The 60,948-nt window shown below is 41.5% G+C and overlaps 1 protein-coding gene across 1 annotated transcript; it reads right to left on the bottom strand.

Moving 5' to 3' along the window:
* Nucleotides 1–2,506: 2,506 nt before the first annotated feature.
* Nucleotides 2,507–53,297, bottom strand: ANKRD55 (ankyrin repeat domain 55). The gene is made up of 11 exons (XM_056325468.1): nt 52,929–53,297; nt 45,939–46,061; nt 43,299–43,429; nt 41,122–41,231; nt 38,474–38,534; nt 34,809–34,937; nt 22,826–23,010; nt 20,961–21,128; nt 18,660–19,321; nt 13,072–13,173; nt 2,507–3,359 (listed from the first exon to the last, which is right to left on the bottom strand). The coding sequence occupies exons 1-11, from the start codon at nt 52,966–52,968 to the stop codon at nt 3,091–3,093; spliced, it is 1,980 nt and encodes a 659-aa protein (XP_056181443.1). The 5' UTR covers nt 52,969–53,297; the 3' UTR covers nt 2,507–3,090.
* Between the last annotated feature and the right edge of the window lie 7,651 nt (nt 53,298–60,948).

Below are 60,948 nucleotides of genomic sequence, written 5' to 3'. Positions count from 1 at the left end.
AAAGATAAGAACAGTTCCTGGTGGGAACATTTCTGAGAATAATTTTAGTGCCGTATGAGCATTAATTTTTTAAAGATCTATTTTTGATAAATTGTGAACTACTTCTTTATTGACAGTGTACAGAAGAAACACATTAGAAAAGTGACCTGGATCTTAGTTCAGACTACCATGCATTTAAGACTGTCTGTTCAGCTAAGTACTGTGTTCTGTTCTATCCTTACCTTTGAACAGGCAAGTAGATTTGCATTTCTTTCCTGAAAAAGTCTTATTTCCTGGGTTGAAGACCCAGGAAAATAAACATTCCTTCCTAGGAAAAGATGAGGAAAAAAGGGGGAAATGATAGGAAAATATCAGCTAGCTGATGTCGCCTGTTATGCAAACTGATTGTATAGAGAGGAGGCGGTGGTAATGTGTGTTTGTAGCTTCAAGTTATGGCACCTGAAATTCTGTGTTTTTGAAGGAATTTCTTCTGAAAGGCAGTGTTATCTTTGATCAAAAATTGTTCATTAATCAGCTTTGTCTGCCCTTGCTGCATTAACAAAGCAATGCTGAATAGGAAAACCAGAAAGCTGATTACTTCTGTTCTGGGAATGGAAGTGTATAGCTTAAGGCATGGGGGAATGTCTCTCCCTTTCTCTCTTGCTGTAATACTGGAAACAAATGTGTTCAAGCTTCTATGGCAAACCAGCACAGACTGCTCCTGTATCATGTCTTCAGCTTGGAATCACAGATGGCAAATGAATGAGCACCACCATAGGTCTTATATGATTGCCATTTAGGCAGCCCAGGACTCTCCTGGTCCCTGGACAGTCAGGGTAACAGAAGAGGTGAGAGAGATTCACCCCCTCTCTTAAAGCCAATAATAACAATGAGGATCCCCTTCTACTCAGGAAAAATGAGTTGCAACATGTGACCTGCCTCTTTTGAGGCATTGCAGTTAATAGCAAAAAGCTCATTTTTCTTACCCACTCAAAATTACTAGAGTGGTGAAAAAGTTACAAACATCTGAATTCATTGGGATTTCCTTGCTGTGCTGTTTGGTCTTCCTTCCACACACTGTACCCGTTCCCAAGCAGTGTGTTAAACTAAAGATAATTTCTGCCAGACCGGTTACTTTGGGCTCTCACTCTGCAAAGACAAATCTCATTCTCCAAATGTCTACTTAGGGTTAACATAGAGGTTATTTGCTGCCAGCCAGAGCTGTATGAATTAATTTTTCCTTCTCCTTTGTGCAGTCTGCACTAAAACCATCTGGTCTGTACTGTTTGATAGTGGCTTAGGGTCTGCAATGAAGCTTGAATGTTTCTAGGAACTGACTTATGAACCACTTGCCTCTTGTGTGAGGCCACAGGGAGACGTACAAAAAGGCTGGGGTCAGAACAGAGAATCTGGGGGTTGCAAGTGGTGGAGTTCTAGGGCAGAGAAGCTTAGGGGCTCTGGAAAGCAGAGCAGCTCAGTGACCCTGTAGAGCAAATGCCAATCTGCGGCACTGTAGGAGGGACTCTGGACTCTTCAGCGAGGCTGAACTAAACAAGACTGGTCAGGTGCAAAGTCAGCATGCCAGAATTGATTTTTCCTTTAACAGCACATGCTTCTGTCATGCAGTATTTTTTCCATGTAGCCTTAGAAACTAGGTTGCCTGTCAGAGCCAAAGCACATGAACTTTTTACTCTCATGGATTTCAGCAAGAAGCTAGAGATTGACATCACTTGTTGAATTTGGACATTTGGATTTGACGTTTAAAAATAAAACATCCTTTTATTTGTGTGCAAAACTTTCCTCTTCCCTGTGTTGCATCAGAGCAGCTGTTGTGCTCTGCTTTTTTCTTTCTGGGACTGTCTGTGACAGCTACCAGCCATCCTTCTATTTACAGTCATTACCGCAAAGAAATTGGAAACTGCAGCAACTGGGACATGATTATCTTCTCTTTCATGTCAGGTTTGTCTTTTACTGTGACACAGCAAAAGAAATATTTGTACAGCTATCTAGAGATAACCAGAAATGCCATGTCCTAGTCGGAATGAGCTGCTGATGTAGAACTAATTAGGACAGGTTTACTATCAATAGTGACCAAAGGGGACTATCCCCCCCCACCCCTGCCCACAGTAATGCCCACAGCTCCTCTGTAATCAGAAGTGGGGAAGCCTCCAGAGTAATAGCAGCAAGATTTAGATAGGAATCTTTAAGCAAGCAGAGGCTGGCGTGTTTGTTGGCCTCTAGGAAACAGTCTTGTGAAATGTTTAGTTGGAGGCTTATAGCACTTGCCAAGGCTCTTGACTGAACAGCAGTCTGGCTAGATTTCCTTCTTCAGTTCAATGTTCAAAATGGTAAAATAATGTCTAATAACTCAGAACTGGGCAGTCCTTTTTTTAATGAAAATAACAATGCGCAATTACATTTTTGTCACTGAGGACTATGAAGAACTAAATGGAAGAGACTTAAATCTGTCAGTGCAATGAACAGTTTTGAATAGTGAGTGCTATAGCACTGCCTGTCCCACAGGGATTAGTGTTTCATTGTGCTTTTTTAGCTTGTTGAATTCACAAATGCCACAAACTTACAGTGTAGAAAGTATGTGAAAAACAAAGAGCCAAACCCCCTCATTTGCTAAAACTGCCTTTTATTTCGAACTTATCATTTTAATCTTAAAAAGATATTTTGGACGGCACACAGCCTCAGAATCAGCACCTTTGCATTTACAAACTACAGAGAATCCCTGTCAATTTATGTTTCCCTAACTGCAACTTTTAAATCACGCAGAAAATCTTACTCTTTGTTCCTGTTTTCTATGAAAGGCATAACAGCACATTGCTGCAACAAGATTGCATGTTATGAAGATTCCATTCACAAAATAGATTTAAAGCAAGTTAGATACTAATTTAGTAATTTCATCATAACTGCAAACTATAATGCAAATGCCTATATAAATACACAGTTCAGCTTTGGTGATATGCTACCTTTTCCTCTTTTTTGTTCATTTACACTCCAGTTCACAAGAGCATCATTAGTGCAAATTAATGAGGTTTTACTGTACAGTTATCTTGTAACAAGCTCTTAGATACATTTCAACTGATTGATGCAATTATTGAATTAATTTCCAGTGTCTGGTTTGGTGAGAGAGTTCTCAAGCTCTTCTGCAGGATTAGATTTCTTCTGGCTTGGGATAGCAGGTAGGACACGGCTTGGTTTCAGAGGCTCTCCTGATAGACCAGGCAAGAGAGAATAGAGCAAATGACTCTGAGAATGTCCCCTTTTCTGGGACCTGGAGGTTGGGGCTGGTGGGAGAATAACTGCACCAGTCCTTAGGGAATTTAAAGGCAGGGACTTAAACTTCTTAGCACCCTGAGATGGTAGCTGAACTAGAAGAAAAAAAAAAGACAAAAAGAGTGCACAGAAAGTGAAAAGCATGACATTTTTACAAATGAGTTTGCTACTTTCTTTGAACTGTTATTAGTTTGTCTTGTGTTGTGTGTACTCAAACCTGCATTTGGAAAATGTGATCAAAATTGAGTAAAAAGATCGCTAAAGCCTGGGAAGACTAATCTTCAGCTGAAGAAAACAACTCCAGTATTAAGCAATTTACATTGTGTTTGGTGATCAATAAGACCTGAGAAGTTCAAAAGTTTACTTTTGATAAGCAGAGAATCTATAATTTGTCTGAAGGAGACTTGTTCTGTTTGGAGAGATTTCCACAAGACATTTTTTCATCAAAAACCACAGGCTAAGTGAAATGGAAATGTTCCAAGGGATTGTATTATTTTTAACAAAACCTTTGGGGGAGGATGCTCTAGTACCCAGGGTAAATTCTCATCAAATTCTTAGGAAGATGAAATGGAAGAATGTGGAACACTGTGAGTTGCTCTAGGCACAGGCCATCATGAAGACAATTCAACTTGTGCTCTGCAAGTCACAGGCCACAAAAGTAGCCCGTTACCCTGGAGCGCACAGAGACCTGCACTGAAACACAAGAGCCACAGCTGTTGTATGTATTGTGCATCAGCAGTCTTGTAAGAAACTGTGAATTTAGATCATCCTTAATCTCCTGTGCACACTCTGCAGTGTAACATGGTTTGTGCTTTAAAGTTAATGTAGTTTTATATCTTCTTTAGATTGAAATCCTCATGCTCCTTCATTCAGGCAACTCACTAAATCCTGATTTTTAAAAAAGAGAATTTGAAAACTTCATTGTAGACCTATTTTCCTCTACCTTGGAATTTAATGTGAATTGCATTAACTTTTTTTCATTTAGTTCTTCATTTCATTCACAAGCAATTTGTATGGAAACAGTTTGGGTTTTTTATCTTAATTATATGAAGAGTTCCTTACTGGAGCTAATACCGTCTGTGTTTTGGCTACAGAATCTTCCTTGCAATTTCTCACATTAATTTTTCCTTGCTTGCATCCTCATCCCATCTGTGATTTCCTTCCATGTGCATCTGTTGTGATGAATATATGAGAGGCTATTAATGTTTTCCTTTGAGAATTTATAGTTTGAGTTTCTTCTCTACTGTTCATGACAGCCTACAGAAGGTTATTTGGATTCTTTGTCTATTTGACTGTCTTCATCCTTTGAAACTAATCACAAATGCTTCCTTGTGATCAAGTATTAAAAACCCTTCTCACTCGTCTTCAGAATGGTATCATGCTTGTGTCCTGGTTCTTTACATATAGGAAGAACCCTGCTATAAAGCACTCTGCTCAAAAGCTGACCATCTCAGTCTGTCATTATCTTTCCATTTCCTAGTCAACTCCAATGAAAATATGAGTGTTTATGTTTGCATTTTTCCTGGCAGCTCCCTTGATTATTACCCTTTCATAATCTCTGACAGAAATTTTCCTGGTGCAGATTCAGTGAAATTCTACATAAATAAGAAATGGAGAATATTCTTTCTTAACCCAATGAAAATCTTTTGTAATTCCAGAGAAATATCCAAAGTTAATCTAGATTGGGACCATTTTAATAGAGGATAAATTGATAAGTGAACTGATTTCTTTTAGAAATAACAGACTACATAATCAATTTACATGAACACTTGTGATAAGCTGGACCTTACAAGTTAATGTTGACCATAAAAAAAATTGCCAAACCAAACTAAAAATTCAGCACACTTGAGGACCTCATAAATAGAATAATGGATGAAGTTTCTTGAGGGCTGAAGTGAGGAATTATGTAGTTTTCGTATAGAAGGATTACTAACTTTGTCACAATTTTTCATAAAAAATAAGGTAGATCCATTACTATAATGTGGACACACACCTGATGAAAAAAATGCACTCAAGATGTCATTTTCTGGAGAGCAGGTTTACAGTGCAAAATCTTAGAATCATAGAATGGTTTAGGTTGGAAGGGACCCTAAAGATCACCTTTCTATCCTTGCCATGGGCAGGGATGGCTTCCACTAGACCGGGTTGCTCAAAGTCCCATCCAACCTGGCCTTCAACACTTCCAGGGATGGGGCATCCACAGCTTCTCTGGACAACCTGTTCCAGTGTCTCGCCACCCTCACAGTAAAGAATTTCTTCCCAATATCTCATCTAAATCTATCCCATTTCAGTTTAAAGCCTTTACCCCCTGTTCTGTCACTATATGTCCTTGTAAAAAGTCCTTTTCTGGTTTTATTGTAGTCCCCCTTTAGGTACTTGTCCTAGTTGCTGGCTGGGGTTAAACCACAACAGTCCTGGAGGGCCGCTATAAGGTCTCCCTGGAGCCTTCTCTTCTCCAGGCTGAACAACCCCAGCCCTCTCAGCCTGTCTTTATAGCAGAAGTTCTCCATCCCTCTGATAATCAGTAAGAAATTCAGATAATAAAACTCAGTAAAGGCAAATGCAAACCACTACCCTTAGGGAATACAAACAGAGAAATCCCAAACCACCAAAAGTCCAAATGTAGGGTGGGTAGTAACTGGCTAGGCGAGTAACAGTCCTGCAGGTAACTGGGTTCACAGACTGTGCCTGAGTCAGACATACACTGAAGAAATTCACGCAGAAACCCTGCAGCTTCTGTGCCTTGGCAAAGCAGAAGCACATCAGTCATGTCACGGAAGCCCTTCTGTGTCTGTAGATTCACTATTACATAATTAGTAAGTCAGAAATTTGCCCTGTTGAAAAAAATGTTACCTCTAACGTCTGCAGTGGGCACTGAAAAAACTTTGCAACTATGGGGTTTTTTTACTGTATACATTGCACAAAAGAGGCTAAAGTTTTTGCCATATTCCCCCGTACCATATGCCATATACTCACTTTATCTTTCATTATTTATTTATCAGGAGCATTAAATCTCTTAAGACTCACCAGGTATCTATTTGGGGCAAAGCAGAATCTTTATGGAGAGGATTTAAAAAATCGGTAATTTTTCTTTTCATGTAAATTTCAGTATAATTCAAATTGTGATGGCCTGAGCAGCCAGGGTTTACTACATCTGCCTCCCTTTTGGCAATGCAGTGTAATTCGTGGGTCACATTCAAGATCACTCATGTTCAGATGTTCAGGAAATTGCTTAGTTCTGCTTTCCATAAAAAAAATTATACCATTAATACTTTGCTTTATTTTGTGTTGAACTTGTGTGAATCAGGCAGGGCTAAATACAATAAATGAGCCCATCTGTTTTCTGGCACATGACAAAATGCTCTGAGTTTATTGACATTTTGGTGTGTAAACAAATGCATATTGAGAGTCTCACTTGTTTCCCTTTCTGGAGCATAGGCATGTGTTCATGCATTCAAAGATCACACCGCTGTAAGGTAACTTGAGAACACTTTACATATTAGACAAGGCCTTAGCGATGGGTTTAAGTAGGGCAACAGCAGCCATAGTTTAACTTCACCGCCATGACTGGGTAGCTATCACAAACCCATGCTCATGGACCTGAAAGTTCTGGTGGACAGCAAGGTGCCCATGAGCCAGCAGTGTGCCCTTGTGGCCAAGGCGGCCAGTGAGATCCTGGGGGGCATTAGGGGAACGTGGCCAGCAGGTCGAGGGAGGTGGTTGTCCCCCTTGGCTCTGACCCGGTGAGGCTGCATCTGGAGTGCTGTGTCCAGTTGTGGGCTTCCAGTTCAACAGAGGCAGAGGGTCCAGTAGCGGGCTACAAAGATGATGAGGGGATTGGATCATCTCCCTTCTGAGGAAAGGCTGAGAGAGCTGAGCCTTTTTAGCCTGGAGAAGACTGAGGGTATCTTATCAATGCATACAAATACCTTAAGGGTGGGTGTCAGGAGGACAGGGCCAGGCTCTTTTCAGCCATGCCAAGTGACAGGACAAGTTTGTGGCAACAGCCACAAACTGCAACACAGGAATTTCCATCTGAATAGGAGAAAAAAATCCTTTACTTTGAGAGTGACAGAGCACTGGAACAGGCTGCCCAGACAGGCTGTGGAATCTCCTTCTCTGGAGACGTTGAAACCTGCCTGGACACAGTTCTGTGCAACCTGCTCCAGGTGAACCTGCTTTAGCAGGGAGTTGGACTAGATGATCTCCAGAGGTCCCTTCCAACACCAATCATTCTGTCATTCAAAGAAGTAAAAAACAGCACCCAAACATCAGTGCTTTCCACCTAGTCCTACATACTGTACTCAGTTTCAGATATTTCATAAGGATTTTGGGACTGGTACATGTATGGTTGAAATAATACACATAATGAAATAATACATATAATGACTGGTATTAGTGTATGTATTGAAACACACAAGCCTGGACCCAGCACTGGGGTCTGTGAGAGACAGAACTCTAAAGGCTGGCTGCCATACATTCAGAAGCTATGTACAGCAAAAGCACCAGTAATTGTTCACATTCAGAGGGCAGAGTCAGCTACAGAAGACCTAGTGATACAATAAGAGCTACTAATTCAGGGAGCCTTTTCTACTCAGTAGTAACTTTCAAGTGGCTGCTATTACAAACTGCAGAGGCAAGAATAAGGCTGTCAGTGAGGCATTGCCCAAGGAGTACGTACTCCAGCAGAAGGGATGGCTCTTAGATTCTCTTCCTTTTGCAAGCATTGGATATAGTGGCCCTCTGCAGAGAGGAGAGTGCTTTGTGGAATCCTTTGCTGTTAACTTGGGAAAGAAGGAATTTCAAAACATGATGAATAACAGCAAAAACAACCACTGATCCACAGAAAATACTGTGAAATGACCTGCAGCCATAGATAATTCCCACCCCCTCCAGCAAGTAATAACCTCACTATGGCTTCAGACCTTTTAAGCCACATGAAGAAGTGAGAGCAGTGGAGAGTTCTCTAGTAGTATTTGCTTGGGAAATTATTCTAGCACTGTGTGTGCAGTGTGTGATAGCTGTAAGCCTGTTTTCCAGGGCTCACTGGGAGAGTTGTGTGATGAGATAGAAAGGGTGTGCTAGGGGTAGAGCAACAGCATGCAGAATAACAGAGATGCCAGGCTGTGCTGAGGCTACAAAAGAAGCCATGTGAGGGACCTCTCTGGCACTGGAAATATCTGGAGGGTGGGAGTTTATAAACCATGGTTTAAAGTCACTCAAGTACTCTTTTCCTAGGCTACTGTTCCATTCCTATTATCCTCTTTCTAATCTGTATTTTTAAATATTTTTGCTTAGAGATTAAAGCATCTCTTCCTTTTTTTCATTGCCCTTCCTTTTTTGGGAAATTCTTCTTCTTTCTGTTAACCTCTGAGTAGTTTCAGTTCTCTTTCTAATTTATGCTTATTTTATTGTTCTAGCACCCTGGTTGCCTTCCCCCCCGGCTGCCCCGCACTGGCTTTGTGGCATGTTTTTAACACACATTTTGTGTAACAAAATTATTACACACAAATCTTTATATTCAAACTGTCGAGGAAGACATTTGCCTGGATAAAGGCTGTGTCCAGAACAGCAGTATTTTTAGGGCTGGATAGAGGATGAGTGAAATCTTTGCTCTGAATCAGTTACTTGGAAAGCTCTAGGGTCAAATTTGTATTAACAGAAGAAATGTGATCTGTTTAGCAAATAACTTCAGTTTTCTGTTCTTGGCTTGAAGCAAGAACAGAAAAATTCAAGCAGTAAAGGCACCTGGATAAATGTGCTGTGTTAGTTAATTAAACCATGACTATTAACTGTGATAATTGTATCTTATTTGTAAAACACAGGTTTTGGAATTAGACTAGAACGAAAACCCTGGCTGTTTGTCTCAATTACTGCAAAAACATCAGTGATGATGAAATCATTTTTTACGATTTTGCTTACAACTATGTTTATAAGACACTGAGAACATTAGTAGAAAGCTTAAAAACAGAAGACTTGGAGCTGGGGTTTTGAAAGCACTTTTCTTTCCTCTGAGAGCAGAGGAGACCACCTCAGTATTGCACATATCTCTGCTTTTCTTCTTCCTCTCTTCTTCCACTTAGCAGCAGTGCTGGATTCTGTATTCCCCCTACCTAACCTGATGTTCCCTATAAAGCTACCTCAGCTGTTTCGTTTTTAGTGATATTGTTATAGCTGCAGAATTGCTTCTGAAACTGAGATCATAAGAGGCAATTAATCTTAAATTTAGCTCTGAAATGTGAATGCTTTAGGACCTGGCTGACCTGCAGGATGACATATAGTAAGCTGCAAATCCTCATCCAAAATACACTGGGGGATTTGCACTTAGTGGAGCACAAGAATGTGAGGGCAGGACACTGCTGGGAGTAGGGCTAGTGTTTGGATGTGAAGAACATTTCCCAGCCACTGGCTGAATCCTGCCTGGACACTCACTAAGTCTTGAAATTCTGCTGGGGCTGTGGGAGCAGGGTGAGACTTTCCCTGCTCTTTGGGACCTTGCTTGTTACTGCTTTGGGAATGAGGAGCTGGCTGAAAGTGCAGAGGAAAAAAAGGCTGCTGCTTTCTCCAGCCTGTTCTTTTAGCTCCTATGTTATAGAAGCTACCCAAACCAGTTGCTGTTAGAATGAGTGACACCCATCCTCATGTGAAATCTAGTCTATGTGCTGTGCTTAATAGAGAGAGATAGGACATCTCTTCACCTATCTAACATTTAGAAAATTACAAAGTTTTTGGAAACCTGATGATTTTGTTCTAATCCTCTTCCCCCTAATTTTTGCTAGCAAAAGGACACAAAAATCAGTGTCATGGTATTTTTCGCGCTGTCTGCAGAAAAGTCATTCCTTATCCTGGCTTTCATCTCACATATCCAACCTTTCTCTGCCAGGCAGTCATTAGGGTGTAGTCATCCATCTCTTTACATCTTGTAAGTCACCATGTTATATCATGTCTTGCCCCCTGTGAAAAGCTGCTGGATCCTACAAGCATATGCAATCAAGAGTGAAACAGAGTGTGAAAAATCCTATGTCTATGAGAATTCCAGTCACCACTGCTCTGGGAAAGAAGTGTAGAACCAAACTCTCCTCTGTATTGATGTGCATTGCTTTTACTAGGCCAACTCTTTGGAACTCATTGGAGTAAACAGGTTGTGATCCATAGCACAGTCCAGCTGGAGGTGGGCCAGTCAGTAGTGTAATACCCCAGGAACTGGTAGAGGGCTAGTACTATTTAATGTCTTCATTAGTGACTTGGATGATGGGGCACAGTGCACCTTCTGCAAGTCTGCAAATTACATGAAACTGGGGCAGATGACTGATAGAGCAGATGGGTGTGTTGCCATTCAGAGAGACCTTGACAGGCTGGAGAAATGGACAGACGAGACTCTCACAAAGGGAAATGTAAAGTCCTGCACCTGGGGAGGAATAACTGCTTGCACCAATACATGCTGAGGATCAAACAGCTGAAAAGGAGCTTCTCAGAAAGGGACCTGGGACCCACCGACAGGCAGCAAGCTGAGCATGAGCCAGCAATGTGCCCATATAGCAAAGAGAGCCAACATCACCTGGGGCTGCATTAGGAAGAGCATTGCCAGTAGATTGTGGGAGGTGATCCTTCCCCTCTACTCACTACTGGTGAGACACATATGGAATACTGTGTCCAGTATTGGGGCCTCTAGTAAAAGAGAGACATGGTCATACTGGATAGGATTTAAGGGATTGGAGTGTCCAAACTTAAAGGGGAGGGTAAAAGAGCTGGGACTGTTCAGCCTTGAGAAGGCAACTCAGGGGATCTTGTTAATATGTATTGGGGGGAGTAATGAAGGAGTCAGACTTTTCTCCGTGGTGTCCTATGAAGGAAAAAAAGAGTCAATGGGCACAAATAGGATGAGGAAAAAGCCTGAGGTACTTAATGCTTTCTTTGCCTCAGTCTTTAATTGTAAGACCAGTTGTTTTCTGGTTACGCAGTCCCCTGAGCTGGAAGACAGAGACAGGGAGCAGAGTGAAAACCGCATAATCCAAGGGAAAATAGTCACCTATGTGCTATACCACTTAGACACACATGAATCTATGGAGCTGGATGGGATCCATCCAAGGGTACTGAGGGAGCTGGCAGAAGAGCTCGCCAAGCCACTTTCCATCATTTATTAGCAGTTCTGGCCAACCAGGAGACTAGAGGTCAGCCAGTGTGATGCCCACCTACAAGAAGGGCAGGAAGGAGGATCTGGGGAACTACAGGCCTGTCAGCCTGACCTCGGTGCTGGGGAAGGTCATGGAGCAGATCATCCTGAGTGCCATCACGTGGCATGTGTGGGACAGCCAGGGGATCAGGCCCAGCCAGCACGCGTTTAAGAAGGGTAGGCCCTGCTGGACCAGCCTCATCTCCTTCTATGACAAGGTGACCCCCCTAGGGGATGAGAGAAAAGCTGTGGATGTTGTGTACCTGGACCTTCGTAAAGCCTTTGACATTGTCTCCCACAGCATTCTCCCGGAGAAACGCTGCTCATGGCCTGGATGGGTGTGCTCTGTGCTGGGTGAACAGCTGGCTGGACGGCTGAGCCCAAAGAGTGGTGGTGAGTGGAGTTAAATTGAGTTGGCAGCCAGTAACACGTGGTGTTCCCCAGGGCTCAGTATGGGGCCAGTTTTGTTTCATATCTTTATTGATGATGTGGATGAAGGGATTGAGTGCATCCTCAGTAAGTTTGCAGACAACACCAAGACGGGGGGAGTGTTGATCTGCTGGAGGGCAGGAGGATCTGCAGAGGGGTCTGGGCAGGCAGGACTGACTGGCTGAGACCAGCTGGGTCACAACAACCCCTTGCAATGTTACAGGCCTGGGGAAAAGTGGCTGGAAAGCCGCTTGGTGGTAAAGAACCTGGGGATGCTGGCTGGTGGCTAGCTGAATGTGAGCCAGCAGTGTGCCCAGGTGGCCAAGAAGGCCAGCAGCATCCTGGCTTGTATCCAAAACAGCATGGCCAGCAGGACTAAGGAATTGATTGTCCCACTGTACTCACTGGGGTGAGGCCACACCTCGAATACTGTGTTCAGTTTTGAGCCCCTCACTACAAGAGGGACGTTGAGGTGCTGAAGTGTGTCCAAAGGGCAGCAAAGCTGGTGAAGGGCCTAGAGAACAAGTCCTGTGAGGAGCAGCTGAGGGTACTGGAGCTGTTTAGCCTGGAGAAAATTAGTTTCAGAGGAGACCTCATCACTCTCTATAGCTACCCGACAGGATGTTGTAGACAGGTGGAGGTAGTCTCTTCCCCCAGATAACAAGTGATAGGACAAGAGAGAATGGCCTCAAGTTGCACCAGGGGAGGTTTAGATTGGGTATTAGGAAAAAATGATTCACCAAAAGGGTGGTCAAGTATTGGTATAGGCTGCCCAGGAAGTGGTTGAGTTATCTATCTGGAGATATTTAAAAGACGTGTAGATGTAGCACCTGGGGACATGGTTTAGTGGTGGACTTGGTAGTGTTAGGTTAATGGTTGGACTTCCATCTCAAAGGTCTTTTCCAACCTAAATGATTCTATGGTTCTATGAAAGGGTTGTTAGACACTGGAACAGTTGCCCAGAGAAGTTGTATAATCCCCATCCTTAGAGACATTTAAAAACTAATTGGATATGATCCTGAGGAATCTTCTGTAGGTGACCCCTCTATGGGCAGGGGGATTATACTAGACAATCTCCAAAGGAGCATTCCAACATCAGCCTTTCTATGATGTTGTGAAAAAGGAACATGAAACCTCCCTCAAGCCCTCAGATGCAGTGGTGGTGGCACAGTTTGATCCTGTAACTGAGACTTGCCTGTACTTACTTTTGTGAACACAGTGGTTGGGTATGGGAGCTAGGCTGTTCCGTACAGGAGTAAGGTTTTTTGTTTTGGGTTGGTCTATGGGCATCTGTTGAAATTTTTTACCTGTGAAAGACAAAGATAATCTGTTACCATAAGAAAATAATTGTAAATAATACAGTGCACTGTAGATCTCTGGCTTCTAGAAAAAAAGGAAAACATAGCAATTCTCAGAAATAAGTAATAACAACAGACTGACTATTGCTTTGTTCTCTTCATGTTCACTAAGAAGAGTGATTGATTTAATATAGCTTTCACATGTACCCTTATCACTTCCTCTCATATAATATAGTAACTGGTCTTAAAACAGGCACAGTCCAGTAACCAGGTCCATGTAAGAATATTTGGACAATAAATTTACAGAAAGATTCAACCAGATGGATTTGATTTCAGAATCAAAGCTTTAGTTTACAAGCTTTTCTAATAGGGTCTCAGCCCTTCTAAGTACTAGAACACAAACGGAGTTCAACTGCTGGCTGGAAAATGAGACTGGCAGAAGTCTATCAGGCAGAAAAGACGAGCTTTGAGAGTGTTTTGCTGCAGAGAAAACATAGCAGAACTGATATAAACTGATACTGATTCTTACTAAACTCTGTTCATGGCAATTTCGTTATTACCAAGAAGAATAGATACTGGAAAATGGCAGATTAATTGACTAACTGTGGCATTCCACTGGCTAAGATTAAAGTTAACTTTGGTCTAGTACTATTATAAAGATGGTATGTTCGAAGATGTAATGCAATTCACTACATAAATGACACACCAGAAATTATTAAAAAAGTAGAAACTCAAGCACAAAATCAACATTTTACTCAGATACTTTGCCTGAGTTGATCTTATTCTGTGATGTTTGAGTCCCTCAGATTTTCCTTTTTTGTTATTTGCAGCTCTGAGATGAGCCTTGTAAGGAGTCTTGAGTGGTCTTGCACTGTGGCATTGCAACATAGGTCATTGCAGAGCAGGCACAGGCTCTGTTGGCCCACAGAGACGAGGGGACACTCAGGCTGGATGTAGCAGGACATCTTAAGCAATAGGAAGAAACGGAATAGTATAAATTGCCTTTGTGGCTTTGTAGTTGGTACTTGAAAACACCGATGTTTTGCTGGGCTGTGCAAGATAAAGCTATAGGAAAACAGTTGTACGAAGTTTCCTAGAGGTGCACTGAAGCAGTTGTCAAGACTGCTGTGACTATGTTACTGACTAAATGGATTCTGTGTGAAAGGAGCCGAAGAGGTGTTTATCAGACAAACCCTCATGTTATAGTGCACCCTTCAGCTCAGTGTGGAGCAAGATTCTGGTCCAAAGACCACGGCAGTTGGTAGACAATGGACAAATTTACTGGATCCTGTGGGTAAAGCTGATGTGTATTGGGCTAAAGCAAGAAGAACATCTTATGCGTGAGTTGTGTCTAATAGAAATGGACTTTGGTTTCCTTTTCCCATATTTTACTCTTCATTTAGTCTTGAACACTTCTCCAGTGTGATCAAAGAGTGAGTGCAAAAGGTCGTGCATTTCTTCATAGATATTGCATCCACTGTGCAGAAAAAAAATAACTATTCCAAAATAGCAGAGTATCAAGCTTGCTGCTCCCAATAGTGCAATTTGAGTTACATTGGTTTCACTGATGCTTATACTGAGAACTAATGGCTTATTATGTATGTACCATTATGGCCATGATGATGGGAGATATGTTTTTCTATCAAGAGATATGTTTATTTTGTAAAGGGGAGTATCTGGTAGCAAAAACAACAGTACAAACATTTGTAAGACTGATATGAATGCTTTGGAAAAGAACCCTTGTCTAAAAGTTCTGGCATTGAGTGGAAGTATTTATTCTTCTGCTCTTCCTTTTTACCCGCACCATATAATATCAAAGAAGAAAAGTTTTTCTTTCTTAAAGATACTAACTTTGTCATCCTCAAGAGCATTTTTATGATGGCATTTGTTTTTGAAAAGTGGAAAGAAGGCATTTTCATTATCGTAAAATGCAAGACTGTTCTGCATTTGTTTACTGACATTTTTTACAAGTTGTTCTTTGATTTTCCTTTGCATTTATGTAGGTGAACCACCACATTGTGGTGTGTTTTGTGGAAAGGTTGTAAATGTTATAATGAATGTCTGATGTAAATCAGTCCTTCAGTTTCAGAAAGAAACAGCCACACTGATCAGCTTTGCTCTGCTTTTTCCTGGCCAAGAAGTGCTTCATATTGGACTATACCATACTGCTAATGCCAACATAAGCTTAATAATATTTTCTACATTACTTGTTTAAGAAAATAGAAGGTACTGGGTTGCTGTAATAAAATCTTTAATAAAATACCACCTTAGACTTGGAATGATAGTAATCTAGAAGATGAGTGGGTCATAGGAGGAGGTTCCAGCTGATTAGAGGTTGCTAAGAGCTGCCTTATTTTTGAGACAGGCTTCCTTCTACCCAAACACTTGGATTTTCTCTGTTTACAAAATTTTCCCTGTGGAAAGTAGATGGCAGTACATTTTGCAAAAAGGAATGATTGCAAAGCTCATAAATACAAAATGCTTCAGATTGTGGATGCCAGCTCAGCACTGTGGCTGGCAAGCACTCTTACAATATTGACAGTAGTTTTTGGTATAGTTCTTTCTTCTCCCCAGTGGAGGGCAAGACAAAGTAGTTATTGTGTGAGAAACCAGTGGCATGATAGTAAAGTAAGTCTCACTGCTACCCACAGCAACCTCTCCACTTTCTGTAGGTGCTAAGGCTCAGCTAGTAAATTGACTCATCTTTCATTTCCAGAAGCACAGAAAACAGAACAAAAAACCTCCAAGAAAATCCCCACTTATATGCCAGCTGCCTTAGTAGCAGTAGGCACAAAAATTAGCTCTGACTTTAATAAAAGGCATGGTCATGCAAGACAATCAATACTGTGTGTCGGCTGAGAAAAAATTTTTTAAATTGAGCTCCACTGGATTATTGATACCTATAATCCTGCCCTGGGTATTCGGTGATTAGGAAATTATATGTAGCCCGCACAGTCATGACTTGAGAAATGCAGTATTAACACTTCAGTGCTCTTCAAAGACCAGATGTTGTTTCCCTCAGCTAGGCCTCCTGCAGAAAAAAAACCCTGAAATATCTTTCTTCAGAGACAGCTGCCTGCACGGCACTGCTGGCTGGGCTGGAGCCAGGCTTACTTTGCTTCTGATCCCTTTAAGTCCTGCAGGCACAGTGCACTGGAGACGTGGAAACCCTGGAGTCAAAGCGTAAACACCGTTCTAATTCACAGCAAGTCAGGTGGCTTTAATTACAGGGACAGACAGATTTAAACCACACATATAGGCATGAAGAGGGATAAGCAGATCTTTTTAGCGTGAAGAAATGTGAGACAGTATCTGGGTTGTGCAGTGTATTCCTGTCAGACACTCTCTGCCTCCTTACAAGCTTTTAATTCACATACTTCAGTGGAATCCCTTTTTGCTAGCTGCAGGAATCTTTTTATTGTTGGAGAGACTTGTTAAAGGGAGCTGGTACACAGAGAACTGGACTTAAAGCAGACTCAGGCTTTTTTTTCTTTGAGGGAGATAATAAATGGTCAGAGATAAACTTACTTAGTCTTCCTTTGGACATGTAAAGACAGCTCCCACTGTAACAATTGAATTTCCCATAATTGATGTGATTTTGCTCTCATTCTGCTTGTAGACTGCTGGTGCTATAGTGAGCTCTTGTGCAGATCATGGAGCACTGAATAGATGCACAGGGTCCATCCTGATTCAGCTAGTTGCAGCTTTTTGTCATAGGATGTTCATAGAAAACCACCTGTCCTTCTGTCCAGAGCAAACAAGGATTTAATGGTACAGTATTCTACAGTCTTAAGAAAAATCTGTAATCACATTTTAAATAACACGGTAGTTACTTCTACATCAAATGTATTAATAGTCTAGCTAATTCCCCTAAGAAATGTTTCTCCATAGTTGTTCTCAGGTTTGGTTTATCCAGTTTGAGTTCATTTCTCCTACTACTGTACAGCAACATGAATGATCTCAAATATCTCAGCCTCACTACCTTATTATATTTAGGTTGTAAAGAAGCCCTGCAAGTTTCCTTCTCTTCCACATGTGAGCACAATCTTGCAGAGTTTGTTATAGAAAGTGTTGTGCAGGAGCAATCTTTGCTAGCTGTGTGGAGTATGGGGTTTGTATGGTCGAGTGAATAGCTGAAGAGTGCATAGTAAATAAGTAGTGACAACTATAGGCGAGTCTATCAAGCTTTCAGAAACATGGCGTGATATTCAGGAAGCAGAACTTTTTGAATAGCTCCTTTTTTACCCTGAAAAACTGTTTCCAGCCTTTATTTGCACAATGTAGGATGACCTGTCATTCTGAAATTGCCATCTTTACCTTTACTATTAGAGATGTGAACAAAGATTTGCTATTTTATAGATCCCTTTGCTTAGAAGTCAGTACAGCTTGCACTATCATGCAAGCTCAGACAATGACCTGACCTAACAGAGTTCTTCTCAGGCAGGGTTTCTGTTCACTTCTCTTTCCACAGAAGGATAACGACTCATGTTTGTTGGGGTGAGGGTAGATTAACTTACTGTGTAATGTTTACTCTATGTAATGGTGTCCTGGTAAGTTTGGGGATTGCTTTTGCTTGCTTCATTTTCAGTTGGATATTGCAGTGGTTGAAAGGCATGCTAGATGTGTTTAATTTTGGCATGGGACTAATCCCAAAGGAGATGAACTTGGAGACACTGATATAGTGAAGTAAACTCCAGCATGCAGATTAGCCAGCCAGATTCATTTAAACATGGATGTGAGTCAGAGTACTAGATCCCATATCCTGCCAAACCCTGGTTTCAAGTTTACTTCAGAATTCTGATGCTCTGCTTCATTATTTTTGCACTGTAGTTTCCAAACCGCAGCATAAAAGCATTTACTCCATCTCTGTAAATTTAGCAACCTGTATTTAGCTGTGGAGAAACCATAAGAACAGCACATTAGACCAAAGAGCTGGCACTCAGGGTGAGAAAAGTGGGAAGGGGTCACAATACAGCCTGGAATCAGAGTATGTCTGTAAAGGGAAAGTGGCACCTTGTAGAGCTGTCCAGCATGGCACACATGGATTTACCTGGTTGGATCTGGAAGCAGCTCTCAGCACAGTTAGAGGTTTGAGTGCGGTACTGTCCCCTTGCACATCTAGTTCCAGGACTAAATGCAGACAGAAGGCAGTAGGCATGGCAGCGGGTGTTAATGTGCAATTCATAAAACTTACATAATCTGGATGCACTTACCTCAATCAGATACCTTACATGCTTCCTAACTACCTGCATTTTTGCTTGCTCATCAGAGCTATCTCAGTCTTTCATTTCCCACACCTAAGCACATTGCTTCAGCTGTCAGCTGATGCCCAGTCCATGTGCTAGTTGTGATTGCTACTACATACAGGGAGAAGAAATTGAAAAAGTTATTAAAGAAATAGTAATGTCATGGGTCAGATTTACTACTTTTTCTGACTCAGCTTGCCACATCAGTAAAGATTACAGGAGTTGGAAGATAGAGAAGAAAGAAATTACCTGATTGAGAACTGGGAAGTGAGGGAAGGCGGGGAGGCCACAAAAGCACATGGTGAGATCTGTCAGAGTTGAAGCCATTTATCAGTTTGTCTGAAGGAGTCCTAGTACAGACTTTGTAGGAGAGTAAGTGATTAGAGTCTGTGTTCCAGGGATCATCCAACAACGCCTGGCAGCTGCTTCTGTGGTCCAGCAAGTTGTGTTCACTCCTACTCTTTTGAGACTTGTGTGCAAAATGGTGGGTGCTGGTGCTGGAGGAGAAGCTTGACATTGTGCTCTGCGAAGCAGTTAGGAAGGCATTGCCTGCAGTAATTGGAGGGAGGCTCTGGGTTCTGATGGGCAGAAGTTGACGCTCTGGTTGCTCCTTTTCTGGTATGAAGTACTTTGTGTCTTTGCTCTTTCTTTTAAAGTCACTGGTGGTTACACGCTCATCTGGAATGTCTTTGCAGTTTGTGTCCATAACGCAATCAAAAGTGGTGATAATGTCATCTACTTCTGAGGTCTCTTCTCTAGCATATCGGTCACTGCTCCTCTCCTTTTGATTGATTTTCTGATCATCTTTCTTCTTTTTGCAAGAGAAGATATGGTTCAGCATACTGAACCTTCCTTCCTTCTTTAGGAGTCTGTTGTTCTGGGAGGGAAACTGATGAACTGGCTCAGATCTACTGGAAGTAGAAATCAAAATATGATGGCATTATTGCCAAATAATGAAAAAACACTGCCTGTGTTAGCCCATGAAATGGGGTATATACTGTTCAGATACATTTGCAGGGGTGATTCAAGGAGGCAGAAAATTAGGACTCCAAATTTGTAATTAACAAAGACTGAAAGTGATACCGTGTTACTTCAGTCTTTCTTACGGGGTTCATTGCCTTACACTCATCTTAATGTAAGCTCAGTGCAGCTATCAGGAAAAAAAAAAAAAGCAACTTTTTCTGGCTTCAGTGTCTACCAGCTGCAGAATCATTATTCTTATTGGCGGGGCAAGAGCCAATAATAACAAGAAGAACATGTGAGATCTTTACAACCAAGTGGTCTTTGTATTATGTCTTATTTGGAAAATGGTCAACAGCATTTCCAACAGCACAGTCATTGCTAATGGTGTAACAAAGACATTAGTTCATCATTCCTTCCATCCCCTTCCCTTTCCCTTTCCCTTTCCCTTTCCCTTACCACTTACCCCTTAACCCTGCCCCCTCCCTCCCCCTCTCCCTCCCCCTCCCCCTCCCCCTCTCCCTCTCCCTCTCCCTCTCCCTCTCCCTCTCCCTCTCCCTCTCCCTCTCCCTCTCCCTCTCCCTCTCCCTCTCCCTCTCCCTCTCCCTCTCCCTCTCCCTCTCCCTCTCCCTCTCCCTCTCCTTCTCCCTCTCCCTCTCCCTCCCCTTTCCCCTTTCCCTTTTGCCTTGCCTGTACTTAAGAGGCCTGGCACAGTTTCAGATTTAGCAAGATATCTACCTGCAGTGGTGTTGCTGTTGTGAATTTTAGATGAGATTTTGACTAATCAGTATTTCAGACCTACTCTGACAGACAGAGTGCAGGAGGAGGAGAAGTAACGTTACCCATGTCTCACAATTTGTAACACAGGAAATAATACTAGCTGCTGACTGGAAAGGAGGGGAAGGCACAAAGAAATGTTTTTGTAAATGCATGCATATTTACCAAAGTTAAAGAACTGAAATGAATTAAATGACAGTTGCTGAAACATGAGAAATATAAGCAGAGAGAAAGATCATAAGCAATGGTAAAAGAATTACACTTTTTAACAGAACAAAACCTCAGAATGAGAAGAGGCAGTCAAGGTAGAGAGCTAAAGAAGTCTGGGCGAACACTCCCAAACACTTACCCTGAGGATGAAAGCTTGACATTATTTTATTATCTATGTGGCAAAGCTGCTTTTGTGTTCAGTCTGTCCCTCTGTCTGATTACATGAACATGCAGCTAGTGCATAGAGATTTCAAAAAAGTGGAAGGCATAGAAATTGTTCTGTAAGATAAATTTCCTGCACAAAGGTGACTGAGCAAAAGCTATCATCTTGGAAAAAGCTATCATCTGAACATCTTGGTTCAGAGCCTAGTCAGAGTCTGATTGGCAGACTAGCACTGTGATCGCAGTGATGAGTTTTGAGTAGATGTCTAATTCTAACATTGCTATTTTGGTGGAAAACTTGAACATTCGTATTGCATATGAATCAAGGAGATATCACCCAGGGCTCAAACCCTTCAGTTGCATACAAAAAGCAATACATTTATTTTCTAGTCAGTGGCAACAATGTGAACAATGTGAGCAAGATGTGAACTTTTGCTTTACCTGCTCTCCTGAGACAGCAGCTTGATGCATGCTGTGTGCCCACAGTACATTGCATATGTCAGAGGAGTGTTTTCATTGATGTCTCGAGGGCTGCTCTCTATCCCCAGCTCTAGCAGTGTCTGCACACAGTCAGCTTTCCCTGCTGCTGCAGCCCAGTGCAAAGGTGTCCTGTAGAAAAGGAGGAGTGTCATTAAAAGAGATGAACAAATTTACTATCAAAACTATTAATGACATAATAAGGTGTGTTCCTATGCTACTCATGCAGATTTATGACATCCATTTTAAGGAATTCTCCAGCAACTCATCCCACATGAGGTAGCTGCCAGTGGTGGTAATATTGGCATTGACTGGCATCTATCCATGTGCATCTATTTAGCTGTAGAGAAAGTAGATGTGAGGCTGCAAAATGCCTATACATGCTATATAATAGCATTTCTACTGCTGCCGAGTTGCAGAATGGGAGGACTGCCAAAGTTTGCAGAGCAGAATTTGAAAAAAATCTTTGTAGTGTCCACTGCATAGGTGCAGCCTCTTCTCATCTTTACACCAAACACAATTAGTTGGCTCAGGGCTTTCCATTAATAGAAGAAGCCTCTTCCAGATGAATGAGAATGACTAGACACATCTACCAGACTGTTATTGCCCCTATGTCAGTTTCTGTGTTCTTTGATGGACACAGACAGGAGCAGATATAATTGTCTTGAATCTGTGTGGAAGACTCAGACGGGTTTTCTGCTTGGCAGAAGATTTGCGTCTTGTGTTTGGGAACTTTTGTCCAGTTTCCAAATTGTAATATTTTGTTCTTGTGAAAAATCTGAAGGCACAGAAAATACCGTAAGAAAACTGTGCAAGAATAAAAAAATAAAATTTACTTTTCTCTGCTTGTTTCTTTGCAGTCCCAATGATTTCAGATAGGTGCAGTCAGAAACACAATAGAATGGAAATTGACTGTGTGTTTATAGTGAACAGCTTTTTTCCTCTCTTGGAGTATAATACCTTCTATGGAAGTATCTGAGAATGTGTAATAGGAGGCCACTTCTTAATGAGCTTTTAAGTATAGTTTAACTCCTCCCTTCACCCTTCTTTCCACAGAAACACAGCCTTCTCAGCTGCATTTTCCTGATGTTTAGAAACTTCTCCAGAATCCTATTCATTTTATTTCTGTTCCATTTTATTGCACTTTTCATGAAGAATGCTATTATTTTAAGTACCTGAGGGCCTAAGCTAAGAAAACCTTGGCTTTTGCTTCACTAAGCGGGGTAATCAATGTGAACAGTCAGTTGGTTCTGTTCACATTAAATAAATTTATGAGCACAGTTCCAAGGGAGGTAGGTATGGGGTGAAAAAGAGGAAAAAAAAGTTGATTCCTTTGCACTTATGTTGTAGGGATTTAATCCTGGAAGGAATCAAATGCCTTGTCAGAATGGAAGGTGGAAGTTCCCTGGTCCTATAGGAATACTGTGTTCGCATCTTAAATGCAACAAGGGAGCGTTGCCATTTCTTAAACACAAATAGCAGGATCCCACCTTGAAGTTGTAGTATCCTGTTCTATTGTTTTGAAAAGAATGTTCACTTTTGATTGAAAGAAGTGGTGACAAAGTTCTTTCACACATACTCTTTTATCATTTCCTATCAGAAACACAGAGTTAAATAACATTCCTAATAGTCAGTTACTATAGTAGATACGATACATATGAGCTAGACTACTTTGCAGTGTTTCTGAGCAAGCATGGTTCTCTGTAAGTGCAGGTCATTGACTGTGCCATGGCCAGTGAAACAGGAAACATGATTATAGAAGAAACAGAGGTAGTCTCAGGTTAATAGAAAGGAAACGGCAATTTCAGTTTCAGAGTTTCCATGGTTACCTGTCGTCCACATCAAGGGCTTGCAGGTTGCACTCTGGGACTTTAGCCAGCTCACTGATAATATCACTGTAGCCTGCAGCAGCAGCAATGTGCATACATGTTTTGCCATTCTCATCATCATAGTTTATTATTGATGGTCCCTGGTAGTGGTCCAAAATGATGGAACACAGAATCTTGTTGCCACTCTGGAAGTTCAGAGAAGACAAGCTTTTTACAACGGAGCTCTCACCAGACTGTATTTTCTCTGCTAGAGAAGGCTAAATACAACAATGGTATTTTATTTTGTGTATAGCAGACTCCCCAGGTATGAAAGCCAGAAGCTTCCAATCTCCTGCTGGGAACTGGGTTTGCTTTATGAATTTCCTAGAACACTATTGACACTGGAAAAATAATAAATAACGTATGACTGCAAATACCTCCAAAAGTTACAGGGTGTAAATTACTCAACAGCTTCCTCAGAAATAACTTCGGGTTTTTTGCTGTTTTGCTAAGCCAGAATCCAGAAAGATACAAACCTATATTTTCTCATAGAAATTTAAGGTTGGAAAGGATCTCAAAAGACCACTTCTGTAAGCTTGTCCAAGTACACCTAGAAAAGCCATGTCAAATATTTGCTTGAGTGGTTCTTGAAAACTTTCTTAGCTAGTTTGCTCCAGTGCTTCAGTGTCTTAATAGAAAGTTGACATTGTTCTCTAACCTGCAAATGGAACTGAACATTTTTACCCTAACCTGGTGGAGAGAAAAATAATTCATGATTTCTTTATAACAACATAGAAACACAAGGCCGAAAATGTGTTTCTAGATCATTAATTTCAATGCCTGCAATCACTTGCAGCTATGTTCCATCATCACTTGCAGCTATATTACATCAGCCCTTTTAAAGTAAATTTACTGGTCCTTTAAAAGCAATTTTTTTGTGTGCCCCTATTACTCTGAAAAGAAGGTAGCTCAAGAATTTGTTTGCTTTAATCATCAGTATCTCTCATTTCTATTCATACTCATGCCTGATTTATGTCCCTCTGTTTCTGTGCCAGCATTATTATTTAGATTAAATACTTCTTTCCTCTAACTAGTATTTATTCTTCAGATGTATTTGTAGACAACCGTCATGTCCCTTCTGAGCTGTTCCCTTGCTGCTCTAGTCAACCAAGGTCTTTTAAGTCTTCCTTGTAAAATATGCTTTCTATTTCTCTCATCAACTTACTAACCCTTCTCCTTTTGCATTTTAAGTGTGTATCCATGGAGAGGGATGATTAAAATTGTACCTAGTCATACACAGACATTTTTGCCAGGTCTTTGTACAGTGACCCTTCCCTGTTTGTGTTAGAAACTCTTCTGGTGTGTCACGGAACAGCATTTGCCTTATTCACAGCTGTGTCCCATTAGAAGCTCCTAGTCGTTTTGGAATAACCTTTTACACCCTGGTACTTCTTTTACATAGTTATTTCCAAACATAGAATTTCTAGTTTCTGGCAGGACCTTCTGCTATTAGCACCCAAGTGCATGACTTAAACTTTTTACCCTATTCAATTTTGTCCCATTTGTATTACTCTAGACTTGAAGATGATCTAGCTTTCCCTGTATGATATCCCTATTCTTTTCTGTTAATGTCTTCCAGTTTTTTGTAATTGGTAGATTTCATAAAAAAGCCCCTGTATTTTGTGCCAAGCTCTCATCAAAATACTAAGCAAGATTGATTTCAGGCCTTGTCCATGAATGTAATTTCCTACCACCCTCTATTCAACATTTAATTATTATTCTTCACTTCTTGATTTTGAGATACAACTTCTTCTGCTCCTCCATACTTCTGCCTAGTTTGTAAGATGTCTACTTATTCTAAATATATCTTTTAAAGATGGATAGTCATCTGTTATATCTCAAGCCTCTTCTCACACTTTTTGTCTCTGCTCTTGAGATAGAAATTCCTGCTACATTTTGCACCATTGACAGGATACATTCCAGGTCCCTGGAACCTGCTGATCCCAGAGCTTCTCAGTCCAGCTAGGAATTCCCTTAATTTACTAAAATGTGTCACTCTGAAATTAGGAATTTTGTTTGGTATGTACTTTGTTTACTCGCCTGTTTAATTTAGAATCTACTTATGATCATGCCATCCAAGCTCATTTTCTATGACCAGGCATTTGATAATGTCCTCATTAACCATGTTACTAATTGTAACTAAATGTAAACTAAATTGTTAATAATTTATAGTTGTCTGAATGACAACTATATGAAATGAGAAAAGAATGTTGATCTTCAGGAATACTGAGGTACTATGAATAATTGTTTTTATTCTCCAGTCCCTATGCCAAATGTCAATGTTCTCCACACTAGCATAATTCTCAGTTACATTTTTGGTCACTGGTGTCAGAGAGATCTCTAGTCACATTCAGGGCTAACTGAATCTAGAAGTCTATTATATACTTCTAGTACTACTACCATGAACATCTATTATCATCCTTCTCCAAGTTAGTTTTGATTAAAAAAAAAATAATATGCAGTATCTTACTATTTCTGTATTCATGTTCTATAGTGTCATGACTGTTCCTCTAATTTTCTACTGTCTTGCTAAGTCCAAATTTCACATCCTGCACTTACAGTTTCCATCCCTCAGGGTTCTTACACAGCTCTTAGAATTTGCATAAGAAATTTCCCAGTGTTCCTACTGGCACTTCATACATTTACAGACTGTTCTCTCTCCCACCTGTCTTCCATTTTTTAGACTAAACAAACCATTTCAGCCTCTCTTCAAGAGTCAAGTTGTTCAACCCATTTATCATACTTGGTGCATGCTTTTGGTCTGTCTCCAGTTTGTCTACATCTTTCTTCAACCATGACACCCCAAATGACTTAATTATCCAGCTGAGACTTCTCTCCTGATATTGAAAACCACATTGCTACTTCCTATAGCCCACATGTATCACACTTCTGTTAGTATGTCCCAGAATGATGTTTGTTTGGTTTGTGTCAACACCATAATTTAAACTACTACTCACTTTGTAATCCACTAGTCTACTACTCTTCATTTCATGTAAACAGCTCTAATATTTCACAGTTCTGTAGACAGTACTATTTGACTAATTTCAATTAATTCCTATAATTTATCAAAATAATTTTGAATTTCATCCTGACCCATGAAGTCCTTCGTGTCCCTCAGTTTGGTTCTAGCTGTGGGTTGTAAATGTGTTTTATATTTTGTCACCTCATTATGGAACAAATAAAAACATCATGATAAATCTCTGGTTGGACTCTCTGTGAGATGTCCACCTCGAAAGATTATTTGAACTATACTGAATGTGGCCGATAAGAGAATATATATGATGTATGATGTATGCCCCTGGATTGATTTTGATTGCATTACTCCTTATTCTTCTCCACTGGGACATCCTGTCTTTGGACTGAATTCTGGGTCCATTATAGCAGGTTGCGCTTATACAAATTGTGCTATTGATGTAATTAAATGTGATTAAAATTGCATGTACTGCTCAAACCAGAAACAGACAAAGATTTGGACTTCTTATGATCACTCTATTCACCATCTGCTTAACAAGCTTTCTGTTCTGTGTGATGAACATTATCTTGTTGGCACTTCTGTATTTCTGTGGTTTACTACATGGTATTAAACTGATTAATTCACATTCAAACGTACTGTATCCAATAGCTTCTTACCTGAGGAAACAATAATTGCTTTGAAGATGGCAATGAAGTTTCTGTGCTGTTTTAACAATTCAATCAAATTGCTAATTACATTTTCCAAATAATCAAAAGATATTTCCTAATATTTTGAACCTAATGCTGAAAGAGATCTCTGGCCAACTGCTTTATGGCTTTCCAGATCTCTCTTCTTAGGAATGCCTTCTTATCTTTACATTCATCTTGGCTTTTCAAAGTTGCATACAAACTTCTAAAACACACTGCCCTTATTTCAGACTGATAGCTCTGAGCTGAGGTCACCGAAAATGTAGTCTTCCTGTGGTAAATTTACCATGAATCACAGTACTATTGTTAGACTAGGATGTGCAGTGGTATATTTACCATAGGAAAATTACATGGTTTTGTAACCTTACTGTATGTATTGCTACATTTTGTTTTCCCATTTTGCATGCACATTTTTTTCAGCAACTTTCTGGGATTATTAGTTATTTTTGCTATGTGTTTCTGTATAATTCTGCAGGGCTTCCCTCAGTTTTCTTTACACTTCCGTCCCATCTCACACCTTTATCTGCTTCCATCCATTATTCATTTTCCTCAGTGAACTTTTCTTTCTTAATCACTCACCTAAATTAAACTTACTAAATGAAGAAGAAATGTCCTGAAGCCTCAATCCAGGAGCCCCTGCAAGGTAAACTCTCCTTGTGCTTTATGCAATTTTTTGTCTGAATTTGTGTCATCTCCAGACAGCAGCAACCAACAAATTCACTAACAGGGTCATTAGCTCTCACTTTCACTCGATTACAGCTCCGTTTTCTTCATGTTGGTTAATAAAAAGTCCAACTTTTTATAGTTTACATCTCTCAGTGCTTTCAAAATAAGAAAATAGCTCTTCAGGAAGTATCCACTGAATCGAGTACCATGAGTAGAATCCTGCAAGTTGGGGACATTTTTCTGGTTTTGACACTTTTTTCACCTACCTCAGCTCAGTTTATCCTCATTGTTACAACAGCCATTGTTGTATACTTCAGCCCTTTGTATGTCCAACTGATACGCAGAATGATAATTTTACTTAGGAGGTTTATTGCCACTTAGGTAATATTCTACCATAACATTGCATTTTAGTCTGCCAGGTCTTCGTTGTACATAGTACAATGTTTTCCTTGTTCACTGCACTGTATAGAGGGTTACTTTTTTCCCCTGATCAGAATACTCTAGGGAACTAGATATTTCAATGCCAAAGAGAAGAACCATGTGAAGGGGGTATGCTAATCTGGCTTGTGGCTACCAGTAACGTAGAGGTGGGAGGGGGAGAGAGACAAGCCGCTAACTATTTTCAGGATACCCTAGTATTTTTCTTCCAAGTGAATGCCTCTAGAGATTATGTGGTCATCTTGTATTAGTTCTCTTATATTTTCTGTCTCTTTGTATTAGTATGCAGTTTAAAGCCTTCCTATATCTATAGATAGCTTTGCTGGATGGAAATTCCACACTAGCAGCTCTTGGTGTTGCTTCTTATCATTAGCGTTGCACTTTAGGGATGTCTGTGCTTTTTCTTCTACATTCCCTTCTCTTTCAATTCCACACCTGTGAATCCAAAGCTTTGACTTCATCTTTGATGTCCTTCCGCTCTGACCCTGAATGACTTGACATTTTAACCATTATTTCACTCCTTTCTGCAGCAGCAAGCAAATACTATTCCCATTGCACTACTCTGGGAGGTAACTTACCTTTATAAAGAAGCACTACAAATTACTGTAGGTTAAATAAAATTTGCACCAATACTTATGTCTTCCTCCTGGAAAACATCTTTGTGCATCATTGGGTGCTGTTTGAAGTTTTATGTTACAGAATGCTGACTTGTCTCCCAACCCTTTTATCTTTCCTCTTATCCTTCACAGACAGACACACATTGCATGTTTTAATATGAAATTGACTGTAATACCAACAGGGCCATTGAAAAAAAACAAAAAAAGCAAATGATCTTTTTCTCCTTTGCTGAAATATAGAAACATGAGCCATTTCAAGTATTTGTTGAGCAACCCATAGCTCAGCTCCAGTTGAGGTAATTACATTTCTAATAACAATGTGATGTTATTAATTAATAATTAATTATTAAAACCATCTTTCCTTTCAAAGCATAGTTATTAAGTAATAATTAATTAATTATTAATAAACATATTTCCTTTCAAAGTCACCTTTTTTTCCTTTTTTATTCTGAAATTCATTATTTAATGAAAGCAAAAGCCATTCCACAGACTTTTCACACATGGGTCTGTTGGTTGAGGCTTGAAAAATCTTGGTCTTTCACTCAAGGCTTTGCTGGCAGAAGCCCTGCCTTCAGTTACAGCTATACTGGCAAAAACAATCAGTTCCTCCAGTACAATTCTTTCCCTTACGGGATTCATTTCACTGAAGAGCAATCTTCCTCATGTTCATGTTCAGAGCACAAGGGCAGTCTATTATGTCTTTACCTTTACTGTAACACGAGTTCAGAATTTCATCCTAGAATCAGAGCAAGACAAACATAATGTTGCATTAACAGTGAGGATATGTCTGGTTGGAAATAAGGCTGTGTCAAAACAATGCATCCCTGTCTTGTAGGTGCAGTGTCTACATGGAGAACGCCAAGCTCAAGAGCAGAGACATAATGTGGCTCCTTCTAGTTTGCAGCAAACATAGTGCAGACAGGAATGTCCGTGAAGTTGGCAGCTTGGGTTGCTGGAGAGTTTTGCACGCATGGGACCTTTCTCCCAGTGTTAAGGACTTCCAGCATCCTCCCTCTGAACCCCAGGCTAAGGAAAGCTGAAGAATGGAAGCATGTCCACTCTGCCTCCACTGCTGCCATGCTGTGACTGCCAGATAGCTGTGTTGGCAGTGGAGAACCAGTGCAAAAATTCAGAGCACCCTGTGGTTTCTCTGCCCTCAGGGGACAGAGACAACTGGGCCCTGCGCTAAGGAAAGGAACAATCTGTAATACCATCTTCAGCTGTCCTCCTGCCAGGGAAACTTTGCCAGAAGTGGCCTGGATGCAACCCAGGCACTTCACAGGGTGTGTTTCTGATGGCAAACCAATATAAATTAACAACAACTCTACTGACGCCGCTGTAGTTACATTGGTGAGACTCAGCCAGCTCAGAGAGAAGCTCATTTGTCTTCTTCTAACCCTAGCGCTTCAGCCTCAGACACCTACTGAGACAGTGTCTCTTGCAGACTCAAGAGTGACCCAGCTTGGCTTGACTTTGTGGTACTCTGGGAAAGAGAATGTGTTGTTGTTGTACAGGATACTTTGTCCTGTGGTCCTCAAAGCACTGTTGCCTCTGGTACATCTAGGGGACATAGTGTTTTAAAAATATTTATCCCCTCAGCATCTTTAGTGGCTGTTGGAAAAAGCTACTAAATGACAAAGGCAGTCATGGAGGCATAGCTTTATGGCTATCATATGTCCATGTCTCTTTTACCCTGTCTTTGCTCAAACAAAAAACTGCATGAAGTACTGGCCAAGTCTCTCTGAGAATTTAGTTTCACTTGGAGTCTTCTATAATAAGTGTGCGTGATTTACTGTGTAAATGACTATGCTTATGACTAAAATTACTTGGCAGCTTTCGCCTGCTAGTATGTTGTTGCGAGGACCAATTTCTCTAGATGAGCTGTTTACGTGCTTTGAAAAAGAGGTCATCAGTAGAATAAGGATTTATTCCTTACTACTAGCAGAGAAATGGAAACATTTTTCTTCCAGTGCCTTTTTGTGAGGCATGGGACATTTATAGATATGCAAAAAGTGTGGTGCATGTACATTACTCATATTCTGGCATCCACTTGCGGAATTATGCATAGACTGTGTGCCGGGAAGAGGTCTGGCAATTATCCTGTACTTACCTACAGATTTTGCCTGAGACAAATTCCTACTAAGCTCAGTGGGAGTTCTGCAATTGATTTCCTTGGAAATTTGATTGGCATGCATAATTTTACATTGTCAGTGGCATGTTCATACTTGAAGGACTTACTGTTTAACAGTCAGTTATTTCAGGTAAAGGCGTTATTTCAGGCGAAGGAAAACTAGCAGTTTTTCTGATGATCTGGTTGTACTGGTGAGTTTGTATATCAGTACTGCTGTACCATGTACAAGTCACAAAAGGGGCTTTGGCTTATGAACTGACATAAATGAAAGTGTAGAAATAGGTTACAGTTATACAAAAAACTAAGTAGCACTAGGGAACATCCCTGAGCATCGGAAGTTGGTTGTCTGTACCACAAAATTTTTCAGATCATCCTTGACATTGTTTTGGCTTGGGTCAAATAACACTTTGCCCACCACTTCCTGGACATAGTTCAGGAGCTAGCATGGGCCACAGACCATTCCCAGTAAGTGGTCTTCATATGACCATCCTGTTTTAGAGCATAAAGGGAGTTTAGCAGTAGGGACACAGGCTGTCCTGTGATAGTTGGCTAGTGCCAGAGCCAAGACTCAAGCACGTTTAGTTTACTATTGCAGACTTCGTCACAAATGTTTAGTGTACTTTTTGGAAAAAGCTTCTGATGGTATCGGAGCAAGTTTATTTCCTACTCAAAACTATTTGCAAACTCTTTTCCTCCTTGTTTTGCAACTTGACAGCTCACTCTGTAGAGCCCTGCTGCTATGCAGAGGGTCCAGCCTCCATGAGCAACAGCTGTACCTCTGCTGGAATGACAATATTTACACAAGAAACAGATTTCTTAAGGGTATGCTCAAAATATGCAGATGAAATCTGTTTTTCATTTGCTTGCCTGACAGGCAAAATTGTCTTTAAAGTTTAGTAACATGAAAAAAAGAAATCACTACTTTTTAGCTGTCTCTAGAAAACTGCATAGAACAAGGAAAAATGAGGTACAATTTCGCAGTGAAACAAGTCTGCCTGAAACCAACCAGACTGCAAACAATGCTAGCAAATGCACCTTTTCTGGCCTAATGCAACAACAAACATGTCTGCCATGGAGAAACACCAAGTTTTCAGAAGCCTTTGGAAGTCTCTCTGAGTTCTTCCACCACAGGCAGCCCACAGTAAAAAAAAAAAATGGTGCTAGGCAGAGAGAAGGAGCACAGTGATCTCTCAGGAGAAACCCTGGCCCTGAGCCACTGCTGCCTTCCCTGGCTCCTTTCTTTGCCTTGGGTGGGTGGCCACTCTGTCCTTGAGATGCCCTGCAGCAACAGAGAGATTTCTTTCCTAGAGATCCTGAAACTTAAGCATGCTCTCACCTTCCAAGTAATTACAGAGAGGCTGCTGTGCTTGCTTAGCCAAACATAAATGGATAATTGCCTATGCTTTTCTTTTACAACGTGTTTAAGATATTAAGATACAGGTATTTCACTCTGCTTGCAGGAAATGGGGGAATGAAATAATTGCATTGTTGCTATGGAGCAAATATGCAGGCTTGTAATTTTTTAAAGCTTTGCACTCCAAATCAACCTACAAAAAAGCCATAAGCACAGATCCATGTGGCAAAATATTATTTTTAATGGTTTCTTTTTAGTTGCCTTCTTTTTATCCCTAGAGGTCTGCATTTCTTCACTTTAGAAGAAATCTTTGTTTGATTAATTTTTTATTCTTTAAATGAAAGCTGGTATTTTACATAACCATATGACTTTGGGAGCCAGAGTTTTAAGAAAGATACAAAGAAACTTCTGGTAAAAATCATTACAACTGGTAAGGCAATGCAGGAGGACTCCAAATCTTCCCAGGCTATTCCCAAGGTACTAATACTACTATGATATGATAGTATGTAAGTATGATAGTGTATACTGTACAGTACATACTATATTTTACTAGGATTTTAACGATACCATTATTTAGAAGTATTAGAATGACTTTATACTTTGTTCCAGTATCAGGTAACAGTTTTTTGTTACAAAGATGTGTTTCCTTTTCTTTACAGCAATTACTGCTGGCTGCAATGAAAGAAGAGAAATACCTCCTGAGGCACTTTTAATATAGTCCTGTCTGCACCAGCTCTTAAAAATACTGCATGTGTAAAAAATGTGACACGAGATATTCTCACTTCAAACCAGAATGATCTGTGGTTTTGACACCAATGTAACACATTTGCGCTGAAGGCATGAACTCAAGTGGCAGGAGGTTTGAGCTTTACAGTCGATCAGAGCTTGGTGCAGGCAAGGTCTGTTGAGTTACATAGCTGGGACTCCACAGCCACCATTTGTGTGATGGGAGATCAAGTGCCAAAGTTGCACTCAGAAACAGTAAGCATGGAACAATCATTCCATATGAAACATGCCTGAGAATTTGGTTTCAAATGGTGGGCAATGGTTTGTAAGTGGTCCTGCTCTGTTTCAGCGCAGTGTGCACAAACTCTTTCCTGCAAAGTTTCCTTCTGAAACTTTCTGTGCAGTGCCTGGTCTTCCCCTTGCTGCATTTTTTATAAATGAAATTAAACACAGGGCCCTATTCAGCTGAAAACAACCCCTGCAGCTGGTACTGTCTGAGCTCTGTGAGTCTCTTGTTCTCTGAGGATATTAATACAATTCTTAAAGGAAAAAATATCCCCTCTCCAGCAGCCACAGAGAAGGCTGTTAGACATAATGATGATCCCACCCAGAAGAGCTGTTGTTCTGCTCTCTGTCATAGCAAAGAAAGTCATGTTTGCCCACAGTATCTATTTCTCTTTCCTGAGCCTAACAGGGTGGCAGAAAATGAGTAAGATAAATACTAACAGATCTGTTGCATGCTCTTGTATTTCAGATACACTTTCTGGACCTAGAATATGGAGAAGTATGTGGATGGAAGAAGCAATTTATAAGGTTTCATAGTAGAAAACTCTCAAGGAAAAAAAAAAAAGGGGAGGGTCATTCTGCACATTTCCTCTGATTTTTGGGAGCACCTTAAAGGAACAAAGAAGAGGGATTTGTGATTTAGTGCCACCAGAGCCCAGCTGAGTTTTGTGCATTTTTAATTTCCCCCTTTCTCAAGAGTTGTTCTGCATGTTTGTGAGAAAAAGGGGCCGTGGGAGTTAATGGTGAAATTAAATAATAAAATTTACAAAATACAGAATCAGGGAAAGATTAAGGTATGAGGGGGAGCTCTGGGGGTCACGATATGAAGGGGATTCCCTTTTGTCTTTCTGTTCGAGAGACAGCTTGTTCCCCAAGCTATGATGCAGACTTCTGCCTGGCCTGCAGGAGCTTGCCTGAGTTTCAGAAATTTCCCACTGAAAGCAGCCTGCACTGGGGTAAGCCTAGTAAAAAGGCACAACAGTTTTAAAGTAGATACCTTTAGGCCCCCTAAGGCAAAACAGCAAAGGATGTAGCCCAATTTCTAACTGATTAGGATTAAAGAGGAATAAAACTGTTGTTGAAATATTAGCAGTTGCAGAGGCCAAAATACACCTTTACTTCAGGAAAACTAAAATTGAGCCTATTGTATGTGAACCATCTGTGGGAGGCTGTGGTTGGAAGAAAAGAGATTATTTGTCCTAGGTGTCCTTACTCATTTACAAATACAGTATGTGGCAGTTCAGAGCTTTTAAATTTCTTTGCTGACAGATTTTTTAAGATGAGTGAACTTAGACCAAAAGGTGAAGATGCAAATACTTAGTCATTGTAGGAAAATGTTACTGGATTTTCATACAAGTTCTATTTCTGCCTATCTGTTGTGCAGGTGTTTTGAACATTGATACTGGAACTTGCTATGGCAAGTGAGCAAGTTATAATTTCATCTGGGATGTTTTCTGCAGTAAATTTTAGGCGTAACTTAGTAAATCATACTAAATTTTAGACCACTTACTACCAATTGCATAATACAGTGTTTAATGCCACTTTAAATCTGGGTGTTTTCCTTCTCTAATGATGGCCTGAGTAATTTTTAGCAATGTGATTTTTTTTTTTTCTGCATAGGAGATAGGAACATACAGCTGAGCAGGAAATGTGTTTGGCTCCTTCTCTTCACTAATCGCCAGAGAAGTAAGGCCTCAATGCTTCATCTAATTATTCCACAACTATAGCTGTTTAAATATGTTTTTACTTGTGTTTATATTATTTTATTCCCAAAGGCCTTTGGCAAGACTATTTAAGCTGCTGATTTTTGCAACCCTGATTCAGTGAAAAAATTTAAGTATGAGTTCAACATGAAGCATATACATAGTCCCAGTGAGATAAGTGGTAAGTTTGTTTAGGGCGACAGCACTGAGTTTATATTAAGTACGCCTTGCTCTACAAAGATACTAGATCGTTGATCCATGTCCACTGGCAAAATGCTGGGGCTGTTGGCAGGCATTCCTAACATCTGTTTTCCTCATTTCACAGCCAAAACAATTGCCTGTTGAAACCATGGCTGTGGCTCACCTGTACTGCCCAGTGCAGAGCTGTTTTGAAGTCTTTGTCCACCAGAGTCAGGTCTGCTCCCTTGTGCAGCAGAGTCTGTGTGTGCTGGGGCCTGTTGTGGAAAGCAGCCCAGTGGAGTGAAGTCATTCCCTGAAAGCCACAAACCCAGAGAGCAAATAATTGTCACTCACAGGAGCATCCTTCAAGTCTCTGTAGATAACCTAGACAGTTCTAAAACCATTTGGGACTGACAGGTTCTTCCCTATCTTGATTTGGAATAATTAGTAACAGCTTCTGAATTAGTGGATAAGGGGGAACCAAACAACTTTTTGAGTTACTACAGAAAATGGATACAAATACAAACACTTCTTTTGTACGTGACTATAGCGTATTATAAATAATGCGTGGTTAGGGTCACTGTGGCTTGGGGATGGTTCCTCTCTGCTCAGTTTGGATCCTGTGAGAAAAGCCTGGTTTAGACAGGTTCTTTGACATGACACAGTGTGATGTTTATTTTAGGTCTTGTCTTTGATCCAAAATAAATACTATAAGCTAGTATTCTAGCTGGCACTAATCAGCAAGCTAAGTTACTGGCTCAGTGATCTCAATAAAAAAGTCACAATATAAACATCTCATATTGACCGTTTAGGGAGAAAACAAAGCAAATGGTAAGCTATTGACCTGTATTTTCATTTCCATCTTAGCTGTGTTCAGTCAGTCTTGGTAGATCAGAGAATTAATGGCCTCTATTTGCACTTTCTTCAGCATTGTTATACACACCTGTATTTTACTCTACATCCATAATATTAAAGATTTTCTGTATAAAGTTACTCATTCAATGTGTTTCTTAAAAATTGGTAGTGTTGTTCAGGTGTGGTAACAGTTTACTTTGGCAGGCGTTACTACCTCTTATCAGGGAAAATGCATTTCAAGAGTCTTTCCTGGTTTCCAAAATGATAAAAAGCAAAAATTGTGGAGTGGAAAAGAAATTAAAACTTGACAAAAACACCATAAATCCAATTAGCAACAACTCAGATACATGAGCTATAAAACATTGATGCAAACAGCTTATCAATGTATTAATACTGGATGTTGTTAGCAGTGATCTTCCATCTAGAAGTCTGAATGCCCTAACATGAATTTCTGTCACTCATCATGTATCTTATAAGGCTTTTCACATCCCCAGGTGGCTTAAGCACAGGTGATGGCAAAACAGAGCAGCTGAACAAGCAGTTTTGGTTTTAGTTAGGATTTGCAAAGCTTAATCATGGGAGTTTTGGCTTTCTAAAACCAAAAACGAGGGTAAAATCCTGCCTTAACTGAAATTAATGGGAGCTCTGCCATTGACAGCGGTGGACCAAGGTTTTGGCACAAAGGACTTGATACTGTTAATGAACACTCAGTATCTGTGAGTGCTGTGAAGTGATGCTTCAGTGAAGTGATTTCCACCTGGCAAATGGGTCCTCATCTCTAGTCCTGAAAAGCAGGAAAAATCACTGAAAGAAGAGCTACAGTGTACCAGGCTAGCTTTCCATCATCTACTCTCAGTCTGTTGATATGGACAAAAAAATCCTTGAAGAACAATTTTCTCTCTTTCTACTCTGGTAACCAGCAAAGTCAGCTGTAATATAAGAGTGTGGAAACGGTAGGTAGAGATCAAAGATATCTCTAGCACAGGGATGCAGCTCAGAGAGATCAGTAGCAGATGCTTAGTGAGAAAACAAGAAACAAAGCTTGATGATATACAGTCACCTAACATTTGGTAATCAGATCAAAGACTTCCTATGACATCCAGAGCTCCACTGGATAATGATGCACTTTCTGAAAAAGTAATTGTTTAAATTTCTGTAGGTGTCCCCATCATTTTAGATGTAAAAGCCAGTTAATAATAATTCTCTTTTCATCTTCTCCATGCAATTTATTATGTGATGGACTTGTATTACATCATCTCTCTGACATAGTTGCCTAGCTGAAAGTCCTACTGTAATAAGTTTGTTCTAGTTGTTAGTCTGCCCATGAAAGGAAGCTACTCTCTAACTATTGCCATCTTGGTAGTCCTTTTCTGTTCCTTTTCTTGTATATCCTTTTTCAGATTACTCTTACAGCCAGCATTCAAGATGCGGGTGCACCAAGGATTCAGAGTATAAGGCTGCTGTTTTGTTCTTTATTTCTTTTCTAGTAATTCATACATTCCACATGTCCTGTTTGAGCACCTAACTGAGCAAAGAGCATTTAGCTGGTTGTAATGGCAGCTCACACGTGCAGGCCTGCTGCAGTGGGCAATGACTGTGTAGCTTGCACCCATCTGATTTGTGCATGGTGATACTGTCTTTGAGTGGCATCTGTAGATAGAGTACTGGTTGTGAGAGGAAGCATGAGGGTGATACCGGAACTGTCAAAGCTGAAGATCCAGCAGAAGATAATATTAAAGGTGAAACTGTCAAACAATTGCACATGTATGAAAAATAAGGAGCAATAGGGGATGTAAAAGGAGAAAAAACAAGAAATGATTGTGAGAAATATAGTGTGACACTTTTCTTGCCTGGCTTCGAGGCTTTTTCAGGGAATGTTTCTTCACGTTGTTATCTTACAGGCTTCATAAGTAAACCCACAGAAAGCCACTGTTGTGGAAACTATGAAACCTCCAGATGTATTTCTTACTGTTTACGTGTGCATGCATTCATTGGGGTGTTTTTCTCAAGTGTAAGATGGGAAAACTGAAGTGTTTTAGTTATGCCAAGAGAACAGCTCTATTAGCTGCAATCATTTCTGAGGATCCACATTTTCCAGAGAACATGAATATTCAGGCATTAGTACTTACACTTGAACAAATATCTTCTCAGTGCCAAATGACAGAGATGGACTAAAAGTTCCAAATTGCATGTAGCAATGCATTACAGCAAAACATTACAGCTTGAAATTTTGATCCGTGGTTCCATGCAATTCATCAGCAACATAATTATACACCAAGACAAAGCATACATCTGTTTTAGGCTGTTGTGAGCAGGGTCTGCAAACCATCCAGTGGATAAGGAAGGTTCATGGGAAGAAGGAAAATTAACAACCCTGTGGCGATTCTGGCACCATGGAGAAGAGATGCATCCTTGAGCAATTGTTAGAGTGAAAAGAAACATATGAAGAGACATGCAGAGTCTCTCTTGTGTCTTGGCTTCTCTATTTGGAGAAAAAAAACATTTGGGAAGTTAATACTCTCCTCTGTACACTATGTGTATATATATATATATATGCAGGGCACAATTCTTTAACAATCAGAGGACAGCATAAATTTGTGTAGCTTCATGGCTGTTCTGTGTAACACTCGTTTTCTGAATTTTTTCTTGAGAACAGTACTTTAATGATGGGATGGTTGGTAAAGGTGAAGATTTAGTCCGATGTCTAACTTTAGAAGAATCAAAAGCAATTAATGTCTTGGCAAGTGAGTTAAGAGACTGACTCAAAGTACTCCCTAGTTGGCAGCATATGGAGAAGGTTTATTAGCCTAAAGGTGCATCATGTATAGTATGAAAAATGAGATAATGCTTTTCAGATTTCAGCAAAAGTGTTACAGAAATTTTTGACTAGTGCATGGTCTCATCATAAAATTGATGAATTACAGTGGACTCTTTCTGAACAGCAAGACATATGCTTTCAGAGCCTGGGACTGTAAAATGCACAAGCTCACTCACCTCATTGTCCTGATGATTAATTTCACCAAGATTTGACTGCTGCAGAAGCACATTCAGAAGCCTGCAGAAGCAATGACATAATCAGTGTCGTGTACTCCTGACTAAACCTGAAAATCTGACATTTTTTGAGAAACATAACATGCAATTTCAAGACAATTCAGTATTAGTGATGGGCACAGGTCAGAATCTTAGGTCTGAGCTTTGTCGTACTAGAAAAGCAAACAGGACTTTATAGCTTACTGTAACAACAAAAGTTTAGTTCTGTGAATTAAAAGCATACCCACTAGGAAGAATTTTTGTGCTGATTGCCAGGCTAGAATCAGAGTGTGTAATACTATACATGTGTGCAGTTTTTGGTAGCTTAGCAATTCATTGTAATCCTATTTGATAAAGTTTTAAACAAACAGAAATGATAATGACCATTTTCTGAAAGGATTTTCCACTCTCCTTAGCTCTTGGACTAATGTGATGATGTGTACGTGTTTGTGTGTGTGTGTATGCATGCATGCATACTATATATCTACACACACACAAACCAATAGTATTCTAGAAGGCCTTGTATATAAAATACCAATAGCATTTTACAAGTGTCTGCTGCTATAGGGCCATTGTCATGGTATAAAGTACAGCAATGCTTTGGTTCATGTTTTTATAGAATATCAGACTACAAACACTCCCCTCTGGTGGAGGGAACAGTTACAATAAAATAGTTACATGAAATATTATTATTCAAGTGCAATAATATTTTTAACACTGCATGAATTTTGCTTTTCTTTTCTTTTTGGTATCCTATGAAGATGTTCCAAAATCACTATGGGTTTGGTGAAGATGGTTGTGTTTTATAGTAGGAAGCTAAGTGTTTGGATCATGTACACAGGTGGACCATGGAAATGAAAAGGACCATCCTGTCACAGGCTATAACAAAGCCAAATAACATAGATCCTAACATGGGTGTACAGTTCTTATGATTCTAGCAAAAGGAAAGATATATCCTCAGTGTACCCCTGGATAAGATCATAATGCAAATCTGTGGCTCATCTGAAGGTGTGAATTTGCTAGAAACATTCAAAACATGATTATTTAAAAGACGTGCTGTTTTGCAAGGAAATTAAAAGATGATGAAGTGTCAAGGAGGGGACTCTGATAAATATACATATAATGCACAGGTAAGTGTACACAACCATGTATTTATTCCCATGCATAGGAGACTGAATGAAAATCTTTTGCTGCTTTTCATCAGGACAATCTTCAACAACTTCCAGTATGTTTTCTGGATTGAACTGTGCTCAGGTGCGGGGATCAGGTCAAGCTGAGGATGTTGCACGACAAACTCATTCCTCCACCTGCTGCCCCCCGCCCCCAGTAATAAACAACTACATAATGTAAATTATTCAGAAGAAAGACATTTCCAGTGGTCGTTGTGCTGCCTCTAGCACACGGGGTTGTAGCAGCGGGCTGCCAGCTTTCAAACTTGGCTGAAAAAGCTTTTCATAGCTGGCCACTGCATATACCCTCTTGGCAATGACCGGGGTGAAAGAGCCTCCACCTCAGTGTTCAGGCATGTCTTCTGAGCATAGAGCAAACCCAGTGAGAAGAGAGGGAAAGGAACTGAGCAACTGGTAAGCTCCTGTGCAGAGCAAAGTTCTGCCCATATCCATGGAGAATGTGAAAAACGTTCAGGCAACCCTGTGTAATGCTGGTGAAGTAGATTACTGTTTCCTTTCAAGTAGAGCACATGCAGTGTCGAACAAACATCGTCTTCCTTCTGTGGAGGTTTTGTTTAATGATAGTGACCCGTACTTTTGCAGAAACCTCAAGCTATTCTCTCCAAGTGATGCATGAAAAGCAATGATAATAAGGAAAATGAATAAAGCTGTTAAAAAAGGCTGGAGCGCAAAATCAGTGGAAACACACAAGAGGTCTGGTCTGGTCTGATACGCCAACAGCAGCAAAACCGTAGACTGAGTGATTAAGTTACATGAACATTTTGTATATCTCTAATATCTTCTTATCCCTCCAAGCACTGTTTACTTAGAGGTTTTTAAGTGAATTTATTCAGATGTACAAATCGAAATTTGTTGAACCTTCTTATTATCACAGACTGGAATGATACAAAGGGGATCTTTCTTAAGACTTCTTGTGAAGACACTCTGTAGTTGTTACTCCACCTTCAGTAAAAGTAGTTAAAAATGAGCCAGTACACCAAAACTCAGCTTCCCCTTTAAGCAGAGGCTCTCAAAGAAGTTGCCATGTGAAAAACTTCCCTCACATTTGCTGTGCTACTCAGAGGACAAGTCCAGAGAAGGAGCTTCTTGTATTTCTTGTGGGGAGGTGGAAGAAAGGTGATTAATTAGGGGAGACGGAGGTTTTCAACCTCTATTATAAGTTTTTTTCCCCCCTTCTGCTATTGTGATCTTAAAGCAGGCTCCTCACCTTGCTTGGCCATATATCTCTGTTACACAAGTGTTGTACAATGCTTTTCCTCCTCTCTACCTTTTTTTATGATAACCAGTAAACAAAGGAGGAGGTCACAAATGTAACTCACAGCTAACCTTCCTGACTGGGGCTCCCCTTTGGGCTCGGTACCTTGTGTTGGTGACTGTCTGTTGAGAATTGACCAACAAATACTGTTGGAGCCTGGGACATACCTCACATCAGGCTCTGCAGTAGCAGCGTGTAGTGGCAGCCTCCCATTTTTGTCAGGTATGTTCTGCTTAGCACCGTTTCTGAGCAGGCTGACACAGCCTTCCAGCCAGCCCTAAAAAAGAAATCAGAACATGTCAAAGACGAAGGTGAAATGCATCAGGCCAGATCTTTCCTGGTGGTCTGGCACCTGTGTACGCCTTTAACTGTTTCCGCAGTATGAGGAACTGGTTTTTTGTTTCCCCAATAGAGGTCTCTCAGCACTGACAGCAGTTCCCCTTTGGAGTCCAAGTTTCAGACTAGCACAGTCATTTATTTCTCTGATAAAGCGTTTTCTTTACATTGCATTTTGTTTTTTCTGCTGCTGTGGCAGGTACTGACAGAGTAAACAGCAGACAGTAAACAGCCAATCCCTGTATCACTAGCAAATGGTACACGTACTCCTGCATGTGGATTTAATTATACTAGGTTAAACTGAGAGCATGAGCACTTAATCTCATTTCCTTTATGAAATTTTAGCAGGGATGGCAAATCAATAGTAAAAAGCCTTAGAGTGTGGTTTTGCAAACATTGTTGCAGAAGTTTGAATTAAAAACGTCAGACTGAAAATGGCACCAAAAGAGATGGGATTAATCAGTTCTTGGACTAAAACCTTCTATTGATCACCTCAACAAAGAAGCAAGTAAACAATCTGGTTCTGACTGCATAAATCTTTCAGTGTATACTTAAGTCCCAGAGAAATTGAGCATGGGTTTAAGTGTTTTGTTCAAACCTCCATAGGCAATCAATAAAGACCATTCTCTCCTGTTATGAGCTATGTTGGATCGCCTTTACCAGCATTTATAGGGAAAAGGTGTGCAATGATGGAATCAGAACATCTCTGGTGCAGCTCCTGGTGGAAGTGCAAGACCGCTGAATTCTGCATGCAATTCTCTGCTGAATTCAGGACAGACATCACAGCCAAATGCTCTCTAGACCCCTGATTATATCCTTCATAGAAATAGAAATGGAAACTTCGAAGCCTGGGTGGTTTAAATCTTTTCCAGTCATTTCTTTTTTTCCAAAAAATATTTTCTCCCCTCTGGGAAAAGAGGAAGGAAAAAAAGGAGCATGACACCAATTATGGGATTTTTTGAAAATAGCTGGCAGAGGAAATGTTTATTCTGAAGTAAGCAGGGCATGTTCCTTGCACTGAATGAGGCTGCCTGTTTTGCTGTTTTCTACACTTATTTTCTGGCTGAATGTTGCAAAGGTGAGTAGGAGCTTTGTTTTTGTCCTGAATTTGCAGGAAGAGACTATATGCAAGGGATATAGTTTAATTAGGCTGCCACGGTATCTGTTTAAATGAACTGGTGGTCATCCAGCCGTAACTCATACTATGCAGCATGGGTGAACATTTCTTCCTCCTTTCTGTCCAACTAATAATGGAAGCCCATTGTCAATGCCTCTGCCAGCTAACTTGGTCCCCAGCCTTTCTCTGAATCCTGAATTACCTCCAGCAAGGAGTAGAAGACTAAGGAGAAGAGGGTAATCCTTGTGTACTTCAGACAGAGAGCACTGCATCTCCCTTCCCAAACTTCTTAATGGGATATCTGCCCCTGCTGTCACTGGCATGTGGTTTGATTGGGGGATTGGATTGCTCACAGTCTGAAAGTCTGCACTGGCACCTGCAGCACTAAGTTCTTAACCTGGCCATCCAAGGTCCAGAACTGTAGTGAAAAAAAGGCAATGCTCTGGCTTATGTGGTGTGCAGGAAAACATGCCTGCTGACCACCAGAATTTGAGATAGGAATGCCCTCTCTGGAGCATAAATATCTGATCCTGTCAGTGGGAGTGAAGAAGTTCATCTGCACATTAAGAACAAAAGGGGACTTTTGAGCTCCCAGAAACAAGTGGCTTTCTTGAAATCACACAGAGGACGCTGGACCTAGTAAGATCCCCATACCATGCAATGATTTCACAAGTCAAAAGAGAAGGGACACTCTGAGAAGAGTCCTGATCCTTTTCTAATAATCATTGCTCCATTTGCATTACGGTAAAGTTTACCATTTCACTATTGTCTAGAACCAAATGTTTTGTACTTTTTTTCTTTCTGTAGTGTAAGCAGAAATCTTATTTGGTCTGCACATTTACTCCCTTCACTCCATGTATCTTTATATCCTTTGCCCTCATGTCTTGGTACCAGATAAGTTGCCAGAGATAAACTGGTACGTCCACAAGCATCTTGAGTATTAATATTGGCTCCCATCTTCAACAGAAGCTTCACTGTGTCAACCTGGCGTCCTGACACAGCATGCATCAAAGGTGTGCAACCTGGGGAAGAAAGTCAAACATTCTTTTACAATTTTTATTTTGTCAAAGCCATAAGAGAGAGATATTTTCTTATTTGCTAATGTTAGCACTGGCAAATTAACAAATCCTTTCTCTGACAACTGTCCAACAGTTGTATTCAGCTTTTTATAGGCAGGAAGTAACTGCTATGCCAGTTACTGACCACTGAATTTAAAAAGAGCATGACTTCATTAGCAAAAAAACCTTGCCTCATTAACTGTACTTCTGGAAGGAAAAGTGTTTTTCTGTTGACAAGCTCCCAGTATGAACTGTTGGCTTTGTACACCATTTTGGAGGCTGATATTCTTCAGTGTCTAGTAGCCTGGTGGTGCTTGGCTAATTTTCTCAAATCAACTTCATTCTGTCTCTGTATATTCAAAAGATTTATGAAATCAAGCTGTGTCCTGTGCAAAGGTGCATGTGTGTGACTTGATGCTTTATGTAGATTACTTATTTTAAAGACTGGATTTGCTCTAGAATATTCTCTGTTGTCATAACCACTTTAAAAAAATATTCTGCAAACAATTTATGTGCTGGAAAAAACCAGATATCTATATCCAAACCTAATACTAAACATAATGAAGGGTTATATCTTTTAATTGCTTGCTCTTCCTTCCATTCTGTTAGCTGCTGAATAACAGCAAGAGGTTCTCCTGCAGAATCTGACAAAGCAATTTAAAATGACTAAACTGGGAATAAACATGAATATTAGAAATAATAAGGCTACTAGAAACTTCAGACAACTGAAGAATATTTATTCTTACTGGATTCAATGAGACTGCTGAGCAAACACATACTACCCAACCTGAGATTGTGCAGGCTCTGCTATATGTGCAGGACATAAGCTGTTTGTTTTGTCTCACAAGACTGGTCTTTAGTTCCATTTGTATGTACAATCTAGTAAACAAGTTCATTCTGGAGCTGAAAGAGTCTGTCTCCACTCACTGCCCTTCATACCTAGTCCCTCTCCCAGTAAAATCTGGACGGAGAGCATTTTAGCTTGATTAAGCATTTTCCCTACTGACCAACAGACGTTTTAAAGGTAACAGTTAGGATGTTTGCTTTCAAATGTAGGGAAAACTGGTAACTTTATGAAAACAGCTAAAGATAAGAATAGACAGCGTTCATATGGACCTTTTAAGAGAATCATAGAAGCATTTAGGTTGGAAAAGACCTTTAAGACCATAAAGTCCCACTGTTAACCCAGGACTGCCAAATCCAACAGCAAATCTTGTTCCTAAGCACCACATCTATACATTTTTTAAATACCTCCAGAGATGTGATTCCACCAGTTCCCTGGGCAGCCTGTTCCAATGCTTGACCACACTTTCGGTGAAGGAATTTTTCCTAATACCCAATCTAAACCTCCCCAGCACAACCTGAGGCTGTTTCCTCTTGCCCTATCTCTTGTTATCTGGGAGGAGAGACCTGCCCCCACCTGCCTACAATCTCCTTTCAGGTAGCTGTGGGGAGTGATGAGGTCTCCTCTGAGCCACCTCTTCTCCAGGCCAAACAACCCCAGTTCCCTCAGCCACTCCTCATGAGATTTGTGCTCCAGACCCTTCACCAGCCCCACTGCCCGTCTCTGGACACGCTCCAGCACCTCAGTGTCCCTCTTGCAGTGAGGGGCCCAACACTGAACACAGGGTTCGAGGGGCGGCCTCGCCAGTGCCCAGTGCAGGGGGACTTGGCCTAGTCCTGCTGGCCACACCGTTTCTGATACAAGCCAGGTGTCTTTGGCTTTCTTGGCCACCTGGCCACACACTGCTGGCTCAAGTTCAGCTGGCCACCAACCAGCACCCCCAGGCCCTTTATTGCCAGGTTGTGGTAAACTGCAACAAAAATACTTTTGAATAAACAGTCTTCCTTCAGAGAAGCTTCCAGAGATCTGTGGCTCTACTTCACTTGGGAAATAGATGTATATAAAAGCCAGCCAATGGACAGCACTTCGTAAAACCATTAAATAGTAACCTGAACACAAAATCAAAAAGCCCAGAGTCTCACAGATGAAACAGATTATTTAGATCATTGCACATTGTATAACCAACACTTTGGCAAATAATTGCATGACAAAATCATTCAAACTGTGTCTGTACACATGCTTCTTAAGTGCAAAAGACTGGAAACCCTACTCTAGAAATGTGCAGAATGTATAGAATTTGGCTTTGATAAAAAATAGGGGGTTTCTTTCCCTGAAACGACAACAATTTCTTAGCATCTCCCTAAAGAAGAGAAAATAGATTCATGATAAAGTACTGTGATTATAGCAAAACAACTTATTTGTACCCATAGAAAAAAACCTTACAGTTACAGGGGGAAAGAAGTATCCAAACTGAGCATTTCCAGTGGATGTTCCAAAGAATAACTCACATTTCCCATATTCTGCTACTAAATATAAATTGCCGAATGTAAATATCAGGATAAAAAATGGAAAATCTAATTGCAAGCTGAATCAACTAATCCCCGGAGAACAGGCTTGGCCTTCATTTACCCTCACTGTCGCAGCACTCCAGGATGGAAGGATCTTCTCGAATCACTGCAGTTAGTGTGTTCACATCACCATTAGCTGCTGCTTGGTAAACCACAGTCAAGTCAACCTCTTCTGCTGCATCACCTACAGGTATGTCCATGAGTAAGCAGAGAGCAAGTACAAATGATTAACAGTGAAAATAATGACACTTATTTCACTGAGGTTTTATGACTATATAACTCAAGGTGGAATAAAATGTATCTAAACAGCACTGTTTTTTGTGTTAGTCATCTGAAACATTTTTCATCGTAACTTCTTCCAAAAACTGTCAAACATAGACACTGAGAGGATGTAAGGAAACTTCTGGAAAGTTTCACCTCTTATAAGAAATCATACTAACATTAATATAACATGACTTGAGAAACAACGAAGTAATAACTGAAATGGTTCATGATATTGCTGGCCACACTTTTAAGAGATAGGATGAAACCAGGACACAGGTGTTTTCAGTTTCAGTGTTATCCTTGCACCAGTCAGAAGACAGGTTTTTCACCTCCTTTCCCTGCAGTATCCAGGGGAATTCTCTTCTCAGGAGAGTGAACTTGTGGCAGCAATAACTTGTGTTAATGATTCCTGCAAAAAGGAAAGATGGACTATTGCTTGGAACCCAGGAGAGGTTTATTTTGTTTGGCAATTACAGTATGAGGTATTATTTAAAGAGATGCCTTGCAGGACCTGTTCCTGAACACTCCTCAGTTTTTTCTTTCTAGAGAAATCAATTTCATTATTCTGTCTTTTGTTTTTTTGTCTGTAACTTCCTTCCAGACTGGTCATCCCATGTTCCATATGCCTACACCTTCTTTGCCTTCAAGTGGACTATTAATTTGTTAACTCCAGGAGTCAAAGCAGTTGATCTTTTGGTGCAGGGTCAAATCTGATGTAATGGTCAAATGATGCAGATAAGTTTTGTTGGTCAGCCACAGTCTCATGTTTAATTTTTAAGAGTTTCTGATCTCTATTAACTCAAAAATAAGTATAGCTGCAGTGAGCTGCGCTGTTCATTGTGGCTGAGGGTTAGAGCTACAGAGTGCAGCATTTGTCCAGCTGCTGCACTACCTTGTTAGCAGAAGAATGTAAAACTGATGCCTAAATCACACTAGCGAGTTGATCAAAGGAAAGACGGATGAAGTGATGGTCACTGTCATGTCTTCTGGAGATAGCATAACTATGTAAGCTGTGCACAAAAAAGGGAGATGGTTTAAAGAGAATTTGAAAAGTTAGTAAAAAAAGAAAAGTAAAAAAAAGGTCTTTTTCATAACCAATGTATTATTATTAACACACTGAAACAAATCATATTTTAAACATTGTCATATATATTTTTGAGTGATACAAGATCTTTTACGATAATTTTAAAGTATTAGCCATGCTATGCACATTGTGACCAGATGTTGTCACAGATGAACCTGCATGAGCTCCACAGGGTTTACAGCCAGCGTAATTCCCCACATGTGATCTTCTCTCCCCAGGATGCAACTGTCACTCTCAGCTTCAAAACTTGGCTGCCATGGAAACGCAATCAGCTCTCACCCTGGGGAAGATTAGTCTGTCAAAGCTGGAGCTCCGGTTGTGCAATTGGGAAGACTAGAAAACTGATGTTAAATCTGCCTTCACCAGTGCACAGATTCCCTCTCCATCACTACTCAACTGAAAATAATTTATTTTCTTTCTTCCAGCTGGTCTTTTAAATTACACATTTGATAAAATTTGTGAATTAAAAATGTTAACTTGATTTTTATTTTATTGGGGAGTCTGTTGCTGAGGGAGCTGTTCATTTGCCTGAGAAGCTTTGACCTGTGTGCTTGGGAGATCAGGAGAGACCAAGAGGCATTGCTTCTGCAGAGTCATCATCAGTGACTAGCACATGAAAAAAGAAGTGACTTGACCACAGGGCTCATTAATCAGATTTCCTTATCGTGCCAGATCTGCAGGCTGCTCTCACAATCAGTAAAGTCAGCAAGGGCATGTTAATAACAAGCTCAGGTCTGAGCTAGTCCCTTACGCAAAGAGGGGTGTAATATGGGCTGGGTGGAAAGCAAGGAGACAAGCCGGTGGTTCCTTGCTTGTGTTGCTCCTCTTGGCCACTCCCTGCAGGCACACAGGAGGTGCCAGCCATGAGCACCAACATAGCTCCTCTCACAACTGCATGCGGTGGTTACTATATGGGAATGGTACAGAGAAGATGCTGCTGGCACTGGGAAAGAAACTATTAGATGTACTGAGACAGACAGTGGACCAAGGGGGCTCTCACCTCCTTTTATGCATTACACATGTAAATTGTGTACTTTTTGCTGTTTACCTTACATGGAGGGCAGTATGGTGGGAAGGCAAGGACATGGATGCATGCCTGCACATGGGTCCCTGTCTCCCTCTGCCCTTTTTCATCTAACTAAAACCAAAACACGTTTTCTCCTGCACCTTTGCTTGTTCCAGGCTGAATCTGCTTTGCCCAGAGCAATTATCCTCCTGTATGAGAGGAAGCAAACCTCTGAATGAGTCAATGGGTGAATGAACAAAGAGGTTTTCCCCATGCCTGCTTTTGCAGAACACAAGCTCCACTCCTGTTAAGGGATGGCAGCACGAAGCCACATCAAGATTCACACTTCCCCACCCATGAGTCCTACTAGCTGTCAGTGCAAGGAGAGGCAGTTGGACTACACTGTCACCCTGCTGGCAAAGGAGACTGGGCCAGGAGGAACTGACACACACCCGTATTGTGCATCTGACATAAAGGAGACTGACATTAATTCCGTATCTGTAGGGTGACATGATTTCAAGTGGGGTGTCTTTGACATGACCTGTGTAGCTTTGGGTGGGGTGTGAGGAAGAAGACAGTTGTGTGGTCTCCTGATGCTTCACATGACAGGGAGCAGGAAATGCCAGGAGGGCTTTGGATTGTCACAGCACTATCAAAACTAGCCGGCTGCAACAAGGTGTTAACTTCAGTAAGTAGTTCCTGCGCCTTGCCCTGGCACAGGCGCCAATCCCCCACAAGGTTTCAAAAGTTCATCTACCGTCCGTGATGTTTCTTCATCCTCTTCAGGCCAGCCCACCCTGCTCTTTGCCTCTGCTGCATCTGGAGTCTTCCTTCTCTGGGCTCCTCTTCCGGCCAGCCTCTCCTCATCTGGGGCCTCTCCTTGTCTCTCCTCCCTCTGCTTCTTCCAAGTCTCTCTTCATCCAGAACTCCTCTTCCATCCCCCTTAGAGCTATTTAACTACTTAGCAGGAACCAGCCACAGCTGCACATTATCCACATCAGCCGACCCACCGCCCCTGAAGCCAGCCCACTGCTGTATGTTATCAATGTTAATTAACCCAGCTTCATTCCTCTGTAATTCCTCTACATTGGATGTCATTTGTGCTGGATGGACTTTGCTCCAGGTGACATCTCCCACTTCATGTTCCTCCAGCTTACCTACTTCATGTTCCTCCAGCTTACCCTGTCAAGGAATGAGGGGTCATGGGCACAAAGCTTGTAGGCCATTACTTTTTGCAGACGCCTTCCTGGGCAGAAGAGGAATGGTTTTCAGGGTGGGTGTTTTGCAGAGAGTGACAGTGACATACTGAACATTTGTGTCCCCCTCTGTAAGCCTACCCTGCTGGGGAGCTTGACTGTGGCTGAGGCATCAGCACCATGTGGGATATAGGGATTATGAACAGCCAAATGCCTGACCCTCCATTTTACATTTCATTTTGGAAAATTGCTGTGCTACTGGTAAGTCAGCTTCAGGAAGGCAGAAGGTCCAGCTAGGAGCCTGTGTATGGAGCACAGACAGGGAGAAACTACAGGCTTCCACGACAGTGGTGTAGAAAGGTCTGGAAGGATCTCAGTGAGCAAAGAAAAAATGGCATAAAGGGTTGTGACATCTTAATTTGTGCCTAAAATACTCAGAATCAGAGTTAAAAGCCACTGTATCTGAAATGAGCTACAGTGTTTTAAAAGCATGTCATTTCTTCAAGACAAAGTAATTGTCTTTGGTTGGAAAAGGGAGTATATAATGAAACGTGCAGAATGATTATAGGATTCAGAGCGATGAAATAATACTGCTTGTGACATTAATTCTCCTCCAACTCTCCTATGAAGAATGCATGTTTTACGTGATTTTCTGTGTCAGCTGATGTGCTGCTTTATAAAGTGCCTGTTGAGATACACGTAAGTGCATGCTTTCTCCTGCACTGGATTTTTAAGGCCTAAATAGATTTGCTGCAGCTTAGTGTGTGTGATCTTGACAATGACTGATTCAGACCTTGCTAAAACACTAGGTCTTGAAAACTAAAGGCTGGATAACAGGATAATTTATGCTCATTGTAAAGAAGAAATATTTATGTATATAATTAACTCCCGTCTTTGCTATAGACCCTCTTGTCTCCACCAGTAGCCAAAGGCCTTATGTAATTTCCCACGGCTTGTTGGCAGGACACGTTACTGGGCAGTTTATTTGATTTCAGCTTGCCAAGGGTCAGTGGGCGGTGGATGAGTGCAGTTCTTGGAAATTGTAACTCACTCTCTAATATTATGGATTTATTGATTGCTTAACAAAGCGGTAATCCTTGTGTGTGTCTGGCTGTGAATGTACCAGTCCAGGCCTTTGTTTAGCTTCTCTGTTTAAATGGCAAAACATTTGAAGCCAGGTACTGCACACAATGTCACCAAGCAATATTAAGAAAGGAGAGGTTTCTGATGTTGGTTGGCTTCAAGTCCCATATTGCTGCTGCTGTTAATATTGATAAGTATTATAAAATATTAATAAGAAGTACTATAGGAAGTGTCACAAAGAGACAGTATTTCAAGCCTGAAATGCTGTTTTTTTTGATCTGTAGCTGGGATAGTTTTCTGATGTGTAGGGTGGAGAACAGGTTTCTGGGGAGGGTTGGACTGTTTTATTGGACCAACAGATATTGATCTGGTGTGCTTGAAAGCTAGTCTGTATTCCTCCGCTGTTATAAATTGCTCCAATGGAAGATATTCCCTTTCTCCCTGCTACAAAAATTATGCCTGCTTAAATCATTAATATGCCAAGACATTAACAAGCTATTTAGATGAAATCCACTGTACACAGTAAATTTTGAACAGAGCTTTTTGCATGATAACCAATGAGTTTACTGTCCCATTACTGTGTGTTGTCTGCTCCTACTCCCCATCCACCTACCAGGCAGCTACCAGGGAAGGCAAACAGTAAGCCACAAATCATCTAATGAGCCAGCATCCCTGCAGTGGTGGTGGAGGGGCAAACTTATCTGGAGGGGGCCGTCTTGCTGGGGAGATGCTCTGAGTGTGACATGGGGCCAGAGATGCTGCTGCATGGGAATAAGGGTGGGCCAGTGTGTAAAGTGACCTGGCAGGATAAGTTTCTGCAGGTCAGGAGCTAGGGGAGGTGCAGGCACATGTTGCCTCCCAACTCTTTTACTTCTACACAGGTAAGGTGGTTTAGGTCAGTGGTCTTCTGCATTGCTATCTGCCCCCTTATCCATCTTGTAGACTTGACTTCTCCTTCCCCAGACCTGGTCATATTCCAGCCTCGCTCCTGGCACTACTCCCCTTGGCTCCCTGGCAGCCATCCCCATGGCACTGAGTGTGCAGTGTTTCCCCACTCCATCCCCAGTCTGAGCACTGCTGGGATGGCGTGTGGCACAGAGCGTAGTTGTAGTGCCTGCAGAAGGAGAGCTCAAGACGGCTGTTTGGAGTTGCAGAAGCTCAGTCAGCCCCACACTTCTGTCCTGTTGTGGAAAACACTCCTTACATCATTCACACATCACCTAGGGGCACCTGTCTCTATTCCTGCAGTACAGATCCCCCTTCACCTGTTGCACTTCCTTGCTGGTAGTATTTTTTTGTCTCTTGTGAATCAGTTTTGCTTGATGGCATCCCACTCCTCCCCTCTACTCAGGGTGGGGTCCCAGGTGGGCTGTTGGTGACCAGTACTCTCAAGACTTGCTTCAGGCTTTGGGTGCTACTGTGGCCGTGAGTCCACTGCTTTACATGGAGTGCATTTACTTTGGGTTCACCAAAGAAGCACAGGCAAGCACAAAACTACAACCTGTGAGACCCGACCACCCAAAAGTCACTGCAGCCTCTGTCTTCCTCCTGTCCTCCATCTTCTTTCAACAGTCAGCACTTTCACTGTGGGGCCAGCACAGCCATGTCAGCTTGGACACTATGCAGGTGTGCCCTGGAAACTGTGGCCACTGCACACAAATTATTTGGCAATCTGACTTAAAGAGAAATTTATTGCAATGCAGATGATCAAACAATGACAGTGTCCTGCTTTGGGAACATGAAAGGATTGCCACTACATTCCTGATCGTGGATTAAGTTGTAAGACATAGAAGCTTGTATTGACAGATAAAGACATGAAATTCAATTTCACTTAAAAACAGACATCAAAGAGACATTTGTATTTCCATAGCAACCTTACCATGTAGGAAATCTTCATTTTGGGGCTTTTAAAGATATTTAAATTCACCATTATGACAACACTTAGCTATACAGCTAAGATATGCTGAAGCAAAGTCAATCACTTGTCAGCATCTAGTCCTTTTAATGTGTACAGATTAGCAGACAGGAAAATAATCTTTTCTTAAATTTTTACTCCATTTTAAGCTTCTCTGTTTGCTAATATTGCAATTTTTTATATATATCCCTGAGGACCAATATATAAACAATAAATATACTTGTACATCTGTCACTGCTAAGAACAGTCAGATCCTGTTGCTATTCTGCTGAAAAAATTTATTTTTAAAAAACTCTGTAGCACTAGGCTGAAATATCCATGTCTAAAACTGATGGAAGGAATTCCTTCATGTGTACAAAAACGTCTATGTGACCTGTTTGGTCGTCCCCCCCCCCCCCAAAAAAAAAAACAAAAAACAAAACCGTCTTATTTATTCTGTCAAGTAATTGTAGTACATCTGTGTGGGAGACATGGGAGGACCAGAAGATTTTCAAGTGACTTACCTTTATGCTGATCAAACACGGATGAGGAACTGAAATCCATCGTGGTCTATCTCATATTTTACAACCAGACCAGACAAATGCCATCTCCAGGGTTTTCAGGGAGGAAGCCCATATGTAACAGTAAACGATGCAACAACAGCAGTCGCCAATCTTCTTGTCAGAGATTTAAACTCACCGCACAGCTGCAGGCGAGGACATTATCGCTAGCCTGATGGGAACGGTGTATTCCCTTTTGTTATGGACCCTCTTAAAATGACATCCCTGGGAGCTTAACCGAGCCTCTGGAAAATGTCTCGTCCCCAGCGAGCGAAGCCGCCGCCGCAGCGCACCCGCCTCAGCCGCCCGGCGCCGCCCGCGGGCCGGCAGCGCATGTGCGAGCTGCGGGCGCAGGCTGCGGGGGAACCGGCTCCTGCTCTCGGCCCCGCACGGAGAACACACATCAGCAAGCCCTTTGTGCCTTGGTTTAGTGCTGCCCAGTCACAGTTAGCTGCAGCACGGTGTTGAACGAAGGCGCAGTCACGGAGGGCAGGCTGCCGTGGCTGGAGCGCATCGCGACCGCCCCAGCAGCGCAGCGCGGCAGGTGCAGCAGCTCGCGGTGGACGCTCCGAACCCCGCGTCTGCACAGCCGGCGGCGGACCCAGGTCTTCATGCTAAGTTTTTGCCCGGGCCTCTGCCTCCCTAAGTTGGGGAAACAGGCTCCGTACTGAAAGGGGAGGGGACCCCCGTGAGCTTTGCTTTTAGATAGGTTGTGTCTATGGAGGGAATAATAAATGGACTGACTTGGAATTTTACCTGGATCACGAGCAGTGCCTAGGGGCTGGTGGGCTGGAGGGATATGACAAGTTTACTTAGCTCTGGTGTGCTGGAAGAGACACATCACTACTGCTGAATAAGGTGAGCTAAGAATTAAAAATCAGGAAAACAAGACACTTTTTTTCTGAAAAGTGCAGACAGGACCTACGCTAAAGCTATGCCTAAAGTTGGTCAGCCTAAACATCCCCTAGACCAGGGGTCCTCAAACTACGGCCTGTGGGCCAGATACAGCCCCCCAGGGTCCTCAATCCGCCCCCGGTATTTACAGACACCCCCCCGCTCCCCCCCTGCCGGGGGCTGGGGGGGGAACCAAGCAGCCGCAGATGGCTGCCTGCCACTTCATCTGCGCGCCGGCCCCCTGGTTAAAAAGTTTGAGGACCCCTGCCCCAGACTTTATTCACTGTATTTATGCTATTCTGGAGTTTTGACTGGTTCCCGTGACTACAACGGACGCTACAGATATAATGTACATGTGGACATTGTAGGGCTTTGTCTGGAGCTGATTCACATCCCAAGCATCTGCTTCTGAACCAAAAACCAACTATGTGTTTGAGAAAACATAGCATGGTCCAGGAAGCCGTACAGCCTCAACAGTTTGAAAAGAAAGACCCCAGCTGAATTTGTCTAAAATGTATGGCTCAAGGGTCCTTATTCGAGGAGAGGCATGTAGTGGGACTCTGGAGCCAGAGATCAGCTGTTTCTTTGCTGCTGACTGCTTTGTGCGTTAGCTTCTCAGGCTTTTTTTTTTTTTGCATTGAGGAGGGATCCACCGTGTGGCAAGTGCTGTCGGTGCAGTCTGGGAGTAGAGTATTAGTTATGCAGGTGGTCAGCTCCTAACTGGCATCTCCTTGCCACGAGGATAGCTCAGGGGGTGGCACCGGCAGGTGACAGTCCAGTCTGTCCAGTCTAGCACTGAGTCCAGTGCTGGAAGAGCTGCCATGGCTGCTGACTTCATGGAGGGGGCACTGGAACTGGAGATGTGCCTGTGGTCAGGCGTTTTGAACTGCAAATTATCATGCGTGGTGATCTTCAGAAGACCCCAAAAGTGGCCTTTGCTTCCTGCATGTGACAAGAAGCCCTCTGTCCTCTATGTACATAGGATTTCTGACCTCGGGCACTGCTGCAGTGCAGGTTATGCAGTTAGGTGGCCGCTCCACCATCCTCCGCCTAATCTGATCAATTAAACACTCAGTTTCACCTGCCCATCTAGCATTACTGGGTGTCTATCCTTTGATTCTACTCCTGAGATGGAGGCAATGGGCTTTGGAGATCAGTGACCCAGTCTCACTCTTGCAGTGCATTAGCCTGGGAATGAGGTGCGTTGCAAATATGCAGCCAGGGAATTTGGGGAAACTGATTCCTTGTGGGTCCCATGTGGGGCACAATATTCCCTATGACACTGTACAGTTGCCAGGGGCTCAGCTTGCCTTCAGCTATGGGGAAGCGAGGCACCTCCTCTGAGATAGGTATCCACAGCCCACAGGGACAGAGTGTGTTTTGAGAGCTGGCAACTCCTGTCCTCTACATCTGTCAGAAGAGAAACAAAGCCAATGCTTCAGAACACCTTTCCCCATGTAGACACAAGCACCAGGTGATCACATTTCTGTGTCTCAGCTATGACAGACATATCATAGCTTAGAGGCTGCCAGAAGAGCTGAGACTGAGGAGCTGGGCTCAAGTCACTGACTTTTCTGTAAGTCTTTTTAGAAGACTTGAAGGAAATTCCTCAGGGCCTCCTGTGCTCAGTGGCTATGACAGCAACTCTGGCTAAAGACGGCAAAGCCACCAAAGAGGTAGAGCCTGGTCTAGGCAGCAGATAAAGATGATAGTTTTAATATTGTTAATTTACATTATTTTTTAATTTAAGCAAAGTGTTTTTGATGTTTTATGCTTTCACTTGGTAGTTAGCGTTTCTTGGGATGTTCTGTACCCCTGGTACAGAAAAGTGATGAAAAGAGCTTTTTTTTTGCCTGTTTGCCCACATTTGTCTGTGTATCAGTGTTTGGCTGAATGTAGGGTAGTTGACTTTCCCTCTCCTTCTAACTGTTGCTCATTAGGTGAATGCAAAAGTTGTGGTGAGACCACAGAGAATGGTCAGAACATATTCAAATGCTATGTAATTGTTATTTACTGGGGTGCAGAGCAGGGCTGAAGACTAGCAGCATTGCAGAAACCGAGATCAGTGCTTACATCTGCTGACAACACCTGCTCTATGCCACATTGCCATCACGAGCATAGACCCAGCTTACACACCTGCTCTCTTACACACCTGCTCTTCTGCTTCCCTGCAGAGAACATTGTTAAGTGAGCAAGGGATCGACATCGTTTTTCACCTTAGTGCTTTGGAGGAAGGATCATCTTCTGCCTTTGCAAAGCACCTGGAACAGCAGTGCCCCCATCAGTAACGAGCACTGCCAGCAGCCAGCACTGCAGAGACAGCAGCACCAGGGGTGAATGAAGTGTTGTTGCCCTGCTTTCTGCACGGGTGTATAGCAAGCCTGAATGTTTACACCCTCAATGTAGCTTGGTAAGCATGTAATCTAGCGAATGGAAGTCAAAATGAAAACAAAATGAACAAAGGGATACCATCAACCTTCACTTCCTGTTCGTAATGAAATCCAGCAATAATAATTTGATTATAAAGTATTTAAAATATCATGCTCTATATAAAGTAACTCCTCATTGGATTTGGAGCTACATCCTCAATGTTGGGAGTATTGCCACCAAGCTCAGATGCATGTGGAGAAGTCAGACCCCTAGAAGGCAGAAGGATTCAGCTGTGCTCTCTGGTGGGGACTGATCTAGAGTCCACCCAAATGAGCAAAAATCTCTGTTAAAATGTCAGCAGATAAACAGTGACTAGAGAAAGGATAAAGTTACAGCTACATTTTAGAGGTTCCGACGTTAAATGTAAGACAGAATGAGGATCTGTTTTGCTCTGCTCCCTGCTTTATAAGGCCAAATATATCCTCTGCTAAGTCAGTATGACTTTCTGCCCTGACTTCAATGGGATCAGGGCATCTCCAATGGTACAATTTATTGGGATATCGCTAGCATCCTGTGAGACAAATTTAATAACAAGAGAATGACACCTGAGAGTCCACTCTATAATTAGAGCAGGGCTATTAAATGGTAACTGGGTTTATGGGTGTTTTTTTCCCAAATGATGATCTGTTTGTAATTAACTGAACCAAATTTACATTTTTTCTCAGACTGATTGTTGTGCCCGCTTCAGGAGGAGTGGGGAGCCTCCCACTGAGTTTGTCACCCTTACTCTGCTGTAGCTTTCTCTTGTAACACTCCAAAAAATTCCTCATGATATTTTCAGGTATAAAACTGCATTCAGTACTTCTGGCATAGTGTGAGGATGGTTTGAAGAGCCTGATGGAGTGGGCAGGCCAGATGTGTGTGTGTAGGACTAGATGGGGTGGGTGTGGAGATCTGCGGAGTCAGGAGAGCCAAGGTGTAGGTGTGTCTGTCCTGGGTACACACCCCTGTTTGCAACACCAGGGAGCTGGAGCTGGGACATGTCACATTCATGGTATTACAGTGGTAAGGGGAAGTTGATGTTCAAACCCTCACTTCTAACATTTATATTATTATTATTATTACTATGCTGATGTTTGTTCTACAAGATAACATAAGGAAAAAAAAAGTGCTTGTTCCAGGTCAGATCGAAAGTTCATTTAGCCTGGTAACCACAGTGTCTAATTAGCACTTACCAGCAGCTGTCTGGTGAGCTGCAGGACAAGTGTGCAGTGATATTTCCTCTGATCCTCTACTCTTCAGCCTTTTTTCAGATAGTGGCCTGCAGAGCGAAGAGGCTCCTGTCATTCTGCAGAGTTCCAGTAGATGGGGGGGTGGGATCAGCGCTTGGCTCTTTGAATCAGGAGAAGCAGCTCTTAAATCGAGATACTTGCATTGTTTTTCTGTTAAATCCTTTTAAGTGGAGGAAGAAGAGCTCATCTGTGGGAAACTGGTAATCTCTGACATTAAGCAGTGCACTAAGAATGTCTGCAAATTAACGAAGTCCCATTCTAGTTATCAAATAACAATACAGAGCATGACTAATCATCTGTGAATGGTAAGCTTTGAAAGCCTTGCTATAAACCTTTGTGATAGTAAATTTGTGTTGGTAAAATACAGAAAAAGCTTAACATCTGTTTTTACCTCTTCAGCTCCAAAATACTCTATTTTAAACAAGAAAAGCTTGTCATTTAAAGGTAGATAGCAAATTACAGGTGGGCTGAAAACTATCAAGGAGAGTGGGTGAAAAAGACGAAACAGGACTGACTGGTGTATTTACATATGGTTAAAAGGCAAAGGGAGAAAGTCACCTCTTGCAGCACTGAATCAGGAGAGGGTGTCTGCCTCTTCCCAGCAGATGGGGATGTATACATTGGGAATCCCAGTCTTGCTGTGCTACTGACTTGCTGGGACAGCTAGGTCAGCTCATCTTTGTACTGGATTTGGTGAATGCCTTTTCAAGGCTATTTGCACCATTCTGCTGTTGCGTGTTTGCTGGACCAGTTTTCCTATGAGACACACAAAACTGGGCTAGTGAGGGAGTGTCAGCTGCTCTGGAACCACTGCCTGCCATAGCAGTGGCTGTGTCCAGACTCTGCAATGGGATATGTGGATGCCACTGGCAATGAAACAAGTCCAAACAGGCACAACTAAACAGAAAGCAGGAAATCTGAGTGAGAAGTCAATTCTTAGAGGAACTGCTTAAAAAAGAAACTTGTTCATCCCCTGCTTCTGAGCACTTTTATATTATATGAGAAGCAAATATAAAGCATCCAGACCAATTAGCTTTGGTTGTAGAAAAAACAGGCATCTATTTATTGTGTTATAGGATTATTATATCTCCTGTGTTCCTCATTAGTGCTTACAATACACTGATACCAGCCACCCATGCTTCGGAAGCACATGCCTTCTTTCTAGTTCTGTTTCTTTGAATGTCTTTCTGTGCCTCTTAATGCAGAAACCAGAGGACAATAATAAGGTTACATCCCACACACACATCTTTACATAGTGTTCTTTTTAATGATTTCAGTTTCATATTAAGTGGGTGTTTCTGTGCCAGAGTAAGTGCATGTCTTTGGGCTGGCCTCTCCTGTCTGACCTGTGAAAACCTAGAATTGCTTACAGCCCTTACCCTGACATCTTGTCACCTAGCTGGGGAAGTAGGATGCTTCAGGGAAGCTGTTTGGCACAGTGAGGAAGTTGTCAAGGCACGGCTACAGTCAGTGACAAATCAGATTTATAAGTAAGAAAAGTAAAGTGGTTGTTGGAAAAAATAGTAACATTAACAAAAGTGTTTTGATGGGGCCACATTGCAATGGAAGATGTCATTACGAAGTCAAGCATCAGAATTTCCACAGTGCGTTCCTCAGTGAGAGTAACTTTTTGCTTCCTCCATTCATGTCTTGTTATTGTCTTATGCAATTTTTCTATTGACAACTACAACCTGAAACCAGCTTACTTTTCAGCTGTTCATCATTTTGCTACTGTACACTAACTCAAGCATGTACAAGCAAAACTAAGTACAACGCAGTGACACATCCCGGATTGTTACTTGTGCAGCTTCAGCAATGACCAGGGTAGCCCAGATATAAATAAGAGGTAAATAATGCAGCTGCATAATATTGCATCAAAAGTTACTCCCCTGACTCTTCATTGTGATTAAAGTGATGTGTATAATATGGAGTAAAGGAGCTGATGACTTCTGTCCTTTTTGTGTTTGGGGCAATTAAAGTTAAGTGTCCATTGAAGTCTTTGATTAGCAATATTTTACATTTCATTGCCAAGGCATGTCATAGCCTTATATGAGAATATAAGAAAATAAGAATATCAGAGTAGGGGCGGGGGGGGGGGGGGGGGGGCAGGCAGGGGAAAAGGTGTCTGTAACATGCAAACTGCAAATTGCAGCACAAAGGGTTTAGTACTGCATTCCTTGCATATCTGGGACTCCTGTGCATCACAAAATGTTTAGTAGTGCATTCCTTGCATACCTGGGACTCCTGTTGATGTCTTATCCCAGTTTATGAGTTTTACTTGAGGTTTGCAAGGTAACAAGTGCATTAGTAGTAATGGAGCACACAGGTCTGGTTATATTTACACAGAAGTGGCAATTTAACCACGTGCAAATGAAACTCAAGCGAAAATGCAAACATTTAACTGGCATCTCAATATGCTGATATGGTAAAGTCCATCATGGAGAAAACCCCTCCAAGACTAGGTCTGAAGCTTTAGAAGGCAGGCATTCTGTATTACAGTGCTGGGAGCACAGGGGAATATTTCCTGTGAGCGTGCTCACCAAGTTACTCGAGGGTACACATCATATACAGTAGAGTACTTGCACATTCATAGTGTGTTACATACTCATTTTCATTTACGTATAGGATTGGTTTCAAGTTTCTTGCTTCTAATGCAAACTAGTACACACCCTCAGTGCTACTGAAGTTTTTTTACTTACTATGCATGCTCCCCAAGTTGGGGTTTGCCCTATTCCAGGACAGCTATTTGAGTTGGAGGTCGCGATCTCCCAGTGCCAAAATTACCTTTGTTCAACCAACTTGCTGTGGGTTTCAACACTTTATCAACTTGTCTCCTCTTGTGGCTAGAACTTCCTCACTTGAAGGCTTCTTTCTGCGTAACTTCAGATAACGGTGTTCTTTTCCCCATCCATTCTTTGTTTCCTGTCCTTCCCAAGGCTGACTCCCTTGATTAGAAGTCCCTTCATTTGTCATTTTTAACAGCTTCAGAAAGTCAGCTTGGCCTAAACTTTGTGCACAGATTTCTTTAACATATAGCTAAACATTAAATCAGAATGTGAAAATTCGGGAGTTCAGACATCTCATCCCTTTGCTGAGCAAGCAACCTTCCCTGAACAGAATACTTTGATATAAATGTATATACAGTGGTATCTATACAGTGGCATCATTCAACACCTCTCCTCTCCCTCCCACCTTTTTTTTTTTTTTCTTGAGGCTTTGAATCTTTTCAGTAGTACCGATCGTAGGAATTTTTCCATAGCTCATATAGAGTTTTCATGAATAATCTGTAACTGGCTATGCAAAGCCAACACCTTCACATTCTGAGAAATGCTCATAATTCCTTGAGAGTTTTAGGCTCCAGGAGGTGGCAAATAGCCTCTTCCCATTCAGACCCCAATTGTCTGTGGCCTTTCAGGATTTCAGGCCCC

Source organism: Falco biarmicus, chromosome Z, assembly GCF_023638135.1.
Source record: "Falco biarmicus isolate bFalBia1 chromosome Z, bFalBia1.pri, whole genome shotgun sequence".
Classification (NCBI taxonomy): Eukaryota; Metazoa; Chordata; class Aves; order Falconiformes; family Falconidae; genus Falco; species Falco biarmicus.
Note: the sequence above shows the minus strand (reverse complement) of the source record. Positions and strands in the feature narration are given on the sequence as shown.

What these genes read in the sequence shown, in the direction of transcription:
- ANKRD55 (XM_056325468.1), bottom strand. Translation starts at nt 52,968, where the DNA reads ATGGATTTCAGTTCCTCATCCGTGTTTGATCAGCATAAAG. An exon ending in CTGCTGTCTCAGGAGAGCAG is followed by an intron (nt 19,322 to 20,960) that starts GTAAAGCAAAAG and finishes TTCTACTTCCAG; the next exon opens with TAGATCTGAGCCAGTTCATC. An exon ending in CAACCACTGTGTTCACAAAA is followed by an intron (nt 3,360 to 13,071) that starts GTAAGTACAGGC and finishes TTTTTCTTCTAG; the next exon opens with TTCAGCTACCATCTCAGGGT.